This window comes from Rhinolophus hipposideros (genome assembly GCF_964194185.1).
Source record: "Rhinolophus hipposideros genome assembly, chromosome: 3".
NCBI lineage: Eukaryota > Metazoa > Chordata > Mammalia > Chiroptera > Rhinolophidae > Rhinolophus > Rhinolophus hipposideros.
Window position 1 is genome coordinate 29 of NC_138049.1, and position 71,052 is coordinate 71,080.

The 71,052-nt window shown below is 45.7% G+C and overlaps 1 protein-coding gene across 2 annotated transcripts; it reads left to right on the top strand.

Moving 5' to 3' along the window:
• Window positions 1-1,053: 1,053 nt before the first annotated feature.
• Window positions 1,054-52,437, top strand: LOC308495898 (ubiquitin-conjugating enzyme E2 variant 1-like). 2 transcript variants are annotated; one of them, XR_013993072.1, is made up of 3 exons: window positions 1,054-1,443; window positions 50,026-50,634; window positions 51,681-52,437. XR_013993072.1 is itself a non-coding variant. In XM_081044398.1 (2 exons), exon 2 carries the CDS (start codon window positions 49,141-49,143, stop codon window positions 49,582-49,584), a length of 444 nt encoding a protein of 147 aa, XP_080900524.1. In that variant the 5' UTR covers window positions 1,067-1,443; window positions 46,527-49,140; the 3' UTR covers window positions 49,585-49,708. The 2 variants fall into 2 exon arrangements, 1 of the variants encoding a protein (XP_080900524.1); XM_081044398.1 differs by lacking the exons at window positions 50,026-50,634; window positions 51,681-52,437 and adding an exon at window positions 46,527-49,708 and having other exon boundaries at window positions 1,067-1,443.
• Window positions 52,438-71,052: the final 18,615 nt, after the last annotated feature.

Genomic DNA, 71,052 nt, shown 5'->3' on the forward strand with positions numbered 1-71,052 from the left:
ATGGCTGCTGGTATTTCCGAAAAGCACTTCCGCATACAAATATGGCTGCCGAAATCTCGCGAGAAACATGGCCGGCTGATAGTCCGTAGAGCCCTTCCGCATACAAATATGGCCGCCGGCATTTCCGAAAAGCACTTCCGCATACAAATATGGCCGCCGGTAGTTTCGAAAAGCACTTCCGCATACAAACGTGGCCTACGGTATTTCCGAAAAGGACTTCCGCATACAAATATGGCCGCCAGTAGTTCCAAAAAGCCCTTCCGCATACAAATATATCCGCAGGTAGTCCTACAAGCCCTTCCACATACAAATATAGACGCCAGTAGTCCTAAAAGCAGTTCTGCATATAATTTAGCCACAGGTAGTCCTAAAAGCCCTTCAGCATACAAATATGGCCGCTGGTATTTCCTAAAAGCACTTCCGCATACAAATATGGCCGATGGTATTTCCGAAAAGGACTTCCGCATACAAATATGGCTGCTGAAATCTCGCGAGGAACATGGCCACCGGTAGTTCAGAAAAGCCCTTCCGCATACAAATATGGCTGCAGAATCTCGCGAGAAACATGGCTGCCGGTAGTTCAGAAAAGCCCTTCCGCATACAAATGTAGTCGCAGGTAGTCCTAAAAGCCGTTCCACATATAATTTAGCCGCAGGTAGTTCTAAAAGCCCTTCAGCATACAAATATGGCCGCTGATATTTCCGAAAAGCACTTCCGCATACAAATATGGCCGACGGTATTTCCGAAAAGCCCTTCCGCATACAAATATGGGTGCAAAATCTCGCGAGAAACATGGCTGCCGGTAGTTCTGAAAAGCACTTCCGCATACAAATATGGCTGCAAAAATCTCGCGAGAAACATGGCTGCCTGTAGTTCCGAACAACCCTTCCGCATACAAATATGGCTGCGAAATCTCGCGAGAAACATGGCCGTCGGTAGTTCCGAAAACCCCTTCCGCATACAAATATGGCTGCTGAAATCTCGTGAGAAATATGGCCGCCGTTATTTCCCAAGAGCACTTCTGTGTAAAAAATATGGCCACCAACACCTCGCGAGAGCAAGCTTTACCTCGAGAAACGTGGCCACCGAAATCTTCCCAGAGCACTTTCCCGAGGAAAACATGGCCACCAAAATTCCACAAGACCAGAGGTTCACGCGCGAAACATGGCCACTGGAGTCACAGGAGAACAAAGGTTTGCACAATAAACATGGTCGGGGGAATCTCATGAAAGCAGAGAGTCTCACCAGACCTGGGGCCGCTAGAGTATCAGAAAAGAAGACTGCCGTGACAGACGCCATGATGCCTTTCGTGTCCTGCAGTGGTATATTTTGTGAGGGAACTGGTTTTTTCACTAGGACGCTCTCCGGCTAGGAGACAAGGTGGGACATCCTGTACCTGCTTTACCTCTCCATCTCCCCAGGAGGCATGAACGAGAGCCACAGGTAAGGAGACGTTTCCTATACGCGAACTCTGCTGTTTGCGGGAGGGGTGTTGGCCACTAGAGGGCGCAGCACAGTAAGGACATAGTGGTGAGGATGGTTCGTTTTTCTTTGTGGCGTAAAAGAGTGTTCAATACTATTTTTCTACATACAGCCGTCCCGTATTCCCAGTGCCGTTTCTGCTGCTTCAAATTTGGGCTGGATTATGCTCCACTGATCTATGTGTTTGGTTTTAGGCCAATACCACCCTGTTTTGGTTAATATAGGTGTTTTCTGGAAAAGTCATCTGGAAAACTGGAATTAGAAATCTTGCTGTCTTCCACAGCCCAGATCATCCACGTTACCCAAGGCACTAATACAGTCTCCCCACAGTGCCTCTTCTGCCCACGGCAATTAGCTTCACCTCTTTTGGAGACTGGGTCTGCGTAGGGCTTGTGCTGTGTAATACACTGGGATGTCTTTTCCACTATTTCGGTGTGGTGTTGACATGGTTGTTTAGAATTATTACTTTCCAGTGATTTCAAAAGCATAGCCATTGTACTGTGTGTGAAAGGCATATCATATTGTGATTTCAATTTGCGTTTACGTGGCTAATAATGTTTAAAATCTGTTTGAGTGCGTTTTGCCCATTGGTGTTTTCTCTGGAGAAGGGTGTGTTCAAGTCTATTTTCGGCCACAAAAGAAATAAAGTGATAAATACCCTAACTACACAGATGAACTTCTGTGGTATGAGTGCCTGAAAATTAGTTATGTTTTGTTTTACTGTCATGTAACTGTTTGGCATGAAGCTTTTGATTGCTGAGGCATCCGTTTTAAAACATCCATCTCAAATATACTTGGCCAGCTACATGGTACAGAGAGAGCCAGGCTGCCTCACCCATAAACTTCCCCTTTATAAAAGCCCAGGTTGACCTAAATTTCTGCCTGCTTGAATGACCCGATAAAGAGTGAATCTCTGAAACCCAAGGTACTCGCAACATCTGCCCCTATAAAGGCAGAAACGCAGGTCTGCACATGCACTCCCTCTATACCCAGGACCTTACCGTGTGGCCCGGGACAACCATAGACCTTCCACGGGCTGTAAATTATAAACTTTGGGGGTTTTTTTACCCTCAAAGTTCCCTGATAGTTGTTGCTGAGGTCGTTCTTACAATCATAGTGATGACAAGGGCAGGTCCAGCCACATTGGTTCAGGTCAGGGAAATGTCTACAGCGGCTCACCACAAGCGGTACAGCCCGGATAAGGACCCCAGGCATCCATAGGCAATAGCATCATGACAGACAAGCTCAGACGAACACAAAGCAACCTTGACAAAATGCCAAATGACAGCCAGATACAAAAGGCCACCGATAGAATGATTCTCTTTATATGGATTTATACAGATGTCCAGATTAGGTACACTCCTAAAAACACAAAGTAGAATAATGGTAGCCAAGGGATAGGGGAAGGAATGGAGTTACTGTGAATGGCAACAGGGTTTCACTTTGGAGTGATAATGTTCTAGAACTTTACAGTGGTGATATTTGCACAACTGTGTGAATACTGAGTCCCCTCTATCCATGTGTTCTCACTTTCCATGTTCAATTTCAGTCCAAAAGTATTACATGGAAAATTCCACAAAATAAATGTAAGTTTCAAAATGCACAAGGTTCTGAGAAGCATGAAGAAATCTTGTGACATTACATACTTTTTCACCCAGGACATAAATCATACCTTTCTCCAGTGTACACATGCTAAATGTACTCCCTGCATGTTGGTCACCTGGGTTTTCAGGTAGACTGCAGCTGAACTGCAGTGCTTTCGTTCAAGCGACCCTCGTTTTACTTCATTATGGCTCCAAAGTACAAGAATAGTGATGCTGGCAATTCGGATACACCACAGAAAAGCCAAAAAGTTCTTCCTTTAAGTAAACATATATGTATGCTTCAGTATTATCTGAGGTTTCAGGCATCCATTGGGGGTCTTGAAATGTATCATCCATGATTAAAGGGGATTGATTATGCTGAAAATGACACAATGATACACTTTAAAATGATGAATTTTATGGAATATAGATATACTTCAGTAAGTCTCCTAAAAAGAGAGCAATTTTTTAACCTCAAAGATTTTGAGTAATTTGAATTTTTCAACAATGATCTCATCGAGATTTAAAACATTTCCATTGCCCTGGAAGACAATCTTTTAAATGCCAGGCTTAATAGAAACCAGCTAGATTCTCATAGTGTCTTCTGCATTCAATCTACATCTTGTACTTGTGGAAATGTGTAAAGGAAAGAAATATGGACATACCCAAGTATGTAATTGGAAAAGGACAGGTAGTTTAATATACTTATCCGGTAACTGTGGATATTGCTCTTAGATAGTACAAGCTGAACAAGGGATGATTTAGTTGCAGTGTACAATCTGAGGTCATACAGATGTTGACCTGAAACAAAAAGTCAACTAGATATTCCTTCAACCAAAAAAAAGGTTTATTTGGGGGAAAAGAAAGAATTGCCACCCAGGACATGCAGCCATGGAGAGCCGTGCTGCAAGTCCCCAGCAGAAAAGGGCAGATTTTTTTCTAGAAGGAATTTGGAGAGCTGTTATAACCAAGGGACTCTTCCTGTAGGACTTTGCCATCCATGTAGCACTGATAGAGCGTCCCCTACAGGCCTTCCCTATTGGAGTCTTGGGCGAGGTCTTTATTTTTTTCACATAAGCAAACTTTTTTTACTGTATTATATTACAATCCATAGGTCTAACTTGCACTTTAAATCGTTGTTTTGTGTATGGTTTTGTAACATTATGCACTGGTTATTTGCAAAACTATGGGTTCAATGACCTATGCAGATCCCCCGAATGTTGACACGTTTCATTTTACAACATGAATATTCATATTCATCAATACCATCATTAGTCTTAAGTATTTGGAAGCTGTGACATTCACAGAGGCAGATACAACTTTTCCAAAATTTTATTTTTCATTTGAAACAGTTTTGTATTGGCAAGAAATGCTGTTATTTATTTTGCATGAATTTTCTTTCATGCAAAGTTGAGCTTCCAAATCTAATGATCACACAAGTAGTCTTTCTGAAGACAACAATTTAAATACAAATTGTAGACTATTTGTTACATAGATATTATAAGGCTGGTAATCAAAAGTAGAGATTGAATAAAATTATTTTTTAATGCTCCATTAAGACATTCTGAAGTGAAATATATCACATTTCTTAAAACTGTGAATGTGGTCATGAAGAATAATAACATAGCTACTAGTTAACCAACTCTAGTACCATTTCCTTAATGCATAATGAGCGGCAATAGTTTTACCGACTGTTGCTTTTACAAATCCAGTGCAATAATGCAAATAATCGGTGCAAATCCAACAAATGTCTTAAATTTGGGATTACCAGTGATAACTAAAATTCTTTCAACTTTTCTGTATGGGTGAAATGTTTCATAACACATTGGGGGAGAAATATAGTAGACAGCGGGATAGATGTGGACTATGATCTATTGTTTGCCAACTCCTGGTGAATTACGCTAGGCCCGTACATCACTGTCTCGTTCTGACAGCATTACTGTGAGCATGAACAAGTAGTAGGTCAAAAACTTTTTACTGTTCTTCAAAGTGGTCTTGGTTATTTTCATTCCTCTGGTCTTGCATGCACATTTTAGACTCTGATTGCCCACTTCCACACATACCACCTTTATGTGTATTGTGGTTTATCTGTTAGGATGTATCTCCATGTGCCAAGCACGGTATCTTCATTATCCGATAACTACCCTCTCCCCTTCCTCTTTGCTAAAAGATGACTATGTCCTTACTTATTGGTTGGTGATAAATTTATGACACCTCCCCATTTGTGATTCACTGGATGAAGGTTGATTTCCTCATTGATTCATTCAACACTTGAGAAATATTTCTTGAATGCCAGGCATGAGCCTGCCATGATTATTAGGCACAGAAGATACATCAGTAACTAATGTTCCTTGTGATAAATTCATTGAGGCGGGAGAACGCATAATAAATGATATAGATATTGATTTTTGTAAAGGTGACAAGTGGTATGGAAAAAATAGAAATAGCCAAGTAAAGGGGATTGGCAGTACCAGTGGTGTAGCTGCAATGTTAAATAAAGCAGTGCCTTAGTTTCCTAGGCCTGCTGTAACAACCACCACAGAGTGGGCTTAAAAAACAAACGTATTGTCTCACAGTTCTGGAGGCTATATGCTCATAATAGGGTGTTGGTAGCCTTGGTTCCTTCTGAGGGCTGTGAGCGAAGGATGTGTTATAGGCCTGTCTCCTTCACTCGCAGACCTGTCTTCTATCTGTGTCTTCACATCATCTTTACTCTATGTGTGTCTGTGTCCACATTTCCCCCTTTTTTAAAAATAAGGACAACAGAGGTATTGGATTGGTGATCTAATGACCTCACTTAAACTTCATTACCTCTGTAAAAACCCTTTCTCCAAAAAAGGCCGCATTCAGGTCCTGGGGGATATAACTTCAAAGCATGAGTTTAGGGAGGACACAATTCAATGCATAACAGACAGTCAGGGTAGAATTCATTTATTTATAATGTGATAGACCCTAACTCAAATCTTTTTCCATAGGGCTGTGTGACTGAGGGAACTTTGCCACTAAAAATATCTAAAATGTAATTGCTGATGGACGTAGCCAAAAGCGTTTGGTCTTTCAAACTGTGTGAAGCCCAAAATCTGTGGAATCTCTATTCCCTTGCCATCCATCTCTTAAATTCATCTCATTCTTGGAGTAACTTGCCAACTTCAACCAAAAGCTGTTTTTATACACCATTACTGTACATTCCTGTACAGCTGCTGAGACACTAGCAACATAGTTAGTTTGGAACTCAGCTAAGGACAAAGTAAACTAAATCAATTTTTTTCAGTTCCTGCTGTTTAACAGGAAAGCCAATGCCATGGGTTTCATCAGTGTGTGCTTAATGAAGGGATGAATGCTAAGAAGATACTGTGACGTCCCCCCATGTGCCTATAGCTGTGGACACTGTGATGCTGGGTTTAATTCCTCGGGGCTTTCCCATCCTCTTAGTAGACCGCCAAGACGCTCAGCCAGATGTGGAGGCAGCAAGGAGTCTCAGAAAACAGTGCAGCCTCTGGATTATGGAGCCAAAGTGATGTGGGTGTGACCCTGGCCACTCTATTTCTTATTGTGCAACCTGGGTCAGGTCACTTTGAGCTCATGAAGTGGAAGTTAATACATATGAACAGATTTACTGTGAAATTTAAACGAGATGGTGCGTGTAACTCACATGCCACATGAAGTTTGAAACATAATCACTTTCTTCCCTTCAAATTATAATTTCAACTTAGTAGCCGTTGCATTTTAAGTTATTACATCATCAACACAATGACAGAGGGTTACAGGACAGTATTTGAGGGAGCTATGAGTGATTTTTGTCTCCTGAGACAATAACGATGGTAGGGCATATTTACTTTTTCAGTTAGAATAGCTGATTTTATAAGACGCTGTGCCATGTGCCAGGCATTATAGTATTGAGACCAGCCACACACTAGATAGTTATTTTTTAATTGAAGCTTCACCATTACTAGCTATGTGAATTTGGGCAAATTACTTAAAAATGCCAAACTCTAGTTCCCTTAATTAGAGGAGGGAGAATATGTTCCTCGTATGTTTATAGATAGAAATAACCTAACGCATTAAAAGGGGCTCAGCAGATGGGGTACCTCATAGTCAGATGTCTGTAGTTTTTAAAATCAGCAATGATGAGTACAACTTGTTATTAGCATTCACTTGGAGCTTGATATGTTTCCCCAAAATTCCTGTTTTTCTGAGTATTTCTTAAAATCAGATTTACTGAGGGTACAATTTACAGAGAGCAAACTACATCCATTTAAAGTGTTTAGCAAAGGAATATTCATGGAACCACCACCATCCACAGACAGATCGCTTCCAGTGGTTCCATTGTGGTCCTGTTTGCAGTCCGTTGCTCTCCCACCCCCAGCCACAGACAACCAGGGACTTATCTGTTGTCATTATACATTATCTGTGTTAGAATGATATATACGGGAGTCACAGTATATGTACTCTTTTGTGTCTGACTTCTACTTAGAATGCTTTGACATTTAACCATGCAGTTGAGTGATCATTAGTTTGTTTTATTGCTAAGTAGAATTCCATTATATGGCTATACCCCAATTTATTTATCCATTCACATGTGAATTATTTTACATGACATCTGTTCTTTAGATGGACATAGGTTTTCAATTCAAGAAATGGACTTGATGAATCATATGATAAGTGTAGGTTTAGCATTTATAGACATGCCAAACTGTTTTCCATAGAGGGTGCACTATTTTATAATCTCACCAGCAATGGATAAGGTTTCTATTCACTCCAGTACTCATCAATTATTACATTTTTTATCTCAGTTGTGCTACTTGCTGTGACATACTATCTCCTTGGGTTTTCATTTGCATTTCCATAGTGATTAATGAATGCTGAGCCTCTTTACATGGGTTTAATGGACAGTTAGTCCTATATATTCTTTTAAGTGAAGCATCTGGTAACATATTTTGGGTGTGTTTTTTTATTGGTTTGTCTTACTACACCTAACTTATGAGTCATAAGGGCGACATTTTATACTTCTCACTGTGCAGACCATCCTCAAATTTTGTTACATTTAGCTAAGTGTCTCACGATTTTGTATCACCCAGAAAGCCCAGCTCAGGGTGGAAGTAAGGTTCGGTGGATTAGGAAAAGGCCTGACCTGAACCCAGAATGACTGCTGCTTTTACTGTAACCAAAGCAACTGGGAAACCAGGGGCTCACAAGGCCGTGGATCAGCCCAGGAATGTTAACAGTGTAAGGGGAGGTATTTCCAAAATTCCAATATTTCCAAAAGCCACACATATGACTTGTGCCAAGTAAGGCCAACTCTGAGACATGCTGACCTCTCAAAGTTGGGTCTCACTGCTACTCCTGTAACCGCCGCACAGCAGCCCAAGGGGACCCAGCAGGAGGCTGCCTTAGGTCTGGGTCAGATTTGCTTCCAGAAAACCATCTTGGGTGCCAGTGGGCCCAGAGGGGCTGGGGGTGAGTCTGCACAAGCAGCGGCTGAATGAACTCAACCAAGGTTTGGCACCAAACACTGAGGACCACAGAATAGCAGCAGGTTTGTGCCAGATGGGTCTTGAGACTTTAGTCTCTGTGAGTTAAATCCCATACTCAGGGAGAGAAGTACTAGAATCCAGGCCTTCTGAAAACCAGAATAGCCAGTAGTCTGATTGGAACTCGTGTGAACTCATATATGTTATCTATGAGAGAGAACAAGCTGCTGGGTTGACCCTATTATTTCCCATGAAAGGATACTACTGGGGGGTGGGGGTGCTGGTTGGGCCCAAAGTCCAACCCCTCCTCTGATCACCAGCCTACTCTCTTGTCAGTCATGGGGGAAAAAAAATCTTTTTAGTTGCTTAGCCCAGAGTGGCTCCTTTTCTAATTTCCACTTCTTCATGTGAGACTGCAGGAGTTCTGAGAGAGGGAACTCCAGCATTAGGATTCTGGAATAGGTGTCATTCTTTGTTCTGATGTTGACACTTAGAGCTAACATGAGTGAACATATTAAAAATAATGGTGAAACTTCCTTAAGTAAAGTTGTACTTGAGACTTATTGCTATTAGTCAAGAATAATATATATTATATTCATATTTTTCCATCTATTGAGCAGATAGTTTACTGGGAAATGGAATTAGAATAGAAAGATACTGAGAAAATTGTGTGCATACATTGTTCTCATTGCTCAACTGGTAACTTAAACTTTGAGTCTAATCTCCTTCCTGGCATCATCTCATAAAAACGTGGTCAGAGCAGGAAAAAATGCTTTCAGACCCAGTTGTACAGAAACTCTACAGCTAGGAGTATACCCTGAGGAACTAATATTAAATGTGTGGACAGTGTTAGAATATTCATTGCAGAGATACAGTTGAAGTCAGCCTAGATTTAACAGGAGGAAGTCTATGCATACAACATATACATTAGATGGCAAGTACGCAACCATTTACAATCACGTTTACACAGAATATTTATGCAGTGGGAAATAATCTTGATATATGTGGAATTTCTTAAAAATGGATAAATTTCAAGGAACACAACACCTACCAAGACTAAATCACAAACAAACAGAAAATCTGAATAGACCTGTAACAAATAAGGAGATTGAATCCATAATCAAAAATCAAATAGAAAAAAAAATCAAATAGAGTAGTATATGCAGAAAGGGCTTTGGGAAATGGGGAGAGGTCTACAAACATAAGCTTTTATAGCAGAACACTTAGCAGAATTGTGTATATAGGTTTACCTAAATTACTTAATGTTTGAATGACTAAACAAGTCTTTTCAACATATGATTGGTAGAGAAGGGAATAGTCAAGATGCTGAGGAGTCACCCTCCCAATGTCACAGGGGCTCCTGGGCCAGTTCATGCTCTTCTAAGTTTGCTGCACTTCAGTATGTGAGCAACTTGTGGAAATATGAAGTTAATTTTCAAATGAACTGAATAGAACCTTCTCCACATTAGACACACAGATGGTCAACAGGCACACTAAAATGTTAAACATCATTAGTCATGATGGAAATACAAATTAAAGCCACAGTGTGATCCCCCCCTCACATGAAACAGAATGGCCATAATCGAGAAAAATAAAACAAATGGCAGCAACAATGTGAAGAAATTAGAACCCTTAAATATTCCTTCTGAAAATGTAAAATGGTGTGGCCTGGGGGTACTATAATTGGGAATTTCCACCCCATAAAGAAATTCCCATGTGGTACAACAAATCCACTTCTAGAAATAGACCCCCAAAAACTGAAAACAGATGTTCAAACAGTGATACATGAATCCACAGCAGCACTGTTCACAACAGTAGAGGCCTAAACAATCCAAATGTCTATCTTAATCAGCAGTGAAAACTAAGTAAATAATTGTGCAGCTACACGTGGATTCTTTAGATTGATATAATTATGAATATATTAATACTTTCTAGAATCACATATCCCCATAGCACACACAAAAATTTTAATGTACCAAAAAACATATTTATTAATACACCAATATATTTAGTTCCTCTACAATAAATAAAAAAAAGTTGATAAATCTATCTTCAGTAATCAGTGTTTCATTATTTTCTTCTATTTGGAAATACTCTAGACATTCAATACATATCCATCATGAATTTAGATAACACGATTGTAAAGTTTCAAATTACCAAAGACACGTAGAAGACCTTTTCAATGATTATGTACAATATAATTATCGCTAAAAACTTTACATAAATATCTTTTATTTTCACTGTATCTATTTTATATATTAGTTTAAAATTTGAGATGTCAAAATCAATTATTACCGAAGCTATTTTCTTGACACATTTTGTAACACAGATAACAAACTTATTGTTAGAAAACCAGTTAAAATGTATATATTTTATGTTAATAACTTTCAAAGATATGATTATGTCATAAACCCAAACTAAAACCAGCTTTACTGTCAAATACTTCACCACATTATCTGATCCTGAAAAGCATTTAGGTTAGTTTGTATATTATTTCTTAATTTATATAACCGTTTGATTTGTTCAAACCAATCAAATACTACAAACTAGTAACACCATCCACAGATACAAAACATCTTACCACACACAAACACAAACTGGTTTCACACAGAGATCACAAATCGACAGAATTAGTAATAACTATAGAGAACACACAGGATGGTTTACCAAGAAAATAACTGGTTGTCACAAGAGCTCTGTAACACGATTTAAATGTAGAAGCTTTTCCCACTGGGTCCATTGTCTGTACATGCACAGTTAGGAATAAATAGTGAGACACCAACCAGCCTCTTTACAGCTCAGGCCAGGAAGCCAGAGGCCCCTCCACACAGAGCGCAGAGGAAGCAGCCCTCCCACAGCCAAAGGGTCACCCCCAAAGACAGTCAGAGAAAGCAGACCTTCCTCACACAGGCGGTCAGGATGGTGAGGTGAACAGGGTGTCCCCGGTCTCCCACAAAATGTGAGGCACCCCCAAGCCCCAAACCCACTAATTCGTGGGCCCCAGGAGGTGCTACTGGACTGGGATCTGTCCAGCACCAACAGGTGAGGAAGGTTAGGGGGACAGAAGCCCCTTATGGGCAGAGGCCCCTCAGGACACACTCCCCTGGGAGCTGGCACAGCCATGCAGAGGTGCACTGGGAACCCCAGCTTATCCCACGGACCACCAGGCACAATGGAGTAAGTGCACCTGGCCGATGGTGGGGACCGGAGAGGATTAGCTTCCTCGGACACAAAGCCAAGCTCCTGGGACACAGGGCGAGAATGATAGAAAAACCTCAAGTGGTTTTCAGAGAGGGTCCCACAGCAAAGTTTGTCTCCGCAGACACCAGTCTAAAGAGAACCGCTTAACTCCCCAGCCTGTGGGGCCAGCTCCAAGGACAGGCTTACGGGAGCCTGTGCCTGTGTTCTGTCCCCGTGGTAGTTCCTTCTTAGGACAAAGGACACGCAAGACACAGACACAGGAAAAATCCAACATCTCTGGGAGGAAAGAATATAGAATACTCTGAAGTCTCTAGGTGCAAAAAGTTAGCTGCACAAATATTTTTTTCTGCCAATCTAAATTCAGAAAAGAGACAAAGGCCTGGAATGCCTTCTAACTTCTACACAACCCCACAGACAGAGACCAGGAATTGTAATACATGCGCACCTAGAATTCACATAACCATGAAATTTCCAAAGAAAGTGAGGAGACATCAGGTAAATATGACATTTTAGTCAAGGGTGAGAGTGGACTCAGATTTTAGATGTAAAAATGGGAGATTTACAGGTAATTCAGGAAAAGCTGAACACCAGTGGCAGGTAAAGTTTTGTGAGGCTCCTGCATGGAGTCTTCCTGTCTTCTGCTAAGGGAACTGTGCTCAGGGTTTTATTTGTGCTTCACAGTCCTTAAGGAGGCAGGGAAAAGGGGAGCCAGGTTGCAGGAGGGAGGCTTGTATTGTTAAAAGTACCCCTTTTCAATTTCTTTTCCTTTGCTCAGCTCTATGGCCTCAGGCAGTTGTGGGCTGTGTTTACATTTTTGATCTGCTCGGCAGAGGACCTGGGGGAGATGCTGAGACTCTAATTTCTATCAGACTGAAAAATCAGCTTCCGTTTTGGTCAAGTTTCTGATCAGTTATTACATATTCCTTAAAACTTGTTCCAACACACCAATTCTCATAATATTAGATTGAAATACAGTTTTTAAAAATTTGCACATCTCTTGATTTTCCCTTCTGCCTTTTTTAAACCTAATGCTGACATTAGCATTTTTAAGACCCAACAAGCTGAAGAACTAATTCAAAAGTTAAATTTCCTTGAATTCGTTTGTATTAAACATGTGGTCTTCTTTCTAGGTTCCAATAAAACAGCTGTTTGCCATGAAAGTTCTCCAACACATTTTCAAAATTTGAAGTTTTTCCAATTCAAAGGAGCCATGGTCTGACCACTGATGATAGGATTTTAACAGCGCTTCCAACCAAAAAGCCCTTTTACTAGCTTAACCAAGGAAGCCAAAGGCTTTCTGTCCCTTTGGTATTTTATTTCTTTTTTTTTAAATTAGAGTTTATTGGGGTGACAATTGTTAGTAAAGTTACGTAGAATTCAGGTGTACAATTCTGTATTACATCATCTATAAATCACATTGTGTGTTCACCAGCCAGAGTCAGTTCTCCTTCCATCACCATATATTTGATCCCCCTTACCCTCATCTACCACCCTCCTCTCCCCTTGGTATTTTCTTTTGATTACAAATGGCACAAGACACAGACACAGGAAAAAATGACCACTTCTGAGAGGAAAGAAACAATAAAGAAAACCTGTGAGACACTGCTCCCAAGAAGCTAGCTTCACAAACATTTTTTCCTGCCAGTATACATGTAGAATAGAGGAAAAGGACATGCAGCACTTCTAGATTGTCCCCAACCCCACAGAAATAGACCAGGAAAGATGGCAGGGTGAACAAAAACACCACTTACCTCTGCCTGCATGTCCTTGAGCTCCCAGCTGCAGCGGTTTCCAGGAGCCAGCAGTGCCCCAGCCAGTAATTCTCCTATCAGGCTCCCCAATACTGTGGGAGCTTTAAAAAGATTTTTTTCTTCTCATCTTGTATGTTACAGGAGATCAGGTCCTTGTATCATCACAGGAAGGCATTCCAGGACATAGGAACAATGCATCGTGAACGAAGGCAAGCAGGCCAAGGATTTACTAAAAGAAAGAAAATATATTCCCAAAATGCAGGAGTGCACAAGACCACCAGGAGAGGGACTGCTCTAGAACAAAGAAAAGTTAGGATTACATCTGAATGAGGGCGGGAAATATTCAAGGTGCAGTCAAAGGTGATCTCTGGGCGTTTCTGGGGCGTTTAGGGCCTGCCTTTGTTGACGCCTCCTTCCCACCAGGAGGAGGGATTCCCTTGTAGGGACTGTCAAAGGGGTGGAGAATTTCCCCTGCCTGCAATAGTGTTATGCCCAATTACAATTAGCTATAGCTGTACCTTTTCTTAGGAATTTTTCCCTGCCTGGAATTCTGATGGTGTTATAATCCATCACAATTAGCTGTGGCTGCACTTTTTCTTAGGAATGATTGCATATCTGTTTCCTTTGTTTCCTCTCACATCTTCCTTCCTTTCCTCCCCCATGTCACCGTGGCCCTGTGCTCTCTGCCTATGGTAATGAGTTATTCTAGCTGAGCTGATCATAAAATTAATAAAATCAGATTAAGGTAAAATAGAATTTTAACATATGTGCATGGGGAATTCACATACGTGTAAAAATTCCAAAGGCAGCGAGGTCAGATTGGGTGCTTTGCAGGTAATTTAGGTAGAGTGGCACACTCTCAGGAGGTAAATTGTTAGGCTACCCAGAAACTAATGGGTCATGGGGGAAGGGTGGTCAGCAGGCTCCACTGGGTGTCTTCCCGCCTTATGCTAATGAGTTTATGCCAAGGTTCCCTCCCTAAACCAGGTCTTTCCATCTGAATCTCTTAGACAGGAAAGGGGGAGGGTCAAAGGCTGTTTCAGAGTCTTTTGCTCCCTAAGGATGAGCTTCAAGTATATGTGCACAAAGACAAAACTTTTCGTCCTCTTCATTCCCACCTTTGTAACTTGAATAAAAGTTTCACATCCAGAATTTAAATTGGTAGATTGTTCCATATTTCATTGATCTAATCATTCAATCTGGAGAATAAGTTGGTTTAGTTAAATTGTTGGATCTTATTTCATGATGCAGTGATGTAGAACAATCCCAAATTTCACCTTTTATTAACTACCTGATGACTTGCTTAGGTGGGGGGAAGGAACAAACTGTCTTCTACCCTCAAGGTTCTTTTGGCTGTTCTGATAATCAAATAGATGTGAGACAGATTAGCCAAGAGAAAACAAGCAGATTTAATACATACACATGAGAACCCTGCACACAGAAGAGAGTCAGAGACCCCACATACAGGATTGGTAGGGAGATAGAAAGGGAACGTATGTAGCTAAGACATGCCAAGCTAGGGATGAAGTAAGGTCCTTTGGGGGCTTGAAAGGGTCACTGCAGGGTGTTGACAAGAGCAGATGTTTCATGAATATCTTGAACCTGGTCAGACAGATGTTGACAGAGACTAAAGGAGGTCAGACAGGGGCAGAAATAGACAAAGAATGTGGGGTGTGGGTGCTGAGCTGCTGCCAGCCCACGGTTGCTGACTGTGTGCATGACCTGTGGGTTTGGGATCTCTTGGGGTGTCCTTGGGTGACTCTGCACTGTGTTCCCAGGTCTTCCATATATGCCTTTAGGCCCCCACGAGACTGGAGTTCCCACACCAAGCCAGCACTCTGGACCTGAGAGTGGCCCCAGCTTTGGACAAGACCCCTCATGCCAGGGAAAAGCTGAGGGACTATACTCCAACCCACCGGACAGGTCCAGCTACCACATCTGTGCAGGGAGGGAGCCTGTTCCAGCAAAGCTGCCCCAGGAGCCTGGTGTTCAGCTCCTCCTGCAAATGCTGCACCTGGAGTGGAGTCCCCAAGGCCCCTTCAGCCCCAGCGCCCGGGCCAGAGCCTGGGATCCCACCACAGCCTGCCTCCCCTGCCAGGAATGCTAATAGTGTTGTAACCCACTACAGTTAGCTGCAGCTGCACCATTTCTTAGGAATAATCTTATCTCTTCTCTTTCCCTTGTTTTGCCTCACATCTTCATTCCTTTCCTCCCCTCTCTCTCCAAGGCATTGTTCTCTCTGCCTATGGTAACAACTTCTTCTAGCTGAGCTAATCATCAAATGAACAAAATCAGATTAATGACATACATCAAATTTTAATATATGTGCATGAGGAATTCACATACTCTTGAAAATTCCAAAGACAGTGAGGTAAGTAAGATTGGGTGCTTTGCAGATAATTTATGAAGAGTGGCACACTCATGGAAGGTAAATTGTTGCAACCCAGAAAATAATGGGATGGGGTGGGGGAGTGGTCAGCAGTATCCACTGGGCATCTTCCCGTCTTATGCTAAGGAGTTTATGCCAAGTTTCCCTTCCTAAACCAGGTTTTTCTATCTGAATCTCTTCAGCAAGAAATGGCGGTGGGGTGGGTCAAAGGTTCTTTCTGAGTCTTGTTTTTTATCAACCAGCTATAAATCAATAGTCCCAAAGGCAAGTTTTAGTCCTCTTCTTTCCCACCTTTGAAACTTTATGAAAGTTTCACATCCAGAAGTGAAATTGGTAAATTGTTCTATATTTCATTGGTCTAATCACTCAGTCCTAATGATGGAGGAATATTTTCCTGTGAGTCCCCAAATGATGTAGATGATGTTGGATCTGCCGGCAGTTTCTCGGTGTGGGCCGGGATCATGTCTAGTGAGACCCAAGAATGGAAACACGGACCCAGGAGAGTTTTAAAATGAGGATAGTTTATTGAAAGCAAAGAGTCAGAGCTCGCGCGGGAGGGGTTCCCTAATAGGGGTGGCCCTGTGATTGAGACAAAAGCCCTTACTTTTATATCTTCTCTTTCCTGTTTGGGGAAGGGGAGCTGTTTGAAAAAGGGAACTTGTGTGAAGAAGGGAACTGGCGCCTTCTAATGCCTTCTAATGAAATTTGTCTACCAGGTTTGTTCTGCTGGCCCATCCTAAAGGAATTAGGAAAGTAATCCACTCTTATGTAGCAGATCTGTTCCGTTAGTCAGGCCAAAGGAATTTTATGATTAATCTCAAAGCCTTGTTATATTATGTCTTGGAGCGAAGGAGTCATTTCAAAACCTGGAGTTTTAGGATATGGCTGTCTTTTGTTTATTCCACCAGGGACCTCCCTGTCTACCTAGGGATGCTAGCTAAACTGTATCACTAATAATAAGTTAGTTTATAAATTAATTGTTGAATCTTATTTCATGATGCAGTGATGTAGATATTCTCCCAAATCTCACCTTTTGTTAACTATCTGATTACTTGCTTATGTGAAGGAGGAAGAAACTCTACCATCAAGTTCCTTTTGTCTGCTCTGATAATCAAATAGACATGAGACAGATTAGCCAGAGAAAATAAGCAGTTTTAATACATACATAGGGGAACCCCACACACAGGAGAGAGTCAGAGACCCTAGGTACAGAAAAGGTGTGGAGATAGAAATGGTAAATAAGGCATCCTGAGCTAGGGATGAGATAAAGTCCCTTAGGGGCTTCAAAGTGTCACTGCAGGACGGTGTAGCAGAGCAGATGTTTCATGAATATCTTGAACCTACTCAAAGACAGATGCTGACAGAGGTGGAAGGAGAATGTCAGACAGGGACAGAAATAGAAGGACAGTGTGGGTTGTGGGGTGCTGAGCTGCTGCCAGCCCACAGTTGCCGACTGAGTGCGTGGCCTATGGATTTGGGATCACTTGAGGTGTCCTTGGCTGACTCTGCACTGTTTTCCCAGGTCTTTCATATATGACTTTAGGCCCCCTGCTTCCCCAGCTGCCCCAGGGGGCTGCAGTCTGGACACTGCAGGACTCTGTAGTCTCTCTGAAACATGGCCCGATTGGGACACCCACAAAAGAGGCCTCACCTCTCCCTTAACAGATGACAAACCCCCTCCTGGCGGTTTGCGCTTGGAATGTCCCCTGTTCCTGAGCTTAGGAGATCCCTCTCTCCCAATTACATGCTTTAGATAATTACCCTGAAAGTTAGGCTTGCTTACTAGTCACAGTGCCCCTGTGCTTGCCCATTACAATCTTTAAGGCCTAGCATTCTTTCCAGGTCACTGCTCCTGGGTTGGTGAACACATTGGAAAGCCACATCGCCAAAGGGAAGCCTGCATGCAGACCCCTGGAACCATCACATAGTTTCTGGAGGAATGCCCAGATTTCCCCATAAATATCCAAGGCTGGTCTGAGAATGTTAAGGCAGTTTTTGGAGGTGTTAACCTACTGCCTTCTCAGACCACTGGTGCTCTGATAATAAACACTTATTCTTTGACCCAACTCCTGTGTCAGTCTATTGGCTGAAAGACGCAGGCAACATGAGCCCGGACTCGTTTGCTACCAGTTTCAGTATCTGCCGACCCAGACGGGACAGCCTCGGGGCTCCTCCGGTAAGTGTCGGCTTGCGGAGGGTCTCCGGGGCTGCCTGGGACTGGGCAGATTCCTTGGCGCAGGACCGACCTCTGCTGAGATATTTTGCTCGTGGAGGTGGAGTTTGTGCCAGGGCCTGCCTGTCATGGACGCCTTTTCTGTAGTGGGGATAGAATAAGTGTTGGCTCTGGTTCCTGCCTCTAATTTCTGGTTTGGAAATCAGGGTGGCTCTGGTACGTGCAGTCAGAGGACTTTGCACTCAACATCTGGGGCTCCTCTTTGAGGGCCATGTGGGGGTGATACTGACCCATTGGAGTCAATAGGTGAGGTCGCAACATCCAACAAAGCATAATACCCCCACCAGTAAGGGCTCTGGGCGCAGGCTTCCTCTGGGCTGGGAAGCACGCCTGTGGTCTGCACTGTGAAAGCCACTGCGCTTGGTTTCAGTCTTTGGGCATTGGGTGGCCTTAGGGCCACACTTGGTTTTTGGTATTCGCTCACTGGCCGATTGTCTGATGGTCAATGGACCGTGTATATGGAGTAAGACGACGTAGCGTCCCAGTTTGCTGCCTGGCCAGGTTTTGGTTTTGGTATTTGGAGCCGAAGTTAGGTTTTCTGGTTTTTGTCTGTCTGATTCAGGAAATACTTGGATCTGTGTGTGTGTGTGTGTGTCTGTGTGTGTGTGTGTGTGTGTGTGTGTGTGTCTGTGTGTGTGTGTATTTGTTCAAGCTCAAACATGGGATCTAATGTTTCAATCCCCGCTGGGAGCCCATTGGGTAAAATATTAGGACACTGGCGGAAGTACAGCTATAAGCCATTGATGAAAAAGAAATTAATGTTCTAGGACAATGCTGTTTGGTCAGTGTATGCATTAGATTCTGGAGAGTGCTGGTTGCTCAATAGTTCATTAAATTACTATTTTGCAACTGTAGTTCTTCTGTTAGAGGTCTGAGAAATAGGGTAAAATTCCTTACGCCTTTATGATAGACTCTGAAAAGAATGGAACTAAACTGATAGTTCAGAAAAAAGGGGACTCCACCCATCTCCTAATCCACTAATAAACAGGAATGCTGAGGCTGAGGGAACTAAAGGGAAAAAAGACACTTTCAAAACCAAGCGGCTAATTCTCAAGCCAGACCTCCCACCCCTTGTTCCAGCCTCTTTGAAATGTTAGGAGTAACTAAGATCTTAGGACCTCTCTGCAATTGTTAATAATTCTGTTCATATGTATATGATCTGTGATATATGTGTTTGTATGTTTTATATATAATGTTTTTGCCTCCGGATGTATTGCTAGTTTATAATTGATTGTCTTTTAAAAAAAGATTAAGCACTTATAAATTTAAATAATAAAAACTAACTCAAGTACTTTTCATGATCAGGTGATCTAAGAAACTATTGGATACTATGGCTAGTTTAACTTTTAATTAGATACTTTTTTTTAAGGTTATTAACATTAAATATGGTATCTTTCGCCTGGGTTTCGTCTCAATGTTTTGTACTGCACGTACAACATAATCAGAATCGGAGACAATATTTAAAATTTTCAAGGCGGTTAGCACAGCTACTAATTCAGCTCTTTGTGCAGTGATACAATTAGTTTGTATGAACTGTTGGTCCCTTTTACTGACAATTGCTGCCTTACCATTCCTAGATGTGTCAGTGAAGACTGACACCCTGTGGAATAGGGGTTTGTCTGAGCTTCTTAGGGAACATCCATTTAGTTTTTAGAAGAAACTGGAATAATTTGTTTTTTGGATGATTGTCAATTACTCCAAAAAATTCACAAATAGCAGTTTGCCAAGTTTCAGAATGAATGTTTAAATGTATTATTTGTTGTTTCTTAAAAGGAACCATTATTTTAATGGGTTCTTTTCCATTTAGATGTAGGATCCTGGTACCGGCTCGTGATATGAGTTCTGAAATTAATTCCACATAACTTGGGAGTGACTTAACAAAGTTGTTAGGCAGAAAAAGCCACTCTACCAGGTCATTTTGTTGAATGACCACCACAGGCGAATGTGGAGTGGAAAAAATTAAAATTTGTAAAGGTTGAGATGTATCCATGCGCTGAATTTGCAAGGACTATCAAGCTGTGGAGATCCTCGTAAAAGATCAAATAGGTTACTAAGCACATAAGTAGGAATACCTAGAGTAGGACGTAGCCAATTAATATCTCCTAACAGCTTTTGTAAATCATTGAATGTAGAGATTTGATCTCTCCTAATTTGTACCCTTTGAGGCCAGATAGTCTATCTATCGCTCCTAGATATCCTATAGGGGTGGTAGTTTGAATCTTACCAGGAGCAATACTGAGACCTGATGACTCGAGCTGTTCCTGGAGTTAAACAATTAACTAAAATCCATGTAGAAGACAAAGCAGAGAATGGCGTCCATATAGTGAATGATAAAACAATCTGAAATTTTTCTCCAACTGGCAAAACAGCTCAAGCTACAAAATAATGGCAAATTGTGGGGCTATTCAGCATTCCCTGTGGAAGAACTTCCATTGATATCTTTTGATAGGTTCTTTGTTATTTATAGAAGGTATTGAACATGCAAATCTAGAGCAGTATTGAGGATGTAAGGGGATAGTATAAAAACAATCTTGTAAGTCTGTTACTACTAATGGCCAATTTTTAGGAATCATGGACAATTGTGGGAGTGCAGGATGTAAAGGACCCATAGGTTCAATTAGATCATTAAGAACTCGCAAATCAGTGAGCATTCACCATTTTCCTGATTTTTTATTACGAACACTGACAAATTCCATGGACTAGTGGAGGCCTCTATATGGTTTTGTTCTAATTGGGTCTGTACTAATTCTGTCAGAGCCTCCAACATTTCTTTTGAGAGGGGCTACTGTTCTATCCAAAGAGGCTTGTTATTAATCCATTGAAGAGCTATAGGAGTCCATGGCTCCACAACAGTGGCCCCTACACAAAAGGCTCCTGATTTTCTGATTTAAATCCTAGTCCCTCATGTCCTTGTTGAGATAAAGTCTATATAGATTAATTCCCTGATTAAATTTTCTGAAACGTTTTCCTGGCTGACAGCCCATATGACTCATCATATTTTGGCTTTGAGGACTATATTGTCCAGGGGGTATCCAGATTTCTGCCTCCCTTGAGTGAGCAGATCTCGACCCCATAAATTCAATGGAATGTCAGCAACATAAGGTTGTAAAAATCCCTTTTGTACCTCAGGTCTGAAGCAAGGAAGAATACAAACACTTTGACACAAACCTGAGGCCCACCCCAATGATATTAGTGTTGGGCTCATGGACTTGCTAGTTCGCTGGCCATTCCTGAGAGCTAATTATAAAAACATCACCTCTTGTGTCTAAAAGACCTTTAAATTTTTTACCTTGTATTTCAGTTTGACAAACGGGATGGATTCCTGATATCTTTTCTGCTAGAAAAATACCTGCCAGACCGGTACTTCCAAATCCTCCAGTTCCTCTTTTTTGTGTTCCTTTTTTTTCTGGGGGTGTATAGGGGTTCAGAAGGAGTTGGGCAACTCGTTTCCCCCTTTTTAGCTGACCAGGGAACAAAAGAGAACATTATAATTTGAATTTCTCCCTCAAAGTCTGGATCAATTATGCCAGTGTGGACTGTAACTCCTTTTGATGTTAAGCTTGAATGAACAAGGAGAAGCCCAACTGTATTTGGAGGGATTGATATGAGTTCTGAGATCAATTCCACATAGCTCGGGAGTGACTTAACAAAGTTGTTTGGCAGGAAAAAGCCATTCCACCAGATCATTTTGTTGAACAATTACCGCCGTTGACAAATGTGGAGTAGGGAAAATTAAGATCTGTAAAGGCAAAGAGGAGTCAATACGTTGAATTTGAGTGTCCTGAATTTTCTTTTCAACCTTTCTAACTCCTTGTGGGCCTGAGGAGTCAGGGTGTGAGGGCTAGCCATTTGAGGGGGGGCCCGCAAAAGACCAAATAAATTATTGAGAGCGTAAGTAGGAATCCCTGGGGTAAGATGTAACCAATTAATGTCTCCCAATAATTTATGTAAATCATTTCAAGTAGAAATTTGATCCCTTCTGACTTGGACTTTCTGGGGTTTGATAGACTGGCGGTCCCAACTGTTCCTAAATATTGGACCTGTGTTGTAGATTGAATTTTATTTAGAGCAATGCAAAGTCCCGCTGAATCAAGTTGTTTTTTAAGTAATTCAAAGCATGCCATTAGGAGCTCTATAAAGGACACAGTACACAGAATCCATATAATGAATAGTATAATGACCTGGAAAATTAGGTTGTAATGCTCCGGCTACAAATGCTGACAAATTTTAGGGCTATTAAGCATTCCTTGTGGAAGAACTTTCCATTGAAATCTCTTTATAGGCTCCTTATTGTTAATTGAAGAAACAGAAAATGCAAATCGAGGAAAATCTTGAGGCTATAAAGTGATTGTTTAGAAACAATCCTGTACATCAATAACTATTAAAGGCCACTTTTTGGAATCATTGAAGGTTGTGGGAGACCAGGCTGTAAAGCACCCATGGGCTCAATTATAGCATTAATAGGTCATAGATCTGGAAGCATTTGCCATTTTCCTGATTTTTTTTCTTAATAACAAATACAGGAAAATTCCAAGGGCTGGTAGAAGATTCTATATGATCTTGTTCTAACTCAGTCTGCACTAATTCTGTTAACGCCTCTAATTTTTCCTTAGAGACGGGCCGCTGTTCTATCCATAGAGGCTTATTGTCTATCCATTTAAGGGCTACAGGGGTCCATAGCTGTTCAACAGTGACTCCTATAAAAAAGGTTTTTATGTTTCTGTTAAATATCCCAATCCCACTCGTCCTTGTTTGGACGGGGGCTGAATAGACTGAGTAATTCCCTGATTAAATTTTCCTAAATCTTTTCCTGGTTGATATCCCATTAGACTCATAATTTGTTGACTTTAAGGACTATATTGTCCAGGTGGTATCCAAATTTCTGCTTTCCATTGTGTAAGCAGGTCTCGATCCCCCAAATTAACTGGAATGTCCACAATATAGGGCTGTAAAAATCCCTTTTGTCACCGGCATGAGGCAGGGAAGAATGCAGACACTTTTCTGCAAGCCTGAAGCTCAGCCCACCCCCACAATGTTAATGTTTGGCTCTTGTACTTTCCAATTCTTTGGCCATTCACGAGAACTAATTATGGAAACATCCGCTCCAGTGTCTGAAAGACCTATAAACCTTTTACTCTGTATCTCAATTTGACAAACACGGTGAATTGCTGGTATCTTTTCTGTTAGAAAAATCCCTGCCCGTCATGTGCTTCCAAAACCTCCAGTTCCCCTTTTTTGAGTTCCCCTTTTTCCTGGGAGAGTGTATGGGAGCAGGAGTAACTGTGTAACCTGTTCTCCCTTTTGAGTGGTCCAGGGAACAGATGAGGACATTATAATTTGAATTTCTCCATCATAAGTAGAAAAAATAACACCAGTATGAAGGGTAACTCCTTTGGATGTCAAACTAGAGCGACCAAGGAGAAGTCCAACAGTACCTGGGGGAATCGGTTCAAAAAGTCCAGTGGGCACACGTAAAAGAGATTCTCCAGGAACTAATAAAATATCTTGTGCTGCACAGACATCTACTGCGGCACTCCCTTCTGTAGCAGGACTTAATTGTTGAACTAAAGGTCGGAGGATGTACTGTCTGATAATTCTGAGGAGTAGCCTGTAAGGCTTGTGGCGAAATAATGGGTCTAGTCAGGCGTGTTGAGAAAAGTGAGTGCTTTATTCTACGCTCCCGGGAGAGGTTCACTGGTCCCCAGACAGGGAGGGGGGGGGCCGGTGTTGCACCCAGAGTATAGGGTAGGAGGTATATATCTGATTTTGGGGAGGGGGCTGGCTGAGTGAGGTGGCAGATGAGCAGGCCCCCCCAACAGCAGATTGGGCGCAAGCGGCTGTGTCCGGAGTTGCTTATCACACCAGCGGTCTGCTGCCTTTTCTGGGAAATGCCAGGGGCCCCAGTCTCTGTCAGGCGAGAAGAGGTATAATTTAGCAAAGGGTAATGACTTGGCTCCTGGAGAAGGGTCTAATTTGGCAGAGGGGTATGACTTGGCTTCCGCCGCTTTGACCATGCCCGCAGCTGACCTAACATTCCGGCCTTTTTGGTTATAAAGGGGCGGCGAGGTCAATCTTACTGCTTCCTGATGACAAGGGGCAGAGAGGGGTACTATGCCTGGTCAGCAACAGGAGGGTTCCTGGGCAGCCGGAGTATGGGTGGAGTAGAAGCTGGTTCACTGTGACTCTGGACATCTCGTGGTGTTAGGGTCCGGAGTCAAGCCCTCCTCAAGTGAACAGAAGTCACACAATAATGCAAGTCACACAGCGAGGTTTATTTCCAGCTAGCTGGGGTCCAAGTATCTCCCTGACGCAGCGGGTTTCAACAAGGACCCCAAACACTTACAGGACTCACATAGCTTTAAGGAGTATATGATAAACTGCAGGACTTACACAGCTTCAAAGAGTATAAGATAAGCTACAGGGCTGCTTGTCTCCTCGCTGTCACTGCCCACATCTTGGAATTTACAGTCAGGTTGTGTTTACACTTAGGTTGTGTTTCAAGCCAGGGGCCGTTAACCCTGACCTTAAGATAGCAGTTCTCATGCTAACAGTCTCTTACAGTGGAGGCGGTTCTGTAGAAATTTAAAAAAGCAGGGCCATTAGAAGCAGGAGACTGATTAGGCCAGAGTGAGCCTATTAGTGGCATTACCCATGTAGTCAGTGGTGATTGCCACCAATCTGAGAGAGGGTTGGTGGACCCTCTCCGGCGCCGGAGCTCCTCTTGTAACTTATTCAGGGTCTGTACATTTTCCTAGACCAGTCCAGACTCGTTGATGTAGTAACAGCATTCTTCCTGGAGGAAGAGGCAGGTTCTTCCTTTCTCGGTGGTTAGCAGGTCCAGAGCCCGTCGGTTCTGCAAGGCAATTTGGGCTACAGAGGTTAGTTGTCGCTGGAGCGATGGATGGAGGTTGAGGAGGCCTCTATGACAACCTGGAGGCGTGTGTCCAAGTCCTGGGCAGAGTGCATGCTGTGCCCGAGAGCACCAGCGCCTAAACCGGCAGCTACAAAGGAGGAGGCTAGAGAGACCCCTAGGATAAGGGGTAGGAAAGCAGCCCTCTTTTGAACAGGAGTGGAAATTTTCTCATAGTGAAGCTGCAGTTCTGTGAATTCAGCCTGGCTGTAGAGCATTAGTTGGGCTACGGTTGTCGGAATACAGGGGGTAGGGGAAGAGGTATTTGTACACTTGGTGAGTGTCTTATTCCACCAGAAGAATGTGCCAGAGGGAGCCTGAAGAGTGGACGAGAGTGGTCGGGTTGTATTGCATAAGGACTGGTTAGAACCACCATAGCATATGGGTAAGGTGAAGTTAGATGGGGAAGGTATAATGGTATCTTGGCGATGGGGGAAGGGCACTGTCCTGAGTTGTCACTAGGAGCAAACGGTGTTAAAGGTACAGCTGCTAAAAGGGGGCGTTGTAGAGAGGCACAGAGAAAACAATCAGTGATGTTAGGAAATCCAGAGATATTAAGGAGGGAGGCAGCTTCTTGTATTATTTTCAGCCAGGTGAACGGGGTGGGTGGATCTAAGCTCTTGATCTGTCCTGCAGGCTGTAGTTGGGTCTTTAAGAGTAACTTTTACAGGGACGTGATGTCTTGCCACTATAGGAGTAGAGGGGTCCCAGACTGCCGGGGCGACTAAGGATGGAGGGAGAGGGGGATCAGGATTTCTGTGGGGAGAAGGGGAGGGGAGGAGAGTAAGGAGTAGGGAAGTCAAGGGGCCGCGGGGAAACTGCAGCGTGGCCCCAACCTTGGTAAGGAGATCTCTGCCTAAGAGGGGGCCTGGGCATGAAGGGAGAACTAGGAATGAGTGGGTTAAGGACTTGCCTTCTAGGAGACAAGGAAGGGGTGCAGTGGCTAGCGGGCAGGTGGGCTTGCCCTCAATACCCATGACCAAGATCGTGGAAGGAGAAAGGGGGCCCGAAAAGGAGGGCAGGATAGAGTAGGTAGCCCCCGTGTCAACCAGAAAGGAGATTGACTTACCCGCTACCTGGAGCGTTACCCTGGGCTCGGGGAAGGTGATGGGGGTCGTCGAGTCCGAGCACCGTCAATCTTCGGCCAATCCCAGCAGAGCCAGCGGCGGGTTGTTCCCTGGAAGAATGGCCCCTCCGCGTTGAGGCGCCGAGAGTCCATCGTTCTTCCAGGTGCAGTCACTTTTCCAGTGGCCGCTCTGACCGCACGCCGGGCAGAGCCTCATGGGGGCCCCAGGCTGAGGGCATTGCCTCGCCCACTGACCATCTTTTCCGCATTTGAAGCAGGCTCCTGGTGGTGTTGTCCTCCCCGGTGCACCCCCACCATGCGCAGGTCCGCTGGGGTTGCACACGGCTACCTGCGGCCGCAGGGCTGCTACCAAGGTTTGGGTTTGCAAATCTATCTTCTGCCGGAGGCGGGCTTCTCGAGCTGATTCTGCCTACTACTCCCAAGCATTAAAAACTTTAAAAGCCATATTCATTAGATCTCGGGCTGGGGTTTGAGGGCCATCTTCTGCCTTTTTTAATTTCTTTCAGATGTCAGGGGCTAACTGCATAATGAAATGGGTGGCCAGTACTGTGGCACCTGCAGGGGACCCAGGGTCCAGACGGGTATACTGAATAAGGGCCTCAGTCAGCCGATTAAGGAAGACTGCAGGATTCTCGTCTGGACTCTGGGTAATCTCCCTAAGCTTGTCAAAATTGACAACTTTGTGGGATACTGCCTGCAGGCCTGCTAGGAGACATTGGACCATCTGATCCCTACGATAACGCCCATCTCTACCCTACTTGATGGGTCCAGCCTGGCTCTTGGCGGGGGACTGCCTGGGCCCCAACGGGCATGGTAGCATCTGTGAGATGGACCTGGTCTGCATAATGGGTGGCTGCCTCAAAGACTCTCTCTCTCATCTGCGGTTAGGGTAGAGGAGCAGATGGTGTGTATATCATGCCAGGTAAGATCATATGCCTGGATTAGATATTGGAATTCTTTGGAGAAGGCAGTGGGGTTTGAAGAGAAGGACCCCAGGCGTTTTTCGATGTGACAGGTCGGTGAGGGAGAAGGGGACATGGACTCAGACTACCCCTTCAGCCCCTGCAATTTCAGAGTGGGCAGACAGGGTGGGGGGGTGGCTCAGAGGTAGTAGGAGGAGGATCATGAGAACAGATATGGCTACTGACAGGAGGTGGGGATGGAGTAGGAGAGGGAGGTAAGGGTAACGCAAGAGTGGGGGGTGGAGGTATGGCAGAGGATGGGAAGGGAGGCAAGACAGGTTTTCGGGAGGTTCAGAGAGAGGAGAGGGGAGAGGAGGAGCGATAGAGACAGTAGGTTTGTTTTTCGCGGGCTATGAGGATTTGAATTGTGGAACAGGTGGAATAGAGGCAGGGACAGGAGCGCAGGTCCCAGAAAGCCTGAACAGAAGGGACTTCAAACCACTTCCCGGTTCAGCGGAAGAAATTATCAAGGTCAGTGAGAATATTGAAATCAAAAGTCCCGGTTTTAGGCCACTTTTACCTGTTTTCCAAATCATATTGGGGCCAAGTGACAGTACAATAAAAGATCAGACACCAAGGGCAAAGATCCTGATCAAGGCCAAATTTTTTAAAATTGAGGAGGAGACGCCCGAGTGGTGTCTGAGGGTCAGGTTTAGAATTTTGGTTTCCCATGTCTGTTCTCAGGGATCAATAGTCAAGACCAAAGACCAGCGTCCCAGTACTTTGATCTAGACTGCGGACGGGCAGAGGACCCGAGGAGCACCTGGGACGTCCCCACAGCTGTCCTGGGCCTAGGACAGAACGGGGGACAATCTCCGACACAGCCGCGAATTTACGGATGGAGATGTTGGCGGACGATCGCCTGAGGCAGACACGGGGTGGGACTCACCTCTCACAGCCAGAACCCAGTGCAAGATCCATAGGCCCTAAACCGCCACGGAGGAAAGGGGGCCGCGCCCAGCGCACAAGTAGGCCGGCCGCTTCTTCCGGGTTTTGGCACCAAGATGTAAGGCTTGCCGCGAAATAATGGGTCTATCAGGCGGGTTGAGAAAAGTGAGTGCTTTATTCTGCGCTCCCGGGCAGGTTCGAAGTTCACCGGTCCCCAGACGGGGGCCGGCGTCACGCGAGGCTAAAGGGTGAGAGGTATATATGCGATTTTGGGGGGAGGGGGCTGGCTGAGTGAGGTGGCAGATAAGCAGGCCCCCCCAGCAGCAGATCGGGCGCGAGCAGCTGTGTCCGGATTGCTTATCGCACCAGCGGTCTGCTTGCTGCCTTTTCTGGGAAATGCCAGGGGCCCCAGTCTGTCAGGGGAGGAGAGGTCTAATATAGCAAAGGGGAATGAATGACTTGGCTCCAGGGGAGGGGTCTAATTTGGCAGAGGGCTCCCGGCTGCTTTGACCTAACACAGCCTGATTAACATGCCCCAGCTGTTGTCGGTGCCTGGGGCTGGCCACGCCTTCCATTTTTCTGAAGAGGGGGTCCCATTCTTACGAAAAACAGATCTGCATTCAGAAGCCCAGTGATTTCCTTTTTGGCATTTAGGGCACAATCCAGGTCCTGTTAACAGTAGTAGCATTAGGCAAATGGGAACTGTTTCTATTTTTCTTTCTGCATTCTTTTCTAGTATGGCCTGATTTTCTACAATTATAGCAAGTGCCATGAAATTTATTTTGACCTATTTTGAATCCGGTCAGGGCTTGAGCTAGCATGGCAGCTTTAAATTGTTCGGTTCCTACTGGTTGACACAATCGGATGTATCCCATTGTATCTGTTTTTCTTTTCATGGTCCCTATAGCCTTCTTACAGTCAACATTAGCATTATTATATGCCACAATTTGTAAAAGTATCTCGGCTGCCTGTAAATTGGTCACCTGTTTATTGATAGTGTTAAGGTCTGGAATCGACCACCCCTCAATTGGACAGAGGACACACAGGACAATGCAAGTCACACAGCGAGGTTTATTTCCAACTAGCTGGGGTCCGAGTATCTGCTCGACGCAGCGGGTTTCAACAAGGACCCTGAACACTCAAAGCCAAGGGTTTATATAGCATTTTCAAAGCACAAGCACTCAGTAGTTCTCCATAGCTTCAAGGAGTATAAGATAAGCTATAGGACCTTCATAGCTTCAAAGAGTATAAGATAAGCTACAAGACCTCTTGTCCCATGATGCAACCGTCCCCCCTTGCACCGCATCCTGGTGGTTTGACAAGATATGCTCTTTTGAAACAGGACCTCTGGTATTTGATTAGGTTGTGTTCCAAGCCATGGGCTGTTAACCCTTAAGATGGCAGTTTTCATGCTAACCTACTCTTACATTTCCCCCCTTGTTGTTGTTCATAATGAGGAATCTTGCTCATGTACGGGCCAAACGTAGAGGTCTTCAGGGGCAGGCAATCTCTTATGTTGTTGTCTTAGGACCATGAGCTGGACGGTATTAACACAATCTTTCACAAAATTAATTCGCTTGTTTAAAATGCAAGGGCCAAAGGTTAAAATAAGCATAAGCAAGACAACCGGGCCCACTAAGGTAGACACTAGGGTGGTGAACCAGGGGGATCTATTAAACTAAGCCTCAAACCAGTTCTCCTGAGCTTCCCTCTCCCGTTTTCTCTTGGCTAACCCTTCTCTCACTTTTGCCATGGATTCTTTTACTACTCCAGTATGGTCAGCATAAAAGCAACACTCCTCTCATAGCACGACACACAGTCCCCCCTTGTTGGAGGAACAACAAATCAAGTCCTCTTCTATTCTGGAGTACTACCTCGGATAGAGAGGTGAGCGATTTTTCTAAATGACTAATAGAGGTTTCTAGTCTTTCTATATCCTCATCTATGGCCGCCCTTAGGGAGGTTATTCCTGATTGTTGAGTAGCCAGGGAGGTTATGCCGGTTCTGGCTCCGGCTATTCCCAAGCTGAATAGGGCAGCAATGGTTAGTGCAGTGATGGGCTCTTTTACTTCTCATTCTTGTGTCACCATCCCAATGTGAATACATGCTCTCCTCGGGGTGATAGAGGATGCGGGGCAGCACAGTTACTGGGACACCGAATTCATTGGAGGCATTAAAGACTGAGGTTGGTAGGCACGGGGTGAGGCCAGTCTTTGAACATACCCACCATCCATCAGTTCTGGGGATTAACCACTTGGTGCCACTTGCCCAACTAGGGGTGCTGTCTATGGAAGCACATAAACTTTGTCTAGCTTGGGGCACCTTCCCTAGGCAGGTCCCATTACCGCTTACTAGTTGCAGGGTTATGCCAATTTTACGGTCCCGCCATGAACACTGAGAGGGGTTCTTACCGTTAGAGGTGTTGTAGGTGGCATTTAGTCCTATTGCCTCATAGAATGGGGGCTTCACATCATAGCACAGCCAACAGGAGGTTGTGAGGTTAGGACTGATAGCATCAAGGGTCTCATATACAGTGTGCATCAGTTTCTGCAGTCTTCGGTTGCCTGCATAGCAGGTGTCGAAGGAGATACGGAGGTCTTTGTCTGGGGTCTCGTGATCCCTCCTGCGGTGTCCTTATCCCCTTATATACCTGGGTTCTTGGTAGGGACGGGAGGGGCCAGTACCTTATTTGGACCTACCTGAGTGTTGATCGTCTCAACCGATAGTCGAATAGTTAGAAGACCGCCGGGGTGGGGGCCTATCCATGCCCAATGGCCTATATCTAATTGAAAGCCCCAAGTTAATCCTGATATCCAACCATGTTCATTTCGTGCTGCGTCTTGGTTAAATTGGACACGTACCTGGGGTACCTGGTTGTGGGGGTCCCTAAAGGAGAATTTGACTAGATCCCTGTTCCCAACGTCCCACTGTCGGGGCCCGTCATTGGAGGTGACACAACTCCAACTACCACAATAGTAGCGGTCTGGGCCACCACAGATTTTCCAATTGTTTCTTAGGTTCCCTGGGCAAGCCCAAAACCCTTGTGCACTATGTCCTTGAGAGGTGTCGATTACGGCCCGCTTAGACCTGACAGAGTAGTCATACTGTCGTCCACGTTTAGAGCCGAAAATGTCACGCAGGTCGAAAAACAAGTCTGGCCACCACGTATTGACTGGGGCAGTATGTGTAGTGCTATTAAGGGTTGTTTGGGTCTGCCCGTCCATTAGGGTCCATGTTAGTTTATGAGGTTGGTGAGGGTTGATCCCCGCATGACTCTTCTCCCAGATGTTGAGCAGAGTTAGGGCTAGCAGCCACTTCATCGTTGGGCGAGGCAGGGGACTTGGCGCTTCCCCGAGGTCGGGAGAGCTGCAGCTTCAGAGGGTTAGCAGGGTGTCACCGCACGGTCCACTCCTCAGCTTGTGTCTGCTCCAGCTGGTTGGCTCGGCGCACGCGAGAGTGATGGACCTAAGGCCCAATGCCGTCAACCTTTAAGGCAGTGGGGGTAACCAGAATAACCATGTAAGGACCTTTCCACCTTTCCTCTAGAGTCCGGGACCTGTGTCTCCTTACCCATACCCAATCCCCCGGAAGGACGCTATGTTCCGGGTTCGGTGCCTCCTTAGTCTCATACAGGGAACGCACTAGAGGTCATATCTCATGCTGGACCCCCTGCAGGGCCTTTAAACTGGCCAGATAACTTGGGGCTACATTGGGGTCATGATCTGGTAGAGTACGAACAATAATGGGGGGGTGCCCCATACAGAATTTCAAAGGGTGTCAATCCATGTACATATGGTGAGTTCCGAACCCGGAAGATGGCATAGGTTAAGAGGGTCACCCAGTCCCCGCCAGTCTCGATGGCCAGTTTGGACAAGGTCTCCTTTAGAGTCCGATTCATTCTCTCTACCTGCCGTGAGCTCTGGGGATTATATTCACAATGTAATTTCCAATTGGTCCCTATCGCTCGGGCCAGTGCCTGTAGGACATTACTGATGAAAGCTGGGCCATTATCAGAACCTAAAATCTCGGGGACCCCATATCTGGGAATAATTTCCTCTAGTAATGCCTTAGCAACAACCTGGGCAGTCTCCTGTTTCCTGGGGAAGGCTTCCACCCAGCCTGAAAATGTGTCAACCATCACTAGCAAGTACTTATACCCATACCTCCCAAGCTTTACCTCAGTAAAATCCACTTCCCAACTCCATCCCGGCATTTTCCCCCATACCCTCGTACCTGTATGTAGGGGTCCCTTCCTACTCAGTTTTATAGCCTGGCACCCAACGCACTGATCCACGATCTCCTGGATCTGAGCTGTTTGTTGGGGGAACCGGAGGTGGGCGGACTCGAGAATCATCAGCAACTTCTTCTTTCCTAAGTGGGTAGCTTGGTGCAGGTTGGAAAGGAGAAACAGTCCTAGCTTTGCCGGCAGTATAAATCTTCCCTCTGCTCCCGATGCCACCTCTGCTGATCAGGCTCCCGGCAGTGGTGGTTCTAGATCCACCGCAGGTCTTCTGGAGTGTAGTTAGGTCGCCGGGGTAGGCGCGGGAGCTTGAGTGTGGGTAGGGTGAGTGCTAAAGCTGATGAAGCTACTGCTGCTGTCTTGGCGGCTTCATCCGCCCACCGGTTTCCTTCAGCTTCCGGGGTCCGGGCAGACTGGAGCCCAGGGACGTGGACAATTGCAACTGCCGGGGGCTTTTGCACGGCCGCCAGCAGTCTCTGTACCTCTGGGAGATTGCGCAGAACCTTTCCTTCCACTGTAACAAAGCCTCTCTCCCGGTAGATGGCGCCATGCACATAGACAATGCCAAAAGCGTAGCTGCTTCCGGTGTAGACAGTCACTCATCTCCCCTCGCCCGTTCCAGCGCGCGATCAATTCGGCCTTTGGGGCTGAGGTCCCCAGGGGAAGCGAGGCACTCCAAATGATGCTCCCGCCTCGGTATACCACTGCCGCACCCGCCCTCCACACCCCGTCCATAATGAAGCTGCTTCCATCGCTGTACCATACCAACTCACTGTTGGGAAGTACGGCGTCCTGGAGGTCAGGGCGCACCTGGGTGACTTCTGCCATGATCTCCTGGCAATCATGCAGGGGGGCTTCCAGATCCGGGGTCGGCAGCAGGGTGGCTGGATTAAGAGCGGTGGGTTCGGCGAAGATGATCCGGGGTGCATCTAGCAAGAATCCTTGGTAATGGGTTAGGCGGGCATTGGTCATCCACCTACCAGGGGGATATTTCAGGACCCCCTTGATCGCATGGGGGGTCACCACCTTCAGATGTTGCACGAAGGTGAGTTTATCTGCATCCTTCACCATTAGGGCTACTGCCGCAATGATCCTTAAGCACGGGGGCCATCCTGCTGCAATTGGATCTAGCTTCTTGGATAAATAGGCAACCGGACGTTTCCAGGGCCCCAGACGCTGCATTAGCACCCCTTTCGCTATTCCCCTTTTCTCATCAACAAAGAGAGTGAAGGGCTTCAGGGGGTCTGGCAATGCCAGGGCTGGGGCTCTTAAGAGAGCGGCCTTGAGTTCGTCAAAGGCTTTCTGTTGGTCTGGCCCCCAGGCCCAAGGGGCCTTATCCTTGCTTGCCTCGTACAGAGGCTTCACTATTTCAGCATACCCCAGAATCCACAGCCGGCAGTAGCCTGTCGTCCCTAAAAACTCACGGACCTCTCGGGCTGAGGTTGGGACTGGAAGTCTAAGAATAGTCTCTTTTATGGCCTCTGTCAGCCATGTGGTTCCTCTTTTAAGTTTATATCTCAGGTAGGTGACTGTTTGCCTGCATATTTGAGCCTTCTTTGCACTGGCCCGATAGCCCAGCTGCCCCAGCTCCTGGAGGAGGTCTCCAGTGGCCTGTCGGCATTCGGCTTCACAGGGGGCCGCCAGAAGCAAGTCATCCACATACTGCAGGAGCGGAACTGAATCATGGCTCCGGCAGAACGAGTCCAAATCTTGATTTAGGGGTTCATTTAACAGAGTAGGAGAGTTTTTGAAGCCTGGTGTTACTCTAGTCCAGGTCAACTGCCCGGGGGTTCCCGTATTGTCATCATGCCATTCAAAGGCAAAAATGTGTTGACTGCTGGGTGCCAGGGCTATGCTAAAAAATGCATCCTTTAGGTCTAAGGTGGTATACCAAACATGTGAAGGGGAAAAGTGACTTAACAAAGTATAAGGGTTGGGGACCGTGGGGTGGATGTCTTCAACCCTCTTATTCACTTCCCTCAATCCTGGACTGGCCTATAATCTTCCCCCCCGGTTTTTTAATGGGGAGAAGTGGGGTGTTCCAGGCAGAGTGCAGGGTTTCAGTATCCCAGCTTCTAGTAGGCGGTTGATGTGTGGGGCAATCCCTTTCCGCGCCTCGGCAGACATGGGGTACTGGCGGACCCGGTAGGCTGGGCCGAGGCTTTGAGTTCGACCCCCACTGGTGCTCGTTGGGCCGTCTGACCCACACCTGCCATCTCCGCCCAAGTCTGAGGGTATGTTCTAAGCCAATAAACCATGTCACAAGGCCACTCTGTAGAGGGAGGGCTGCAGGGGTTGTCCTGCAGGGTGAACAGGCGATGTTCATCCGCAAGAGACAGGGTCAAAACATGGAGGGGCTGCCCCTGGCCATCCATTACCTTGATGCCATCTGGCTCAAAGTGGATCTGGGCCCTGACCTTAGTCAGGAGATCGCGCCCCAATAAGGGGGCAGGGCATTCTGGGATAATCAGGAAGGAGTGGGTCACTTGGTGGCGACCTAGGTCCACCTGGCGCCTACTGGTCCACCGATAAGCCTTGGACCCAGTCGCCCCCTGCACCAAACTGGTTTTCTGGGATAAGGGCTCCGTACTGAGTATTGGGCTCCTGTGTCTACCATCAATCCTACTGGCTTCCCTTCCACATACGCAGTTACCCAAGACTCGGGGAGGGGATCCGAGTCCCGTCCTCCCTAGTCACTGTCCATTCCTGCCAGCAGAACCCGTGCATCCTGTCCGGTCTGGCCCTGGCGCTTGGGGCACTCCCTCTTCCAACGTCCATATTTTTTGCAGTTTGCACACTGTCCTCTATCCAGTCTGGGCCGCGGTCTCTGAGGTCGGGCTGGTGTGGCTGGACTCGGTCCCGCCCTGGCTGTGCCTTGCACGCCTGCCAACAAGATCTTGGCCATCTCCCTCTGCTGCCTCCTGTTTTCCCTACTATGATGCTCTCTGTCTTCCTTCCTAATTCTTTCCTGTAACTCCTGATTTTCTTTCCTGATTCGATCCTCCCTCTCTTCGGGAGTCTCTCCAGTGTTGAAGACTCTCTCCGCTACTTTCATCAAATCCCGAATGGTCATCTCTCCCAGTCCCTCCTGCTTATACAATTTCTTCCTAATATCTTGGGCAGCCTGGTTTATAAAGGACATAATTACAACTGACTGATTGTCCTCTGCCAGGGGGTCCAACGGGATGTACTGTCTAAATGCATCATAGAGGCATTCTAAAAACACGGCCGGGCTTTCATTTTCCCCTTGCATTATGGCTTTTACCTTAGCCAAATTGATGGGGTGGTGTGCCGCTGTTTGGAGACCTGCCATAAGAGTCTGGCGGTAGACTCGGAGACGCTCCCTACCTTCTGCATCCCCAAAGTCCCCATCTGGTCTATTCAAGGGAAAGCGCTCGTCGATCAGGTTTGGCAAGGTTGTTGGCCACCCGTTGTCACCAGGGACATTCTTTCTGGCCTCAGTGAGGATCCGCTTGCGCTCCTTGGTGGTGAATAAGGTCTTAAGAAGCTGCTGGCAATCATCCCAAGTGGGACTGTGTGTGTGCATGACAGACTCGAACAGGTCAGTCAGAGAAAGGGTCTTCAGAGAAAGAAGGGTTTTGGGCCTTCCAGTTATACAGATCAGTGCTTGAAAAGGGCCAATACTGGTAGGCTCGCTCCCCATCTAGACCAGTCCCTCCCATTGCTCGCACGGGGAGAATCAGCGCCCCAGCGGAGGTTGAGGAGGACGGTTCCTCCCCTGGGGTTTCCTCCCGGTGTCTACGAGGCCTCAATCCCCTCGCTGGTCCCTGGGCTGGGGCAGGGGGAACCGGGGGAGCCGACGGGGAGGCGGTCGAATGACGAAGCTTGGGAGAGGCGGCCGCCTCAGGCTGGAACGGCTCCACAGGAGCGTAAGGAGGGGGACGGGGAGTCTCTTCAAAATCTAGGTCTATCAGGGAGGGATATATGTTTGACCCTTCCTGCAGGATGGCTTTTTGGGTCGGATTCTACAGAGGTTTTGGGCCGGCTGGCGGGAGGGTCCAGACACGGCCAAGACCTTAGGGGGATCTTCCGGCCTTTCGGGGATAAAGGGTTTCAGCCAGGAGGGAGGGCTCTCTACTAAGGCTTGCCACATCAAAATATAGGGATATTGGTCTGGATGGCCCTGCGAGCCGGGTCGATTAATAATATTTCAGACCTTTTTAATAATGTCTAGGGAAAAGTTCCCCTGGGGGGGGCCAGCTCACATTAAAAGTAGGCCATTCTGTAGAGCAGAATGTACCAAACTTACCTTTCTTCACTTCCACGCCATAATCATGGGCCTTGGCGCGGATTTCAGGAAAGCGGTTCAGGAGCAGGGTCTTAGGTGTTACCTGAGCCTGTCCCATAATTGTCACAAACAGAAACCAGGAAAGGACAAAAGACACAGTGCCAGCAAATACACAACTTCGCATGGGACTTTTCAACACCCACCGGCCGGTCAACCATACCACATCCACAGGCGCTGTTTCAATCACACCAGTCACACCACGCTCAGGATCCTTACCCAGGGCCCGTCCAAACGGCGTCCACTGTGGACGTCGCTGGGCCACCTTCTCGTCGGGGACGTCTCTCACGACTTCCAGTAATGGAGCCTCCAGGGTTGTACCCGCTCCTTCCTTCCTGTGAGAATTCTCAGTTGGGACCAGGCAGAGACCTGTTTCAGTCTCTCCGGTCAAGGACTTGTTTCAGTCCTCCTCTCTCGGAGTTGGCCAAACCTCCTACTGCGGTTCCTGTGTAAAACTCGGTATCGGGGTGCGTCTGTTCCCTTGAGGGGAGATCCCGGACAGACCCCAAATGTTAAGGTCTGGAATCGACCACCTCTCAATCGGACAGAGGACACACACAATAATGCAAGCCACACAGTGAGGTTTATTTCCAACTAGCTGGGGTCCGAGTATCTGCCCGACGCAGCGGGTTTCAACAAGGACCCCGAACACTCAAAGCCAAGGGTTTATATAGCATTTTCAAAGCACAAGCACTCAGTAGTTTTCCATAGCTTCAAAAAGTATAAGATAAGCTACAAGACCTCTTTGTCCCATGATGCAACCGCCCCCCCTTGCACGGCATCCTGGTAGTTTGACAAGATATGCTCTTTTGAAACAGGACCTCTGGTATTTACGATTAGGTTGTGTTCCAAGCCAGGGGCTGTTAACCCTTAAGATGGCAGTTCTCATGCTAACCTACTCTTACAATAGCATCCTGTAGCCGGGCAACAAATTCAGAGTATGGTTCTTGAGGACCTTGTAGGATAGTTTGATTTGACATCAGGGTTTTACCCTCCGTTTCTATTTTCTCCCATGCCATTAAGCAAATTCTTTGTAATTGGTCAACAGCCTGTTCGTTCATCCCTAATTGATCCTGGGTACTTCCCCAATGGCCACTCCCTAGCAATTGATCTTTGACAATATTTATATTGTGAGCCTGATTATATCTAGCTTGGGCTTCAGCACCATCAATCCGCCAACTCTTAAATTGAAAAAACTGGGAAGAGGAAAGACAAGTCTTGGCCAAGGTGTTCCAATCTGTGGGAATTAATTGATAGCCAGCGGCTACACCCTGTATAAGGCCCATGGTGTAAGGAGAAGTAGGGCCATACTGAGTTACAGCCTGTTTGATCCCCTTTAAGAGCTTAAATGTAAAGGGCTCATGTAAAAATTCAAGAACAATGTTGCCCGTGGCAGGAGCAATGCGCACCTGAAAAGCTAAGGCATGTAAATCTCCCTCCAACAGGGCCTGTCGTATGCACTTTTCCACAGCAGAGAGAGGTACGTGAGAGCCTCCTGCAGGAGGGGGAGGTGTGCACGCGGCAGAAACACAAGGATTTTTCTTTTCCTGCTGCGCTGGTGGGTCCCATTCACACATTGTAAAAGTGGGTAGTGGTGGTGAGTCAAGTAAAGGACCTGAGGATGGATGACAGTCCTCCAAAGGAGGGTATAATACCTTGGGGATTACGGTGGGGGCTTCTAAAGACCCTTCCTCCTTTTCTTCAGATTCCAGTGTTTTTTCTTCCCCTTCATCTTCCTCATCAGTTTGTAAAAGTTCTAAAACTGACCGGATTAATTGCCACGTTGCCCAGATGGTTACTGGGAGAGAAACTTCTTTATGATATAACCTGCGGAGTTCCGTACCAACTTTTACCCATGTTTTTAAATCTAACGTCCCTAAATTTGGGTACCAAGAACAATGAACTTCAATTGCTTTGAGAAGCTCCTCTAATCTTTGGTCTGACACTCGGGCTCCTCCGGCCTTGAGAAGTGGTTTAAGCAGACAAGTATAAGGCCTATATTGGCTATTAACATTCCCCATAACCTTGGTTGAATTCCCAGGAGTTACCCTACCTTCAGCAATTGTCACAACACTCTCCCGGGCCGTGAAATCTCTTTGAATTTCGACTCGGAGTCGACCTTGCTCCTCAAGCCCCACGTTGGGCACCAGATGTTGCGTCCTGCACAAGAGCTGTGGGAAACAAGAAGGGCGGCACAGGGTGAAGAAAGACAGTAGCCAAGAACAGAGTACAAGCAGGGCAAAGGGACTCACGCCTCAAGGGTTGAGCCTCAAATTCGGCCAATGCAGTTTTTATTAGTAATCATATGAGAAAGTAAAGCTTGTTTTTCACAAGGTGTGTAAGTTTCGTGCCTGCTGGCTGTTTCCCCAAAAGTCCCCATTGTGCTCCAGCACACACGCACAGCCCAATGGGATGGAGTCATTGTTCTGAAACCATCCATTAAGGTGGAATGACTGATATTGGTCCATCGGGTCTCAGCTTTCCGAGACACTTCCTTGCGATGTCATGGGAAAGACGCGGGGGAACAGACGGTTCGGCAGCAGTAAGGCAGCATCTCACAGTTCTGGAAGCTACATGCCTGAAATCAAGGTGTTGGTAGCATTGGTTCCCTCTGAGGGCTATCAATGAAGACTGTGTTATAGGCCTGTCTCCTTCACTTGTAGACCTGTCTTCTATCTGTGTCTTCACATCAGCTTTCTGTGCGTCTGTGTCCAAATTTCCCTTTTTAAAAAAATAAGGACAACGGCAATATTGGATTTGTGATCTAATGACTTCACTTTAACTTCATGACCTCCGTAAAGACTTGCTCAAAAAAACTCTACATTCTGGTCCTGTGGGATATAACTTCAAAGCACGAGTTGGGAGGACACAACTCAATGCATAACAGGCAGTCAGGGTGGAATTCAGTTCTTTGTAAGGTCTAACATCCTAAATCTAATCCTTTTCCATAGGACTGTGTGATGAGGGACCTTTCTCAATAAAAACATCTAAAAGCAATTCCTAGTGGATGGAACCAGAAGCAGTTGGTCTTTCAAACTGTGTGAAGCCCAAATCTGTGGAATCTCTAGTCCCTTGCCATCCATCTCTTAAATTCATCTCATTGTTCGAGTCTCTTGCCAACAGCAACCAATAGCTACTTATACACACCATTTTGTTTTCACCGGATTCTTCTACAGCTGCTGAAACACTAGCAACATAGTTTGCAACTTAGCTAAAAACAAAGTTAACTGAATCAGTGTGTGCTTAATGAAGGGATGAATGTTAAAAAGACAACTTGACCCCCCCCTCCATGTGCCTATAGCTGTGGACACTGTGATGCTGGGGTTTTTTTATTCCTCAGGGCTTTTCCATCCTCTTAGTAAACCACCAAGATCTTCAGCCAGATGTGGAGGCAGCAAGCAGTTGCAGAAAACAGAGCTGCCTCTGGATTCTGGAGCCAAGTGATCTGGGTGTGAACCCTGGCCCCTCTATTTCTTATTGTGCAGCCTGGGATGGGTCACTTTGAGCTCATGAAGTGGAAGGAAATTAATTCATATGAACAGATTTACTGTGAAATTTAAATGAGGTGGTGCATGTAATTTGCATGCCACATGACTTTTTTTTAACATAATTACTTTCTCCCCTTGAAATTCTCATTTCAATTTAGTAGCTGTGTCATTTTAAGTTATTACATCAGCACAATGACAGGGAAACAGGACAATATTCAAAGGAGGTCTGAGTGATTTTGTGTCTGGAGAGAATAACAATGGCCGGGCATATTTACTTTTTAGATTAGAAGAGCTAATTTTATAAGACGTCTGCCATGTGTCAGGCATTATCGCATAGAGATCAGCGACACACTTGCTAGTTATTTTATAATTGAAGCCCCACCATTACTAGCTATGTGAATTTGCGCAAATTACTTAATAATTCCAAACTCTACTTCCCTTAACTACTGGAGGCGAAAATACTATGTTCTTCATAGATAGAAATAATCTAGCGCATTACAGGGCTCAGCAGATTGGGTACCTCATAGTCAGCTCTCTGTGGTTGATGTCAAATAGGAACTTGATCACAATTGTGCGGCTCCTGTGCAGGGTGGTGGCTTACTCCAGGGAAAGCTACAGGGCCATAGCCAGGCCCAAATGGGACGTGCCCATTCACAGAGGGCGGCCGCAGGGCTCTCAGCAGCTCCCTACCATCTAAGTCCATTGATTTTTGATAAAGGGTAGACAACATGACATTGGGTAAAGTAGGGTCTTTCCAACAAATGGTGCTGGGCAACTGGCCATGTACAAGAAGAAAAATTCAAATGGACCCTATCCTCACACCACATACAAAAATTAACTTAAAATAAATGAAGGGCTTCAATATAGGAAGTAAAAGTATAAACTATTAAACAAAATATGGAGATACATATTCATGGCCTTGGATTAGCGATGGTTTCTTAGAATTGACACCACTTACAAGCAGCAACAAAAACACAAATTGGCTGTCCTCAAAATTAAAAACATACGTGCATCAAAGGCGCTATCCAGAGTGTGAAAAATTAGCCCACAAAATGGAAGAAAATAGGTACACATTATATATCTGATAAAAGTCTGTTATCCACAGTAAAGAACTTTTACAATTCAGGAACAGAAAGACAAGTGACTAAAATTGTAAAATAGACTCGAACAGAACCTTCTCCAGATGAGACATACAAGTGGTCAACAAGCACAGTAAGATGTTCAACATCCTCAGTCCTGATGCAAATGCAAACGAAAACCACAGTGTGATAACCCCTCACACACACTACTGTCCTATAAATCCAGAAAACTAAACCTGACAAGGCACAGCAACAATGTAAGGATTAGAACCCTAAAACACTGCTTGAAAAAAATTTAAATGGTGTGGCCTCTGCATACAATACATTGAAATTTCCACCGTGCAAAAAAAAATCTCATCTAGTTCAATAAAGCCACTACTAGAAATATAACCACCCCCCAAGATTGAAAACAGAGGTGAACTGCTGAGAGCCGGCGGCCAGAGACTGGTGACCCACTGCCTGGGGGGGGGGGGCGGGACGCAAGGCTCATAATACCAGCGTGGGCCAGGGAGCTGAGTCCTACACACCTAGACTGAGAAACAACGGCTTGAACAGGAGTGTAGGGGGGGAGAAAACAGGTGAAAAGCTAATACCTGAATCTGCAGCAGAACTGTTCACAACAGCAAAGACACATAAACAATTCAAATGTCCATCTTGATCTGTAGTGAAAAGTAAGCAATTCTGCAGTTACACCAGAATTCTTTAGATTGATACAATTATGAACATATTTAACAATTTCTAGAAATATGTTTCCCCATTACACAAAAACTTGTAATGTGGCAGAAGACATACTTACTAATATACCAATATATTTGTTCCTCTACAATAGCTAAAAGTTGGTTAAATCTATGTTCAGTAGTGTTTTATTATTCTATTGGGAAATGGTCTAGACATGCAATAAATATCCATTTAATTTTGATAACAAAACTTTAAAGTTTCAAATTACCAAAGACACCTAGAAAATCTATTCAATGTATATATACAATATAGTTTTCACTAAAAAGTTTGCCTAAATATCTTTTATTTTCATTGTATCTATTTCACATTAGTTAAAACGTAGAGATTTCAAAGTCAATTATTACCGAAGCTATTTTCTTGACACATTTTATAACATGGATAACAAACTTATTTTTATAAACCCAGTTAAAAAAATGTATTTTATGTTACTTTTCAAAAAGACTGTAAACAAACCAAACTAAAGCCAGCTGTAATATCAAATATTTCAACAGATCATCTGATCCTGAAGAGCATTTGGATTAGTTTGTATTGTTTCTTAATTTATATAAACATTTAATTTGTTCAAGTCAATCAAATATTACAAACTGTTAACCCTATCCAGAGCTAGAAAACACCTTAACACAATCAAAAACCATTTCAGACAGAGATCAAAAATTAACAGAATCAGTAATAACTATAGAGAACACACAAGATGTTTTACCAAGAAAACAGCTGGTTGTCACAAGAGTTCTATAACACAATGTAAATTTATAAGTTTTCCCCATTCCAAGGATCCACCGTCTTGATGTGGACAGTGAGGTCTAAATAGTGAGACACCAAGCAGCCTCTTTATAGCTCAGGCCAGGAAGCCAGAGGCCCCTCCACAATGAGTGCAGAGGAAGCAGCCCTCCCACAGCCAAAGGGTCACCCCCAAAAGACAGTCAGAGAAAGCACAGACCTTCGTCATACAGGCGGTCAGGATGGTGGGGTGGACAGGGTGTCTCAGGTCTCACAAAATGTGAGGCACCTCCAGCCCCAAACCCACTAATTTGTGGCCCTGGGGAGGTGCTAGTGGACCGGGATCTGACCAGCACTAATGGGTAAGGAAGGCTGGGGGGGACAGATGCCCCTTATGGGCAGAGGCCCCTCAGAACACAGTCCCCTGGGAGCTGGCACAGCCAGGCAGAGGTGCACTGGGAACCCCCAGCTTATCCCACTGGCCACCAGGTGCAATGGAGTAAGTGCACCTGGCCGATGGTGGGGACCGGAGAGGATTAGCTTCCTCGGACACAAAGCCAAGCTCCTGGGACTCAGAACAAGAAGGAAAGAAAAACCTGATGTAGTTTTTAGACAGGGACCCACAGCGAAGTTTGTCTCCGCAGACACCGGTCTGGAAGAGAACCACTTAACTCCCCAGCCTGTGGGGCCAGCTCCAATGACAGGCTTACGGGAGCCTGTGCCTGTGTTCTGTCCCCGTGGTAGTTCCTTCTTAGGACAAACGACACGCAAGACACAGACACAGGAAAAAACGAACATCTCTGGGAGTAAAGAATAAAACCCTACAGTCTCTAGGTGCAAGAAGTTAACAGATATTTTTTTCCTGCAAACCTAAAATCAGAACAGACAAAAGCCTCGCACCCGTTCTAACTTCCACCCAACCCCACCAGACAGAGACCAGGAATTGTAATACTTGGGCACCTAGCATTCACATAACCATGACATTTTCAAAGACAGGGAGGAGAAATCAGGTAAATATGACATTTTAGACAAGGGTGGGAGTGGGCTCTTACACATGTGGCAGGTAAATTTTTTGAGGCTCCCGCTGTCTTGCTGTCTTCTAAGGGGATTGTCCTCAGGGTTTTATTTGTGCTTCACAGTCTTTAAGGAGGCAGGAAAAGGGGAGCCAGGCTGGACAAGGGAGGCTTGTGTCGTTAAAAGTACCCCTTTTGAAGTTTTTATTTTATTTAGCTCAGCAGGCCTGGGGTAGTTGTGGGCTGTGTTTATATTTCAGATCTACTCAGCAGAGGGCCCGGGGGTGATGCTGAGACTGTCTCATTTCTATAAGATTGAAAAGTCAGTATCCATTTTTGTCAAGTTTCTGATTGGTTATTAAATCCTTTAAAACGTGTTTCAACATACCAGTTCTCTAAATCTTAAATCTCCAGAAAGACTTTTAACATTTGCACATCTTGATTTTCCCTTCTGCCTTTTTTAAACCTAGTATTAATATTAGCATCTCATAGAACCCAAAAAGCTAAATAACTCATTGAATAGGTTAAGAATAGTTAAATTTCCTTGTATTCATTTGTATTGAAAATGGGGTCTTTCTCTAGGGTCCAATCAAACAGATTTTTGTCATGATGGGGAAACTGACCTTAAAATGGTTCCCTGCTACCTGGAACTGACCTAAAATGGTGGCCCGAGTGGAGAGGTCCCCAGCCTAAGCCCCAGCCCACTTCCACATAACCCCCTCCAAGCCACACCCCGAGCCAATTACCAGATGACACCTACCCTTTCCCCAACTCAAGAAAGTCCCCAACCCATAAAAACCCACTCAAAACCTTGCTAGGGACTCAGTCTTTTGAGAAGGAGCCAGCAGGCTTACAAAGCTGACTCTCCTAACTCTGAGTGCTTCTTGGGTTCTTTCCCCAATAGGAAATCTTGGGGATTTCCTCTTGGAAATCACCAATCTTGCAGAAATCTTGCAGAATCTTGGATTCTGCAACATCATGAGAGTTCTCTAACACATTTTCCAATTTAGAAGTTTTTCCAATTCAAAGGATCCATACTCTGGCCTCTGATGGTAGGATTTTAATAGCTCAAACCAATAAGCCTTTTCACAGCGTAACCAAGGAAGCCAAAAGCTTTCTGTCCCTTCGGTATTTCCTTATTACAAATGACACAAGAGACATAGACACACAAAAAAATGACCATCTTTGGGAGGGAAGATTCAACAAAGAAAACCCGTGAGTCTCTACTCCCGAGAAGCTAGCCTCACAAACATTTTTTACTGCCAATCAACATGTAGAAGAGAAAAAGGACATGCAGCACTTCTAAATTCTCCCAAAACCCACAGGAATAGACCAGGAAGGATGACAGGGTGAACAAAAACGCCGCTTACCTCTGCCGGCAGAAGTCCCCGTGCTCTCAGCTGCAGCGGTTGCCAGGAGCTAGCAGTGCCCCGGCCAGTACTTCTCCTCACAGGCTCCCCAATACTGTGGGGGCTTTAAAAATCACTTTTGCTCTAACCTAGTGTGTTATCGGAGAGCAGGTCCGAGTCATCACTGGAAGACATTCCAGGATGTAGGAACAATGCCTCATGAAAAGGCAAGCAGGCCAAGAAAGTATTAAAAGAAAATATATCCACAAAACACAAGAACGGACAAGCCCAGGAGTAAGAGCAACTGTGCTGAAACAAAGAAAATTTATGATTATATTTGAAAGAGGGCAGGAAACATTCAGGGGTGGAGTCACAAGTGATCTCTGGGTGTGTCTTTGCTCTCCTTCCCATTGGAGGAGGGATTCCCTTGTAGGAACTGTCCTGGGGACACAAGTGTGAAGATTTTTCCCTGCCTGCAATGCTAATAGTGTTATAACCCATTACAATTAGCTGTAGCTGCACCATTTCTTAGGAATGATCTCATCTCCTCTTTTCTTTGTTTCCCCTCACATCTTCCTTCCTTTCCTCCCCCCTCTCCCCTTGGCCCTGTTCTCTCTGCCTATAATAACAACTTCTAGCTGACCTAATCATAAAATTAACAGAATCAGACTAAGATAAAATCGAATTTTAACATACACACAAGGGAAATTTACATACACGTAAAAATTCCTAAGACAGTGAGGTAAGATTGAGTGCTTTGCAGGTAATTTTGGAAGAGTGGCACACTCACGGAAGGTAAATAGGCAACCCAAAAAAGAATGGGACACGGGGGAAGGGTGGTCAGCAGGCTCCACTGGGAGTCTTCCCGCCTTATGCTAAGGAGTTTCTGATGTTAAGGGATTTAAGGAGTTTAACCTCAGGCCAAGGTGCCCGCCCTAAACCAGGTCTTTGCATCTGAATCTCAGGCAGGCAAGGGGGAGGGTCAAAGGCTGTTTCTCAGTGTTTTGTTTCCCAACAACCACCTTAAAGTCAATATGCCCACAGGCAAAACTTTTGGTCCTCTTCATTCCCGCCTTTGAAACTGTAATAAAAGTTTCACAATAAGAAGTTAAATTGGTAAATTTTTCCATATTTCATTGATCTAATCGTTCAGTCCTGAGAATATATACTCCCAAAGCTCATCTTTTATTAAATAAATGATTACTTGCTTAGTTCGGGGAGAAAGAAACTTTACCCTCAAGCTTCTTCTGGCTGCTCTAGTAATCAAATAGACACGAGACAGATTAGAAGAGAAAATAAGCAGAGTTCATGTATATATGTATATATATGGGAACCCCGCACACAGGAGAAAGTCAGAGACCCCTCATGCTGGAGAGGGAGAGAGATAGAAAGGGAACATGGGTAGATAAGACATCCTGAGCTATAGATGAAGGAAGGTCCCTAGTCAGACAAAGACGGGTGTTGACAGAGACTGGAGGTCAGACAAGGACAGAGATAGATGGAGAATGTGGGGTGTGGGGTACTGAGCTGCTGCCAGCTCAAGGGTGCTGACCTTGTGCCTGGCCTATGGGTTTGGGATCTCCTGGGGTGTCCTTGGCTGACTGCACTGTTTTCCCAGGTCTTCCCTTTATGCCCTTAGGCCCCCCAGAGGCTGGAGTTTCCACACCAGGCCAGCACCCTGGACCTGAGGGTCAACCCACGCTTGGACAAGACACCGGGGTAAAGCTGACGCCGGGGTAAAGCTGAGGGGCTCTAACCCAACTCTCAGGACAGGTCCAGCTCCCACAGCTGTGCAGGGGGCGGGGGGGGGGGGGGGGGGGGGCAGCGGTTGTTCCAGCAAAGCTGCCCGAGGAGCCTGACGTAGTTTTGGAAATCATATTGTTGGTGATAATGCACATAACACGTATTCTAGAAAAACAATAAATCGGGTGGCTGGAGACCAGGACTGTCAGCGTGAGAAAAAGGTGACAATGACATAAGACGAAAGACACGAGAAAATCCAACCACCAATTTGCAGGGAATAAAGGACAGAAAGGATATAAAAACATCAGCACAGAGACAGGTAATCTCAAATCCATTCAAGGAAAAACAAATGACCTGATTTCCTCAACAAATAAATTGCAAGGAAAAAGTAAAGGGTTAAGAACTTATGGATTAAAAAACAGTTAAGATATACATCAGCCAAATTCAATACATAAATCTTAAGTGGAACCTCATTTAAATAAAATATTCAAACAAATTTTGAGACAATCAGGAAAATTTGAACACTAGTTGTACGTTTGAAGGTATTGTCAACAAATTGTAAGAGACTGTTAGCGTGAGAACTGCTATCGTAAGGTCAGGGTTAACGGCCCCTGGCTTGAAACACAACCTAAGTGTAAACACAACCTGACTGTAAATTCCAAGATGTGGGCAGTGACAGCGAGGAGACAAGCAGCCCTGTAGCTTATCTTATACTCTTTGAAGCTGTGTAAGTCCTGCAGTTTATCATATACTCCTTAAAGCTATGTGAGTCCTGTAGTTTAATTACTCTGTGCCTTGAAGATGCTATATAAACCCTGGGTTTTAAGTGTTTGGGGTCCTTGTTGAAACCCGCTGCGTCGGGCAGATACTCGGACCCCAGCTAGCTGGAAATAAACCGCGCTGTGTGACCTGCATTATCGTGTGACTTCTGTTCGCTTGAGAGGGGTTGACTCTGGACCCTAACAAAATAAACACCCAGTCTTAGAGAAACCTTATGAGTTTATTTGAGCCAAACTGATGACAAATGCCAGGAAGCAAAGTCTCAATGGATTGAGAACATGCTCTGGAAAATGGCCATTTTGCAAATGATTTTACATATTAGAATCAAAGGAGGAGTGTTACATGCAATCCACCGGTTATAGATTGAGGGGGTGGGAGAAAGCAAAGCAGAGAAATCTCTGGGATTGGATAAAAAGCAAAATGGAGACACACACACTTCTTTTATATTGGTGGGTACAGGATAGTTAACAGCATTTTACAGCACATAGAGATGGTATTTGAGGAACAAGATAACAATGAGACATTCTGTAGTTTCCTGCTCTGGTGTGATGGGTTGTGCCCCCTGGGGGGGTCCAGAAAAGGGAGTATGCTGACATTCCAAGGGTATGTTATCTTAGATGCAAAAAAGACGACAGGCTCACTTAAGGTAAAGGCTGACCTTTGTCAAGGAAGCTACAGGCCAAGGATGTGACTTCCCCCCATGGCCCACCTTAGTTAGGAATTTTTATGTTCCAGCCATCCTATGTGGTTATTTTCAGTCTCCTGAGCTTGTCAGGTTTAACATGTGGTCCCTTTTCCATCCACATAATAAATTACCATTACTTTTTTAGGTTGATAATTGTTTTGTGGTGATGTTAAAAAACAAACAAACAAACACAAAACAGAGCCCTTTTACGGATACATACTGAAATATTTATGGATAATTTTTTAATTTGGCACATTCAAGTCAGTCTTTCTAGAATAGAAAATAACAGTGAAAAACTACACATAGCCTCATGTCCACTTACAGGAAGCAGATAATAACCTGGGATTAGCGATTCAGCGGGCTAGTATATATGCACTAAATGACTTAAATTATATTCATGAAGTCCCCGAAGTAAAATATTGTAATGATGTAGGAATATTTTACCTGTGAGTCCCCAAATGATGTAGATGAATGTTGGATCTGCTGGCAGTTTCTGGGTATCAGCCGGAATCGTGTCTCGTGAGACTGAAGAATGGACACAAGGACTCAGGAGAGGCAAAGAGTTTTAAAAAGAGGAGTTTATTGAAAGCAAAGAGACAGAGCTCCGGAGTGGAAGGGGGTCCCAAATGGGGGTGCCCAGTGCCTGAGGCAAAAGCTCTTACTTTTATACCTTCCGTTGCCTGTTCAGGGAAGGACAGTTGTTTGAAGAAGGGAACTGGCGCCTTCTAATGAAATTCATCTACCAGGTTTGTTCTGCTTGCCCATCCTGAAGGAATTAGCAAAATGACCCACTGTTATCTATCAGATCAGCTCCGTTTGTCAGGCCAAAAGGAATTTTATGATTAACCTCAAGGCCTTGTTACATTTTGTTCTAGAGCAAGGAGTGATTACAATACCTGGAGTTTTAGGATACGGCTGCCTTTGTTTATTCCACCAGGGACCCCCCTGTCTCCCTAGGGACATGCTAGCTAACCTGTCTCAGTAACTTCTAGAACATTAGGTACAGTAACCTAGTTTAAAAAGAACAATCTGACAGCGATGCAAGATGGCAGCCACCACGGGCTCGGGAGTAAAAGTCCCTCGCAATTTCCGACTGTTGGAAGAACTCGAAGAAGGCCAAAAAGGAGTAGGAGATGGCACAGTTAGCTGGGGTCTAGAAGATGACGAAGACATGACACTTACAAGATGGACAGGGATGATAATTGGGCCTCCAAGAACAATTTATGAAAACCGAATATACAGCCTTAAAATAGAATGTGGACCTAAATACCCAGAAGCACCCCCCTTTGTAAGATTTGTAACAAAAATTAATATGAATGGAGTTAATAGTTCTAATGGAGTGGTGGACCCAAGAGCCATATCAGTGCTAGCAAAATGGCAGAATTCATATAGCATCAAAGTTGTCCTGCGAGAGCTTCGGCGCCTAATGATGTCTAAAGAAAATATGAAACTCCCTCAGCCACCTGAAGGACAGTGTTACAGCAATTAATCAAAAAGAAAAACCACAGGCCCTCCCCCTATCCCCATTCAATTTAAGCAGTCTTCATTTTCCACAGTAGTAAATTTTCTAGCTACGTCTTGTAGACCTCAAAGTACTGGAAAGGAAGCTCCCATTGAAAGACAGTTGTTTATCTTAAGATACTGTAAATGATACTAATTTTTGTTCATTTGAAATATATAAGTTGTGCTATAACAACAACAACAAAAAAGAACAATCTGGAGACACAGATAAGGCTCACATGTCTGGCCACAGGAGTGAGCAGCTCTTATTGTTCATTTCTACTGAATTTTCTAAAATGAATGATTACTTTTTAAATCAAAGTGCTACAATATAAAATATGCAACAGAGAGAGAGAGAGAGAGAGAGAGAGAGAGAGACACACACACACAAAAAAAAAAAATCCTAATTTTTATCATTTGTTTTTCCCAGTTCTTTGTGACTGGAGGCATTCTTCCTGATGACCAATTCGTGTTGGATTACTCTGCTCACATACTACACTGGTCTCCCCGAAACACAGTATGGAAGCCATGCAGCGACATGCGTGAACAAACAGCACACGTGGAGAAGACTCCTACCAAGCAGGGACCCCTGTGAAAGAACATCACGGAAATCAGAAGGCTTATTCTCATCGTTTTTACACATAATAATTGTAGCAGTAAAGCAAGCATAACAGAACATCTGTGGGGGAGGGGGAAGGAGAAGGGGGGAGGGACAGGCTTCCAGTGAGGCAGTGGGAAGCCCACCTGAGCCAGGTCCTGGCCCTGCCTAGGCCGTCCTTACTCCCTGCTGCTGTTTTCTCATGTGTGATATGGATGGAGCTGTTACAAGGGATACAACGAAAACTACATGTGAACTTCCTGGAAGAGACCTTGGCAGTTAAGTGTGCAGAAATGTCAGCGACGAAGGGGGTCTGGCCTTTTCTTCCAGCAGCAGGACAAGGACCTCCCCCTCCCAACTTTGAGGAGGTTTTTCTGCACACACAGTACATACACCAGGTCATACTGACAACAATTTGGAGAGAGCGACAAGCAATTGCCGGTAACTAAGGAAGGTTCACAGAACTTGAAAGTAAATAATGTTTCCCGTAACTAAATCAATCACAGTGTAACAAGTCTGGATAGTACATCTATGCTAACCACAGGTTTGATTTTACAACCCCATAGTGATGTGGTACAATGTACAGAGCCAGAAGCCGGAAGCCAGACTTCCGAAAAGAATTATACTATTAATAATTAGAACCCTAGAAATTTAAAACAGTGAATCAGGAAAGTATCATAAGCATGATCCCTGCTAAAATCCAACCTCCAATCATCATCACCGTTGCTGTTATAATTCATTGTCTTATTCAGGATTTAGTACATCACAATGAAGTGAGGGGATATTACATTTGGTTTTTCCAAAACCTATAATCCCTAAAACAAGAACTTCAGTGCTTGTATAAAAATGGCAAGTGCTAGTTATAAATACTGTTTAAAGACAAACAGAATAATTCTGTTTTAGAAACAATTAGATGATAAATGTCTCTATTAAAAAAAAGAAAATTGAACAAAATGAACATTCTATTTCCTTCCCTTATTATGCTGGTGAAAAATTACCTACGTATCAGTTCACAGACCTCAAGCCCTGAAAACCACAGAATCTTTCTAAGTGATCAGAACACAGGTCCATCCCTGACTCCCCACCACCTCCAAGCACGCTTGCTAGTAAGACAGGATAATGTGTTGTTGGTAGGTAGACGGGGGTCCCTGGAAGAATAAACAAAGAGCAGCCATATCCTGCAACTGGAACTGGAATGTCTCCTTTATTTCAGGACAAAGACAGGAGAATAGCCTTGAGGTTAATAGATAATCCCAAATCCCTTCTAGATAGGAATGGGTTGGTTCCTTAATCCCTTCAGGATGGGCAAACAGAGCAAACCTAATAGAGGAATTCTATTAGAAGGCTCCAGCCCCCTTCCCCAAGCTGGCAGGGGAAGGTATAAAAGAGCTTTTGCCTTAGCTAGTGGGCACCCCCATTCGGGACCCCCTCCTGCTCGGGAGCTGCAACCTCTTCTCCTGCCTCTAATAAACTACCTTCCTTTACAGCTTTTTGCCTCTCCCTGGTCCGTGTGTCCATTCTTCGGCTTCAGGAGACATGATCCCGGCCTACACCCAGAAACTGCTAACAGATCCAACAACATTTACATCACTAGAATGTGGACACCAATGAGCGGACCTCTTTCCTTGTCAAGAGTCCCAGCCACACCCGCACCTGGGCCCAGTGTCACAGGACTTATGCTTCCTTGTCAGAGCTACTGCTCATCCTAAGAAGCTGAGCTTCTGCTTCATATCCTCTGTGACATCTGGATGGGGCTTCATGCCATGGCTCATGCCGAAAAGACCTGCAGGGTCCAGAATGAGAGAACTTGGAACTAGAGCACAGCTGTTACTCTTTATTTCTGTTTATCACCTGCAAAGCCTCAATTTAGCATGTGGAATCACAGAAACCACAGTTCTGAAGTCTTACCGTGCCATCCGAACTAATCTCAAAACACGCAGGGTTCCCCACGTTTTGTCTCTGAATTACTTACTCCACAGCCTGAGCCTGCCTGCTTTCTCACTTTTAAAGAATTACTTGAAAATGTAAAAAGCCAAAGTCTGAAACCAAACATTCAAGGTCTTAATAGTGAATTGAAGAAGCAGCCTGTATTTGCAAATGAAACATCACACAGGACTGTTTCTGTAAGAGGTCCCCCCAAACACTCAGATGTGGGTGTTTTAATAATCCTCACAAGGTAGGTTTTAATCGTCATTAAAATAAAAGTATAATTTCAAATCACAGCGAAACGTTTTTATGTCAAAGGAAACTTCTGTAATCGGAAATAAAGCTGTGAGAATAAACACATGTTCCCTCTGGGTGAAATCTGGGGGAGAACTACGGATGGAACCATCTTAGGTGAGTCTGTGTTGTGGGAATCCGGTTACATGAAGGTCAAAAACAGACAATACACGTGTGTGCTAAGGGGGGATGGACCAGTGCTCAACCTCCCGCAGGGCTGGGTCCCACTTACAGGAGGGGGCATGACAGGCCCTGGGGCCAACTCCACTGCAGCTTGTTCTGGGTGTGCTTGGTGGGGTGGGGGGCGGATGGACACACACATACAAATTCACCAAGCTGCACACTTGGTGAGTTAAAGCTAAATTTCTGACAATCAGCAGAGCGCGTGGGCACATGTGCTGAAGTCACAGGGCAAGAGTGGTAAATGAGCGACCACCTGGCATCCGTCTTGGGTTTCCCACTCCTCTCCTGGCACAGCCAGTACACCAGGCCAAGGCCCCGCCCTCACTTAGACAGCTCATCTGCTGCTTTCTTCTGCCAACGTCTGTCACACGGAGCAAGCTGGAGGCACTGCTAAAACACTGTCTCCTCAAAACAACCTACCTGAGAAGTCACATTTTTACTATTATACCATGTTTCCCCGAAAATAAGACCTAGCCAGACAATTAGCTCTAATGAGTCTTTTGGAGCAAAAATTAATATAAGCCCCGGTCTTATATAAAACCGGGTCTTATATTATAGTAGAATAAGACTGGGTCATACATTTATTTTTGCTCCAAAAGACACATTAGAGCTGATTGTCTGGCTAGGTCTTATTTTCGGGGAAACACGGTAGGAACAGATACACAGCATAGTTTCTATTCCCAAGGAGCAGAACACCCAACAGAGGAACAACGCCGATCCCCCACCCATCCCAATAACACGGCTACCAGAAGGAGGATGGGGGGTCAGAGGACACAGCGCTGCAGCCAGACCCACGAGGTCCCCCGTAGACCGGCTCCTAAGTGAAGAGCAGGGTCGCTGTCTCTGCAGTAGGTGTTGTACCCTCCCCTTGTCACTGGGAACCACAGGACAAGCACAGGCTGGGATGCGGTGGGAAAACGGTACAGTTCAGGCCGTGGCACAATGGCGGCCGGGGCCACGAGGAGTGAGGGCTTGTGTGTCAGATGCAGGAGTCAGAGCTCACATCGGCAGGCACTGGCAGGCCAAGGAGGTTCTCACCTCCGGGGCGATTTGCGGGACATGGTTAGGGCGATTTGCGGGACAAGGAAGTGCAGGGGGAGGCCCAGCGAATGCAGTTCAGCCAGTGCAGCCTTCTCCCCACAGCTCCAAAACGCCCGCATGAGAGCAAACTCTCCGGGGCACCTCCACGGCACACAGCAAAGAGGTACATTGTTGTCACACAACTGTCGCGTCCAGCGCAACACGGACAGTGAGGGTGCGAGAAGGGGCGGCTTTGGGTTAAGTTTGAACTATATGTCTGGCCTGTTTATAAGTAATAGGAAAACGAGCCCGAAGGCCAGCAGCATTTCTTTGGGTTAAAGAATGAAACTCAGTTGCCTCGGTAACTAGAACATTAGCAACTAAAGAATCAGCAACAGCACTGCCACGCGTCAGTGGTCCCGGTAGGGAGGTGTGGGCGCGTATATGAGTAATGAAGAATGGATGTTGTCGGTTTCTGACAACCTGTTGGAGTTGATTAAAAAGAAACTGGAGAGACGGGTTGAGTTATTAGACAGTAACGCAGTCTCAATGTTTTGTACTGTGTGTACAACATAAGCCGAATCAGAGATAATATTTAAAGGTTTAGTATAATCCTGTAAGGCAGGGGGAGGCCCAGCAACTAACTCTGCTCTCTGCACAGAGGTGCAATTAGTGTGAATGGCTTGTTGATTTATTTTACTCACAATTGTTGTTCTGCCGTTACTAGATCTATCAGTAAAAACAGCTTTTGAAATTGGAGCTGGACTTAACCTCTTAGGGAGAATCCAACTGGTCTTTAGAAGGAATTGAAACAATTTATTTTTTGGACAATGATTATCAATAATTCCAAAATATCCACAAATAGCAACTTGTCAGATTTCAGAATGGGTGTTTAAGTGTGTGATTTATTGTTTTTTAAACAGAACTACTATCTTATTAGCTTCGATTCCGTTTAAATGAAGAACTCTAGTGCGAGCTCGTACAACAAGCTCTGAAATTAATTCCAAATAAGTTGGAAGTGATTTGACAAAATTATTAGGTAGAAACAGCCACTCTACCAAGTCATTTTGTTGTATTACCACTGTAGGTGAATGGGGAATGGGAAAAATTAAAATTTGTAAAGGTTGAGATGGAGTTATGCGCTGAATCTGAGCTTCTTGAATTTTCTTTTCAACTAATTCTAGCTCTTTGTTGGCCTGAGGAGTTAGGGTGCGGGGACTATCTAGTTGGGAAGGGCCCCGCAAAAGGCCAAATAAATTACTGAGCGCATAAGTGGGAATTCTCAGAGTGAGACGTAGCCAATTAATGTCTCCTAAGAATTTTTGTAAATCATTTAATGTAGACATTTGATCTCTCCTAATTTGTACTTTTTGAGGCCTAATCGTCTGTCTACAACAGCTCCAGAATATTTTATAGGAGTCGTGGTTTGAATCTTATCGGGAGCAATACAAAGACCTGCCAACTCAAGTTGTTCTTGAAGTAACTTAAAACAATCAGCTAAAATCTCTGCAGTAAATGCAGCACAGAGAATGTCATCCATGTAATGACTGATGTAACAGCCTGGAAATTGTTCTCTGACTGGTAAAACAGCTCTGGCTACAAAAAACTGACAAATTGTGGGACTATTAAGCATTCCCTGAGGAAGGACTTTCCACTGATATCTTTTACTAGGTTCTCTATTATTTAGAGAGGGCACCGAGAATGCAAATCAGGGCAGTCTAGAGGAGGTAAAGGGATAGTATGAAAACAATCTTGTAAATCTATTACTACCAAAGGCCAATTTTTGGGAATCATGGTGTTGGGATGGTTTTTTCCTGCAGGCCCCCCGGCCAGGAGCTGCATCCCCCTCCTCCCATCCCTCATCGGAGCTGTCTCCTGTGGCCCCCGCAAGGCCCCGCTAAGAGCTCCATCGCTTATCGGAGCTGTCTCCTGCGGGCCCTATGGTTAGAGGCCTCCCTGTGAATGTTGAGATATCACAGCTGCTAGGGACGGATCTCCCCGGCACCCCGGCCAGATTTCCCCCCCAACCTGGAGGCCTAAACATATAAAAGAAAGCGCCCGACCCCAGTTAGTGCTCAGTTCTTTGGGAACAATCCCACTGAGCCCGCCGGCGTAATAAAGCTGTGTTCCCCCTGAGCTCTGTGTGCCGCTGGAGTCTCTGGGTCCTCGAGGCGTTTTTCCATTGGATGGTTGGGGGAGTCCAGGCTGCAACGGACCCACAGGCTCAATCAAAGCATTAATTGTTCGCAAACCAGTGAGCATTCTCCATTTGCCTGATCTCTTTATGACAAAAACAGGAGAATTCCAAGGGCTAGTTGAAGGTTCTGTAGGATCTTGTTCTAATTGTACTTGTACTAATTCAGTTAAAGCCTCTAATTTTTCTTTTGAAAGTGGCCACTGTTCAATCCAGTGAGGCTTATCACTATTCCACTTAAGAACCAAGGGAGTTTTTAGCTCCGTAACAGTGGCCCCTAACAAAATGGCTTATGATTTTGTGAATTAAATCCCAATCCTTCGCATCCAGTCTGAGATGCAGGCTGAATAGGCTAATTCCCTGATTAAATTTTCCTAAACCTTGTCCTGGTCCATCTGATTCATCATTTTTTGGCTCTGAGAGCTATATTGTCCTGAGGGTATCCAGATTTCTGCTCCCCATTGAGAAAGCAGATCTCGACCCCACAAACTGATTGGAATATCAGCGATATAAGGCTGTAAAACTCCTGTCTGTCCTTCTGGCTCGAGGCATGGGAGAATGCAGGTGCTCTGAAGCAGTCCTGAAGCCTCCCCCATCCCCACAACATTAATGTTAGATGGTTGTTCTTGCCAATTAGCTGGCCAATCTTGAGAATTTATTATAGAGATATCCGCACCAGTGTCCATTAATCCTAAGAATTTTTTATTATGAATTTTAATTGGACAGACTGGGTGGATGTCAGAAATATTTTCTGCCAGAAAAGCACATGCTGATCCGGTACTTTTAAATCCTTCAGTGTTTTTTGGGGGTTCCCCTCTTTTTAGGGGGTATATTAGGAATTAAAAGAAGCTGTGCGACTCGCTCTCCCTTTTTGGCAGACCAAGGGACTGAGGAGGACAAAACAATTTGAATTTCCCCCTTGAAATCTGGATCTATTATTTCAGTGTGGACTGTAACTCCTTTTGATGTTAAGCTTCAGCAACCAAGGAGAAGTCCAACTGTATTTTGAGGAACTGGTCCAATTATTCCTGTGGGCACACGAAGTGGGGCTTCCCCTGGAAGCAGCAGAACATCTTAAGCTGTGTAGATATCAACTGCAGCACTTCCCTCAGTGGCAGGGGTTAATTGTTGAACAGATAATGTTGGGGAGGGGGTACCGCCTCAGAGTTTTGAGGTGCTGTCTGACTCACAAATATCTCTGTTGTTGTCTGAGCCTGGGGCTGGCCCCGTTTTTCGTTTCCCTGAATCAGGGTCCCATCTTTACGATATTTAGGTCGACATTTAGAGGCCCAACGGTTTCCTTTTTTACACCGAGGACAAACCCCGGGTTGTTTAGGACCCTGGGGGGGAGAAGGACTTTGCAGCTGGAAGCCGCTTTTTTTCTTAACTCTGTAATTCTTTTTGGTATGTCTTGGCATGTCACAATTATGGCAAGTGCCAGGAAACTTGTCTTTTCTCTGAATTGCCCCTGTAATGGCATTAACCAACATAGCAGCTTTATGGTCTTCTGTCCCTACCTCTTGACATAAATGGAGATAGCCCATAGCACATTTTTTTCTTAATTTATTGGGGTGACAATTGTTAGTAAAGTTACATAGATTTCAAGTGTACAATTCTGTATTACATCATCTATAAATCCCACTGTGTGTTCACCACCCAGAGTCAGTTCTCCTTCCATCACCATATATTTGATCCCCTTTACCCTCATCTACCACCCTCCTCCTCCCTTACCCTCTGGTAACCACTAAGTATTTTTTTTTTGTATGCCAATGGCACGTTTACAATCTCCGTTTGTGTTCTCAAAAGCTATAATTTGTAAAATTGAAGCGTCCAGCGCAACATGGGCAGTGAGGGTCTGAGAAGTGGCGGCTTTGGGTTAAGTTTTAAGAAAGAAACAGAGACTTAATGCAGTTAAAGCTCAAAAGGCCAGGGGTCTCACAGTTCTGAAAGACTGGAGCCCAGAACAAAGCCGACTGGAGGTTTTTATTGATAAGTATACAAGGGAGTAGCAGTGTTTTGGGCACGGTCTGTGGGACTCACTTATCACGTTATAGAAACAACTCAAACCAATTATGTTGATCTTCAAACAGCAGAAGCAAAGTCCTTGAGGTGAGGTCTGCAACTCTTTTAAGGAACATATATCACATGTTGAAATTGTTTCACAGAGCTGAACAGAGAGAGCTTAATCTTATCACTCTCAAGACTTTTCTCCCAATTAGGTGAGAGGGAAAACTCAGAGCCAGCAGCTGCTTTTCCCAGGCAGGGGAAGGGGAGACAAGACTCCTTCCCAAATCTTTCTAAGGCAGCTCATGGGGGTCTCCATGGAGTTCTGCCTGGCTTGAGTTGTTCCCCCTTCCTCCCCACCCCCAGTGGGGGATCTTACTCTTGTTTGGCCACAAACCCTCTTTTGGAGACTAAATAGGGAGAAATATACAGTCTCAGAAATGCAGTCTCACAGACTATTCTTTCCTTAAGGAAAGACATGGCGGAGGTGGGGGCAGTCTGCTAGGCTGCTGTGTGACAACATACAATGATATCTGAAGCAGCAGTATTGGTGACCTGTTTATGAATTGCCTCTTGTAAACGAGCAAGAAAATATGAATAAGGTTTTTGTGGACCTTGTAAGATTTTTTGAAAAGAGGAAGGGGTTTTCCTTTTTCTTCAATCTTTTTCCATGTAGTTAAATTTGTTTGAGACGTCTAACACCCAATTCTTTTATAGCTAATTGATTGCGGATCTCAGCCCAATGTCTCTGTCTTAAGAGCTCACTTTTTGTCTCTCTCTCTCACACACACCCATATCACTTTCTCTCCCAATAGTCTCTTCTTTACGTCTCTATCTTATTCTCTGTCTCTGTCTTATAGTCTTTCTCTCACAATTTTTTTTTCACTTTTTCTCTTCCTCCCTTACTTGTCTCTCCACTACACCTTTTCTTCACTTACACAGACCTTTTCGACTTACACATACCTCCTTTTATTATTACACATACCTCATCTAAAATGAGCTGTCCCTGTACTCCCTTCAAAGTCCCTCAGCTTTTATGGCCACAGCTAAAGCTGCTCCACTTTCAAAATTTTACTTTCAGACATCCTACCCTCAAGCCAGTACCTCTTACCTTTGGCTCACTTAGTCTCATCTGTTCGCACTATAACCATTTGTCAGTCTCTTCAAAACTTCCCATCCACTACCTTCTTACTTTTTCTTTCTACATGAACTCCCACCTCTTGTTGTTTTAGATTTAAATTCCATAATTTCAGTCAGTCTTTTGCAACTACACTATGCCTTCACTGTATTTACCTGGCAAAATGTTATTTTTGTAAACACCCAATTATCTTTCTCTATGCCGACCCCTGCTCTGGTGTCTGTAGAGAAATATACCCAGTAGAGCAAATTTGTAGCACTTAAAATGTATGAGTTCCAGCCTCAATTGGGCCCTCAACATTGTCCCACACTCTCCCATTTCCTTTTGGCCTACACATTTTCTCCAGTTACCATTTTAAGCCTGTTTTACCCTACTCAACCTTCAACCCTGCCAACCTCTCTTTACGCTTAGTATTTGACCCTTTTCCTATTCTTTCTGAGGAAGTAGTTCAGACTGAAATCACCAAATCTTCTGCCATCAAACCTACAAACTACGTGCATCTGTATCCATCCTTTTTTTTCTTAGACAGGAAACGTGTCCATCCTCCTTTTTTTGAATTCCATGCCTTCTTATCTTCCAAGAATCTTACATTATCTATTTTTTTCTGCTCTATCCTTTCTATTAACATTTACAAATACTGAAATCTCTCACAACTATTAAAGTTTCTAGGCCTTATTTCCAAAAAAGCTACTCTTCCTCTATCTTTCTCTTAGCAGTAAAACTTTTAAAACGAATTATCTAAGCTTGTTTAATTTTTTTTCCCCATGTACTATTTTTTTTTTTTTTAAGATTTTATTGGGGAAGGGGAACAGCACTTTATTGGGAAACAATGTGTACTTCCAGGCCTTTTTTTTTTTTTTTCCCAAGTCAAGTTGTTGTCCTTTCAATCTTAGTTGTGGAGGACGCAGCTCAGCTCCAGGTCCAGTTGCCGTTGCTAGTTGCAGGGGGCGCAGCCCACCATCCCTTGTGGGAGTCAACCAGCAACCTTGTGGTTGAGAGGATGGGCTCCAACCAACTGAGCCATCTGGGAGCTCAGCTGCAGCTCAGCTCAAGGTGCCCTGTCCTTGGACCTTGTGCTTCCACTGTTAACAGACAAAGGGTAATTGGAATAAACATTTTTCTGTTAGGAAGTCTGAGCCTCACAGACCGTGTAAGAAACAATGTTGCTTTCTTGTAGTTGTAGACCTCTCAATAAAAACCTCCAGCCAGCTTTATTCTGGGCTCCAGCCCTCTGAGACGGAGAGACCCCTGGCCTTCGGAGAGATTTAACTGCATTAAGTTTCTGGTTGTTTCTTGCTTAAAAACTTAACCCAAACCGCCCCTTCTCGCCTCCTCACTGCCCTTGTTGCGCAGGACGTGAGTTTCCCACAGGGTCTCTCGTTTGCCACTGCTGAAAGTCAAATATCTTGGCGATCTTGCTTTTAAGCGCCTCATCTGGGTACTAGCAAGCTCATTAGCTAAATGTACCAAGTGTAGGGTAGGCATTTTTCCCCATCCCATCCTGGATGTCTTAACCAAGAGGGAAAGGTCTTCATTCAGCCCGCGGACAAAGGAAGAATTACAAAATGTCCATGTGTGGTCGGCATCTGAAGGAAGACTTGAATGCTTCTTAAAAGTGACCTGGAATCTTTCCTAAGAGTCATTAACAGATTCGTCAGGCCTTTGTGAGCAATGCAGAATTTTGCTACAATCAACAGCCTTTGGAAAAGCCTCGGGAATTGCTCCATGTAGTTTCCTAGGAAGTTTCCTGGCTTCCTCACAATACTCAGGGGTTTGCTTTTCTAAATCCCTTTTAGGATGTTCCCATTCGGCAATTCTCATCCAACATCTGGCTTGGACTTCACCAACCAACATATTAATTAGCTGGTATACATCAGAAAATCCAAGATGATAAGCTTGGAGAATAATATCAAATTTCTCAGCAAACCTATTACAATCTTTAGCTACCTTACGAAATTCCTTTACTATAACTCGTAACTCAGCCTTGGTCCAGGGAATGTAGGAGGTGTGAGGTTTACAAGGATCCCCAGAGGGTTTAATCTTAAATGGAAAAGTTCTGATAGGTGCCGAGAGAGAAGACAGGAGATTCGGGAGAAGATGCCGCAGGGGGTTGAGTTGAAGGCAGAGGAGGCAGCAAAGAAGAACGAGATGGTGCAGGAGGTAGAGTTTGCGACCAAGGAGCAGTGAGGGATGGCCAAGGCCGTGTAGGGAAGGGAGGACTGAGGTTTCAGGCGCCATTCCGTTCTTTAAATTTTCACAGTCTCTGTTAGCCGTGAGACTTTCTTTGGTAAGAAGGTAACTTCGATTCGGTCTGGGTCGGAGGCCTCAATATGCCACTCCAAACAGGCGTTTCCACTCGGCTTTCTTGGTTTCAGCACCGTTACTACACAACCTGGCTTCCAGAAATTCAGGTTTGGGAATTTCGAAAGTTCGCCAAAGCAGCCCTGATACTTGTAATTGTCCAGTCAGAGCTGCCCACTTAGTTAAACACCTGCACGAAAATTCCCCGCGGGTTTCACGCACGTCGCTGGCCGACGTCCGGGGCTCCGACGTCAGAGACCCCACGTGTTTAAACGCCGAGTCGCCGACAACACGACGGAGGCCGCGGCCGCCGGGACCAGCGCGCGGGGTCCGGTGGAAACACCTCTCGTCCGGGGGCGGGGAAGGAGGAGCGACGGCCGGAGGCCGATCGTCGTCCCCGAGAAACCAAGCGACCTGCCACGCGCACACGAAGAAAGGAGCCTCCGGCCTTCACGCACGGACACCGCAGACAAAACACTTTCCAGCCGCCCCCGAATGACGCCTGCAAGTGCCAGACGCAAACCCCGCCGGCCCGCGGCGCCGAGAACCCCCACGGCCCAACAGCTCTCCTAGAAGCGGAAACGGAACCTCCTGGCGACCCGAGGGACCGGGGCAGAGCGCCACCCGGCTGCCCCTGGATCCGCATCTGCCCGCCCCTCCCGGAAGTTACCATCGAGTTCCACAGGAAGTCAAGACTAGAGAGTTAACAAGGGCCCCCCTCCACCCATAGTCCTCCCAGCTCGCTGGTTAAGCATCTTAAGAAGCCAGTTCACTTTTAACACAGGAGACAAATTAGCAAGAGAAAATAAGCAGATTTAATATATACATGTAGGAACCCTGCACACAGGAGAGAGTCAGCGACCTCACATGCGGGAGAGGTAGGGAGATAGAAAGGGAACATGGGTACATAGACATTCTGAGGTAGGGATGAAGTAAGGTCCCTTGGGGGCTTGAAAGGGTCACTACAGGGGGGCGGCGAAAAGAGCAGATGTTCCATGAATATATTGAACCTACTCAGATAGATGTTGACAGAGGCTGAAGGAGAAGGTCAGACAGGGACAGTAATAGATGGATAATGTGGGGTGAGGGGTGCTGAGCTGCTGCCAGCCCACGGTTACTGACTGTGTGCATGACCAGTGGGTTTGAGATCTCTTGGGGTGTCCTTGGTTGACTCTGCACTGTTTTCCCAGGTCTTCCCTACATGCCTTTAGGCCCCTCAAGACTGGAGTTCTCGCACCAGGCCAGCTTTCGGGACCTGAGAGTGGACCCAGCCTTGGACAAGACCCCTCATGCCAGGGCAAAGCTGAGGGACTGTGCCCCAACCCACCCGACAGGACCAGCAACCACAGCTGTGCAGGGGGGAGGCTGTTCCAGCAAAGCTGCCCCAGGAGCCTGGTGTTCAGCTCCCCCTGCAAATGCTGCGCCTGGAGTGGCGTCCCCAAGGCCCCTTCAGCCCCAGCGCCCAGGCCAGAGCCTGGGATCCCACCACAGCCGGCCTCCCCAGCTCTCCCTGGGGGCTGCAGTCTGGCCCCTGCAGGCTTCCCTGTGGCCTTTCCATACCCAGGCTTTCAGGTCTCAGACCTTGGTTCCTTTGGAGTGGTCCTCCTGGGCTGCCTCTTTTAGGTGCAAAAAAATCTTTGGTTTGCACCCCACTCCCCCAGATGTGGTGACTTACAGAGGCTCTCTGTGCACACTGTGAATTGAAAAATGGCCGCGGGGAAGGTCGGGAGGCAAGAGGTGAGGGTAGCATAAGGCAGCATAGGTAAGAGCCAGGCGAGAAGGTAGTTAATTCAGGTGTGCCAAGCTCTGGGCCAGGTTTCACCTCCAGGCCTCCACACTCCAGTGGGCAGCTCCCAGGGCACAGATGACTGCACCTGGGGCACAGCCCTGGGTCTGACACGCTCTTCGTTGGCTCCGAAACTGGAAAAAGAGCTTTTCCTGACCTCCACTCAGGTGCTATTCCCGAGATGCACACAAGATGGCAGCAGAGAACAGCTTTTCCTGGTGACCTGCACACGATTCAAAAATGCACAGGAGGTGGCAGCAGAGAGCGTGTCCCTGCCCACCCGCCGTAAGGTGAGAATCCAGGCCCCTGGGACTGAGCTCACTGTGAGCTAAATCCTGTTTTAGGCCCTTCACAGACCTCATCTCACCCACTGCTTCCATTTTCGAGGTGAGGCACACACAATTATTACCTCCATTTCACAGGTATTTAAAATGAAGACTGATTCTAACACAGTTCTGAGTCCGAAATGGGCCCACATGGGCCAGTAGAGGTTGCACACACGGGATCCTGGACAAACAGAGTGATACAAATAGTCCTTGCAGCGTTGGGTGGAATCCTGGTCATTCTATTGAGGAAAATATGCAGATAACCTAATTGTCCATCTTTCCGTGCACTTGCCCAGGCAGGTTTTGGGGTGGGACCAGGGCAGGCAGCTGGGAATGGGGACGGGTAGGGAGGGAGGTGGTGGCCTGGCCCTTCACAGGAGGACACGCAGCACCTGATCCTGTGACAACTCCCACAGCTGTGTGATGCCTGTGCTCGGGCCTTTTAAAATCTTTTCCTCCTCAGCCCAGAGCACGGCTCTGCTTCTCCCCGCACCCCAGACAGGCGCAGAGCTGGCTTCTGTCCCCTCCACGTACCAGCTGTGTGACTTCAGGCAAAGACATGGAAAGTCAGTCCCCTCACCTGTCAGGTGGGGATAACGGCTCCCTCTCAGGGTGGCTGTGAGATCAGTGAGGTGATGCAGGTCAGCTCCTGCCCCACAGGAGATGGGCCCTCACTCCCCCTCCCTCTTCCCTTCTCAGTCCTTTCTCTACCTCCATGGGCTGGAAGGATCTATGAGCAAATAGAAGGACTATTAGCAAATAGTCTCCTGGTGGCAGAATGCGCTCTCCTGTTGGTGTCCACACAGCCAGTCCCCTGAGTGCTGACTCTGGCATCTGTGCCAGCTTCATCCACAGGGCAGCGCTCACCACAGCCCCTCCCGGGTCTTCAAACCCTGCTCATCTCCAAATTCAAGGCCCTTGTCTCAGCTCAGGCCAGAGCGCCTCTCACCGCTCTTCTCACTGGTCTCCCTGCTACCGTCCCTCTCATCCAGTGCAACCTCCACACTGTGACCAGCTCCATCTTTCTAACTAAGTTAGGGATCTAATCCTGTCTCTTCCTGTGCCTACAACCACCAACAGCTGCCCCCGCAGACTAGAAAATACATTGTCTACCATTGGCACAGTGTCAGACTCTATCAGACCTGTTTCTACTCCTGGTCTCGTTTCCTATCATAACACCACAGTATGGTTACAGGTGGCAGCATAGCATTATCCTTTGGGTTGGATGGTCAGTGGGGGCTTTAACAGATAGAGTCTCCAGCACTGAGACTGAGCCTGAATGTGGGAAACTGAACAAGATATACACTTTAGTCAATAATAATGCATCAACATTTGTTCATTAACTGTAAAAATTCTGTAAAACAAAAAAATATATATATAAAGAGAGGAGAAATTGAAAGTAAAATAAGAGAAATTTATTTCATTGAAGTAGGTGATTTCCTAGTAAAAATACACATTTCTAAAATGGACCTTAAAATACAGAAAATACGAACAGATCAATTAGCCTTCCAGGACCCCTTCCCCTACTGGTTTCCCTCTTGTCCTGGGGTTCCCTCTCCTGAGACAGAGAAGTAACAGGAACAGAGCTGTTAAGCAGGTCCCCTAAGGTCTCATCCCATCCAGTGTCCTCATGTCACCCCCCTACCCCGCCATGTGCCCCGCTCAGTGAGGACACCGTCCAGAGGGAGTCTCGGGGATTATTGATTCTGCTTTGTCAGCCAGGACTTTGTTGATTGCAAGAGACTGGACACACTTACTGAAGTAAAACAAATTAAAACTTTTTAAGGGCAGAAATAAATCAGTGCTTGCAAGAGGCAAGTTTAAGGGTGGGTTTGAACCTGGCAGGTCCCGTTTCTCACACTCATTTGCTTCAGTGTGCGACTGTCAGCTGGGAGACACAGCTGCACCCACATCTGTGATCCTCACTGAGTGTGAACGTCAGAGGCTTGTTAACACCGAGAGGCCAACGGATTGCAGGCCAATGGGCTGCTGTGTCGCTGTTGTGGCCAGGGCCACGTTTAATGGTTGCAGGGTTCTCACCTCTCTTGGCTAGCTAAGGGCCTGTGAGATAGGAGGTGCTTGTCTCACCACATGGATGTTGGGAATTGAAACCTCCCAAAGGGCTGTCTACACTGCCCAGGTAGCTGTTCAATTGCCCCAGCAACATGGTCAGCTCAGTAACTGGCCCTGGGGGCTTGACAGGGCCAGGCTGTCCTGAGCTGAAGGACTGCAATGCCTCCCTGGATACTCAGAGGCCTGGGGCCGTCCTGCCTGAGACATGACTATCTCCTGCTACCCACTCAGATGGGACGAAGGACCCAGCCAGACCCAGGAGGGCCCCATCAGCCCTCAGGAAGGCTGCATCTGGTGGCTGGCAGGTCATTGCACCCAGTCCTGTATAAATCCACACGTGTCTACTGAGTGCCCTCATGTGTCAGGGCTGAGCTGGAACTGGGGCCTGCACCCCTTCCCTGGTGGGAAGGCAGGTGGAAACGCTGTGTGACTCAGGCCCTCCACAGCTCTGGACTGCGGCTGAGTTGGATTTAAACCGGTGACCAGAGTCCAGGACTGTGGGACAAACAACGAATGGTTCCCTCAAACGCTGATCATGAGTGACCCTGGGCGAGTCCTGTCCATCCTGGAAGCTTCACAGAGATAAAGAAGGGGAAGAGGAAGTGGGCCAGTAAGGCTTAAACCGACCCTAACCCTCTAATCCTAACTCCCAACCTCCAACCTTAAATGTTAACCCTACCACTGGACACTGAGACCCTCAACCCTGATCCTTACACTCTAAACTGTGACCCTCTGACCATGACATTAGCCCTCTAACACTGACCCTGACTCTTATGCTGACCCTTAACCCCTTCCTTGATCCTGACTATCCCTAATCCTAACACCTCAACATCCTTTTACAAATAAAACTCTCAACAAATTAGGTATAGATGGAACCTACCTCAACAAAATGTAGGGCACATGTGACTGCTAATATCATGCTCAACAGTGAAAGGTTGGAAGGTTGGAAATTTACCATCTAAGATCAGGAAAAAGACAAGGGTCTACACTCTGACCGCTTTTATTCAATGTGCTACTGGAAGTCCCAGCTAGAGCAGTTGGGTAAGAACGAGAAATAAAAGAATGTCCAAACCAGAAAAGAAGAATTGTCTCTGTTTGCAGAAGATATGCTCTTATATGAAGAAAGTCCTAAAGTTCCCACTAAAAAAATCTGTTAGAACTGGTAAATATATTCAGTAAGGTCACAGGATACAAAATACACAGAAAAATTAGATTATTTCTATACATTAACAAAGATCGATCAGAAAAAGAGAAAGAAAACAATCTCATTTGCAATATCAGAAACGATAAAATACTTAGGAGTAAGTTTAACCAAGGAATTAAAATATCTGTAAATGAAAAACTATAAGACATTGACGGAAAAAAATTGAAAAAGACACAAATAAATGGAAGAATATGCAGTGTTTATGAAATGGTAGAATTCATACTGTTAAATTCATTCTACTATCCAAAGCCGTGAATATAGTTCAATGTAATCTCTATGAAAATTCCAGTGTCATTTTTTACATAAAGAGAAAAACTCCTAAAATGCATAGACTACGTAATCCTGGCTCAAGCAATCCTGAGAAAGAACAAAGCTAGAGGCATCACATTTCCTGACTTCAGACTGTATTCCAAAGCTACGAAAGGAGAACCATATGATACTGGAATAAAACTGGACACACAACCCAGTGGGACAGAATCAAATGCCCAGAAACACAGACGCAGACACACACACACACACACACACACACACACATCTTTGCTACTGAGCTTTCTAAATGTTCCGGAGCTCATCCTGGGTGGAGGAGAAAGAGGTAAAGGGGCACTGAGGAATAAGTGGGGGAGGGGTTGCATGCCTATTCCTTTCATTTGAAAATCTGGTATTTCAAACTGCCTGGGTGAGCGTGTTCACTGTGGTCCTCTGAGCAGGAAGGTCTCCATGGGACTGGGCTGGGGCTGTCATGTTGGTCACCTTTTCTATTTCTATTGAGCAGCTGTTTGGCCACTTTGAGTTTCAAATGGGCAGATATCTGTTGTATGGACACTTGAAAATCTCCAATGTGGTGTCGGAAGCCATAGAAATCCCCAGGCCTTGCCTAGGCAGAACTTCCTGGTCACAAAACCCAAAGCCCGCGCGCGCCAAACCCAGAGCCCGCGCGCGCCAAACCCAGAGCCTGCCCATTTCCTTGTACCTCATATGGCATCGCCCTGTCCTAGCCTATCAGCCCGCGACAAGTACCTCGCCACCCTATGACATAGCATATCCCACCCCCGTCTGACATAGCTATATATATAACCCGCCATCTTAATAAAATTTTGAGGCTTGATCAGATCCCTGTCTTGCCTCCATTCTTCGCGTCTCCTGTCTCCCTTTTTTTTTCATCCTCAACAGGTTTCTTCCCCTCGTCCCACGTTGCATTGTCCTGCCGGTCGGGACATTTTGGCGCCCAACGTGGGGCCCGAGGTACGAAGATTCTATGAGGACACCTACTCTGGAAACCGCCGCGGCCCCCCCCCCTCCCTGAGCCTCCACGGGCTGGCTTCTTTCGAGCCCACGCAGTTTTCACTCGTGGGACAAGACTCGAGGGCCTCCCCGGCGCGAGTGTGGCTTGTTTCGAGCCCGTAAGGGACAAGACTCGACAGCCCCCTCGGCAGTAAAAAGGCTCGTTTGGAGTTCACGAGGTATTCACCCGTAAGAAAAGACTCCAAGTTTGCCCAACGTTGGAGTAGCCGCCCAGCGAAGGACGAGAGATTGGTGAGTAGGTGATTGACATGGGACAGGAGTTGAGTTCACATGAACTCTTCCTTAAGGGTATTAAGGAATCTCTCAAGATGCGGAGAGTTAAGGCTAAAAAAAAAGATTTACGTGAGTTTTTCAGTTTTGTCTCTGATATCTGCCCCTGGTTCCCCCAAGAAGGAACGATTGATCAAAAATATTGGAAGAGAGTTGGAGACTGTTTTAATGATTACTATCGGGTTTTTGGACCCAACAAGGTCCCTGTATCGGCATTCTCATATTGGAATCTGATTAATGATATCCTAAAAATACATTCCTCAGACCCAGATGTTAGAGAGATCTTACAGACAGGGGAAACAGTCCTAAAAGAGAGTTCCCGCCCCCCTTCTGTCTGCCAATCTGTTTCAATAGACATGCCAGAGGAACCTAAAAAACAAGCTGATAATCAGGAAGCCTCTGCCTTAGAGAATCACCCATTAAAAGACCCCCCTAAAATCTACCCTTCCCTTTTGGCCTTTAATAATCAGGACCAGCTCTCCCCAAGAGACCAGATAGATTTAGAGGAACAAGCTGCCCGCTATAATAAAAAAGAAGATCCCTGGGGCCTTGCCGCGCCAACCTTGCGCGCCCCTTCACAAAAAATACATACCCCTCCCCCTTATGTCCCCCCTCAGGAACTCCCAACATTCTATGACCCAGTCTTAAACCCAAACCCACCCCTATTCCCTCAAGACATCCTAGTTCAAAACACCCCATCCTTAACCGATCCCATTAGGCAGGCAAAAATATCTTTAACCCAAGAAATTTCTTCTCTTAGAGAGACACTCCAACAAAAACGCGAACATATGCAACTCCTAAAGGAGCTGCATGCCCTTGAAAAAGAACTTAAAACCTTAATGCCTAACCAAAGCCCTGAAAAACCTCAAAAAGGCCCAATACTTAATAAAAAGACCCTAATGACCTTTCCAGTTACCCGCAGCCAAAACCGTGGCCCACCCTCTCAAGAGGATACAATGGAAGAGACTGACAATGAACCCCCCGACTCTCATAATCCCCCCTCGGCCGATGAGGCCTCTGACACAGAAGACCCAGAAGATAACACTCCCAACTCCAATGATCCCACTGGCCAAAAATATCACCGGCTAGGCATCAAACATATTAAAGATTTAAAAGGTGCAGTAAGCTCTTATGGCCCGACAGCGCCCTACACCTTGGCAATTCTTGAAGGTCTCAGTGACCGTTGGCTCACACCCAATGATTGGTTTAAATTAGCTCGTGCCACCCTTTCTGGGGGGGACCACGTCCTCTGGCACACAGAGTTTAAAGAAAACTGCCGAGAGATAGCACAGCGCAATAGTGAAAATAGAACAACAAGATCATGGACTCGGGATAAATTACTAGGAGAAAAACCCTATCATACCAATGAAATCCAGGCAACTTTTCCCCCGGGGCTGTTAGCTCAAATTCAGAACGCTGGTCTCAAGGCGTGGCGCCGCCTACCTCCAAGAGGCTCCGCTACCACCTCCCTGGCAAAGATTCGTCAGGGCCCCGAGGAGCCATATTGTGAGTTTATCAGCAGACTCACCGACGCCGCCGAACGGTTGGTCGGAGAAGGCGAGAACGACAGCGCCTTTGTTAAACATTTAGCCTATGAAAATGCTAACCCCACTTGCCAGGCAACCATTCGCCCCCACCGTGGAGGCAACCTTGCTGACTACATTAAACTATGCTCAGGGGTTGGAGCCTCCCATACCTTGGGACTCGCTATCGGAGCCGCCCTCCGAGACTTTGCCTCAAACAAGCCTCCTAATCAACAATCTAGATTATGTTTCTCCTGTAAACAACCTGGACACTTTAGTCGAGATTGCCCAATAAAAAATAGAGGTCCACAACCCCAAAATTCATCACAGCCCCCACCGACACCCTCCAGACCAATGCCTTCCACCGTGTGCCCAAGATGTCGACGGGGCAAACATTGGGCCTCTGATTGTTATTCTAAAACAGATATTGAAGGTATCCCCCTTTCCAGGAAACCGGGAAACCCCAGTCGGGGCCAGCCCCTGGCCCCTCCATCGGGACACAACCTAGGGGCTGTCAGGTTTGTTCCCCAACAACCAAGTCCTCAGATCCTCCCAGCTCAAGTGTCGGTTCCCTCACAATGGACCTGTACCAATAAGCCCCGCATTATTCCCCCCATTGCAGGACTACCACCGCCCTGCCCCAGCGAATGCAGCTATTTTGATCAAATGCATTCTTCCTGCTACACAACCACCCAAATTTGTACTGGCTCAGACAACCAAACTTATCTCACAGCCATGTTATTGAGACGTAGGTCCGCCACATTCGGAGGCGATTGGGACTCCACCTCCCTCTCTGACAATAACAAATATAGTCAGGCGGGCTGCAGTGGTACAATTGGAAATAAAGTCTGTTGGCCAACTAAAATGCCTGTCCACATTTCAGATGGCGGAGGGCCAAATGACATATTAAAAGAGACTCTTGTCACTGAGCACATTCAAAAAATACTCCACCACCTATTCCCCCCTTTAACTTACCACCCCTTGGCTCTCCCAAAATCCCGGGATATGGATTTAGACACACAAACCAACAACATTCTCGAATCCACCTTCTGGGCCTTAAATCATTCCAACCCTTCTCTTGCCCAGGACTGCTGGCTTTGCATGACTATGGGAACTCCCATACCTACTGCAATCCCCTCCAATATCACAGTAAACACACAAATCTCTAACTGTTCCCGTCTCTCCCTTCCTCTTAGAGTTCAACCTGTAGGATTTAATACCTCCCCCTGCTATCAGGGACGATTTCAAAACAACACTTTTGATGTAGATCTAGGGTTTGTCACTTTTACTAACTGTTCTGACATCATTCAAGTTA

What these genes read in the sequence shown, in the direction of transcription:
- LOC308495898 (XM_081044398.1), top strand. Translation starts at nt 49,141, where the DNA reads ATGGCAGCCACCACGGGCTCGGGAGTAAAAGTCCCTCGCAATTTCCGA.